The sequence below is a fragment of the Harpia harpyja genome, chromosome 2 (genome assembly GCF_026419915.1).
Source record: "Harpia harpyja isolate bHarHar1 chromosome 2, bHarHar1 primary haplotype, whole genome shotgun sequence".
Classification (NCBI taxonomy): Eukaryota; Metazoa; Chordata; class Aves; order Accipitriformes; family Accipitridae; genus Harpia; species Harpia harpyja.
The window spans coordinates 43,064,112-43,125,059 of record NC_068941.1 but is presented as its reverse complement, the minus strand read 5'-3'; the positions used below and the strand labels follow the sequence as shown (position 1 = coordinate 43,125,059).

General features: G+C 39.2%; 2 protein-coding genes across 9 annotated transcripts; one reads left to right on the top strand and one right to left on the bottom strand.

The window, feature by feature from the left end:
• Positions 1-256: 256 nt before the first annotated feature.
• On the bottom strand, positions 257-18,430 carry TMEM144 (transmembrane protein 144). 7 transcript variants are annotated; one of them, XM_052778122.1, is made up of 13 exons: positions 17,835-18,050; positions 15,494-15,579; positions 14,120-14,316; positions 12,797-12,919; positions 12,300-12,399; positions 11,787-11,867; positions 9,788-9,869; positions 8,602-8,675; positions 7,681-7,799; positions 6,239-6,358; positions 5,656-5,753; positions 3,592-3,645; positions 257-2,468 (listed from the first exon to the last, which is right to left on the bottom strand). In XM_052778122.1, the coding sequence occupies exons 3-13, from the start codon at positions 14,256-14,258 to the stop codon at positions 2,385-2,387; spliced, it is 1,074 nt and encodes a 357-aa protein (XP_052634082.1). In that variant the 5' UTR covers positions 14,259-14,316; positions 15,494-15,579; positions 17,835-18,050; the 3' UTR covers positions 257-2,384. The 7 variants fall into 7 exon arrangements, with proteins under 7 accessions (XP_052634082.1, XP_052634107.1, XP_052634116.1 ...); XM_052778147.1 differs by lacking the exons at positions 15,494-15,579; positions 17,835-18,050 and adding an exon at positions 18,127-18,430; XM_052778156.1 differs by lacking the exon at positions 3,592-3,645 and having other exon boundaries at positions 17,835-18,051.
• A 4,908-nt stretch (positions 18,431-23,338) lies between these two features.
• On the top strand, positions 23,339-43,634 carry GASK1B (golgi associated kinase 1B). 2 transcript variants are annotated; one of them, XM_052778108.1, is made up of 6 exons: positions 23,339-23,561; positions 24,159-25,443; positions 34,287-34,501; positions 38,319-38,545; positions 38,844-38,973; positions 41,022-43,634. In XM_052778108.1, the coding sequence occupies exons 2-6, from the start codon at positions 24,447-24,449 to the stop codon at positions 41,055-41,057; spliced, it is 1,605 nt and encodes a 534-aa protein (XP_052634068.1). In that variant the 5' UTR covers positions 23,339-23,561; positions 24,159-24,446; the 3' UTR covers positions 41,058-43,634. The 2 variants fall into 2 exon arrangements, with proteins under 2 accessions (XP_052634068.1, XP_052634060.1); XM_052778100.1 differs by having other exon boundaries at positions 23,340-23,561; positions 38,844-43,634.
• Positions 43,635-60,948: the final 17,314 nt, after the last annotated feature.

Below are 60,948 nucleotides of genomic sequence, written 5' to 3'. Positions count from 1 at the left end.
TATAAACTAAAGTACACTGCAACCTTGTTCCTTCAGTCTTAAACACATGACAGTCAGTGTTAACACAACTGCAAACAGTGACACAGGAATATGACTGACTGGGAAAGAACTGACATATTAAAGCATATCTGTGAAGAAGAGGACCCATATTTTGGTTCTGGTTTTGCCAATTCTTTGTTTATCAGCAATTTTCTGGCATGGGGTATATTCCAGGAATATAGAAGTTCTTGTGATCTTTAAGAAGAAGGGAAACAGATCCAGGGAAATTATAAATGTCCAGTTTAATTCAAGTTATTTCAAAAATGTGAACAAATTACTCTTCCTTATCTGAGTCAACAGAATAATGGCTAGGTAAGTAACAGTCAATGATCTGTCAAGAAGAAATTGTGTCTGACCTGTCAGACTGACTAGTCAGTTTTCTTTCCAATATCAGGTATTAGGGTGGCACATATCATGTGTCTTGACTTGAACAGCTGCATCAGATATAACATAAAAGCTGGAAGAATGCAGTCTAAATAAAACCACTGTAAAAGACAGAGGGAAACTGTACTCAAAAAGGGTAATCAATTGTTCCCTGTCAGAGTGAAAGAAAGTATTACATTAGATTCCAGAAAGTAAGTAAAGGCCAATATCATGCAGCATTTTCATAATTATTTACAATAATTAGAGAGTATGTTTATTAAATTTGCAGATGACATCTGGTTGGAAAATGCTGCCAACTTGTTGGAGGACATGGTTAACATACAGAGCAAAAATAGAGAAATGCCTTAAGGGGGAAAAAACCTGTCAGACACCAAGTTCTGACACTTGGGTAGGAATAAACAATATGGGATGGGAAAAAGCAGGCTAAGTAACAGTTCTAAGATCAAATCTGATAAATAGTAGACAAAGAAGGGTGGAAGGGAGAAAGGAGAAATTATGATTGCAATCTGAACACGTTCTCAATATCAAGCCGTGATGGCAAAAAGTGTCATACTATGAAGTGTAATCACAAACAGAGCTTGCAAATTGGACGAAAAAAAAAATATTACTGCTGCTCTTCTTGGTTTTTTTAAGACTGTAGTCTGACTGTCATGCCTAGTTTTTCTAGACAATTTTAGTCTACTTAGTGAGAGTTCAGGAAAGACCAAGAAAAATTATGAGCACATTATAGACAAAGGAAGACTGCAGGAGCTGGGGTTGCCCAATATACTGAAGAAAATACTAGTGAGGTTCAGACAACATGCTTTGCATATATAAAGGCTAGCTGTGATGAGTAAGAACAACAATTCTCCATGTTAGTGGTGGTCATGGAACAGTGGACGTAACTTTCCTCATAGGGAATTTCCTCTGGATATTAGGGCTTTTTAGCAGGACAGGTAGTTAGAAGCTGGTTAGTTTGCCTAAAAATGTTGTGAAACCTACTTTTATCTATTTTTTTAAAGGAACAAATTAGACAACAACTGTCAGAAGTGATTTACATATAGAGGACCTTGCTTTGGGTAGAACAATGATTGGGTAGTTTTAGCATGATGCTTCAATGTAACAAATATTACCATGCATAATTTTTAAGATTTGAATATGCTACATAGAAAAGAACAGTAAGTATTCTGAAAATGCCCAAAGTTATTTGGAAACAAACTTTGAACCACATACTTAGCTCCTATTACAACGCAGAAATGTAATGTTTACTTACAACCTAAATAAAAAACCCCAAAGTTCCCCAACTATTTGTATCCTGGTCCCAATTTCTACATAATGTTCTTGCACAGTTTAGCAGCAAACACAAGTAATTTATTTTACAGTACCTTTTTTTTCTATATTTCCTTCAAGATTCTGAAGTAATTGGAAGATAATGTTTTTATGTAAACTGATGACTTTAAAGAATAATGCTTCTAAATAAAAAAATGCTTCACATCTTCATGTGTATCAGTTCCATAAAGAATATTCCAAGATGTATTTTATATTCAAGTAAGACAGAATGTTATAATAAAACAAATCAGCTTGCAAATACATGAAGTATTACAGATTAAGAATTAAAATCCCTTTATCGACCATCACAACAGTGAACTGTAGTTTATGATGACATGAAGTTTAGTACCTGAACCAGAAAAAAAACCATTAGTAACTATAAAATCATTTAGCTTTATTTAATAAAATCCTTTGATATTCTTACTATTCCAAGAATGCAGAAACAAAACATTTCCAGATTTTCTTTCATGCCAAATGGGAACATTTAGCAAAGCGTTGGTTTTTGGGGTATTTTTTTTTCTTCCACTTGCCTGAAGCAAGTTAGGGTAAATGTTGGACATACATTTTGAAAATTATTATGTATTGCGATATACCAATATTGTCTTTCTGATTATATTAAACAGTAGCACCATCTACTGGTTCAGAAGATCCTTTCAAACTTTAGAAAAAGCCGTGGAGAGTGATCCAGCCAAAATGATGCAAAATGCTACTGAGAGTAACACGTAGTTTTTCAGTCCCTGGATAGGCAAAGGGAGAGAAAAAGAAAAATATCATGTTGTCATAATAGATACCACTTCACAAAAAAAAGTAAAATAAAGAACTAGGGTTTCATTTTATGACAAAATTAATAAATCCGCTACATGAAATGGTAAATTTTATACTATTTTATTTCATATAATGTTTGTAACATTTGCTGCTCGTAACAGTTTAACAGAAGTAATCTATGATGTCATACACTTAGTAAAATATTCACAAATTAATTCAGCAATTTTTAGAAGTATTTTTAAAGGCCTTTGTCTATTTTCAGGTTATTTTTAAGCAGTAAGCACTTATGCAGAGACTATTCTAAAATGTATGAAAAGAATGAAAGATTTGGTGAGTCACAAACATCTGGACAATGAACATGAGGGTCTTCTAATGTGGTGCAACATTAATCTGCAGTGGGGGAGAGAGAGAACTTCCAGTTCCCAATTCAAGGATGCTAACATGTTTTACACAGTCATCAAAAATATTGGGAAAGATGATCTCTAATGGCTAATTAGGTACTTATGGATCCTGGACAGATTAGCTAAGGGAACCTGAGGATTACACTGCTAGCATTCAATGCTTCAAATTCCACTAGAAAAATAATTTCTGCCATGTATGTTAACATCCCATAGAGTAAATTAGCCTGTTCTAGGCAATCACTGCCGTATCAGTTTAGGATCTCTACATTATACTGTAATTAGCATGGCCAACTAACCCCCATCTCATTTTTTGGTCCTTTGGTGAACCTGACCCTAGAAGCCTCATCTACTTGGCTATGTAATTATTAGGAAAACTGCTCATTCCCCTGCCCCCACTGAAAAACTGGCTCAAATAAAGACTGTTTTCAGGGTGTGCTTGGCATCCTGCCTCCTGGCCCTGCTACAGTCTTCATTTACTCCCACTGCTGCTCATACAGTTATGGAATTCAAATCTTCATTCCTGTAAAAATTGTTCACAGTTCTTCATCTTTCTTGGAAAATGTGGTATTGCATGGTATGACTTTCAGCTTCATAATGCAATACTCGTGAGGAGAAATCTAAGAGATACAGCTGCATATCAAGTCATACTGTTCCTAGAGCTAGAGAGCCTAGGTAAGAGACCTAGTAAGATTACCTTGATTTCTTTAAATACAAGGACTCCCCACATTGCAGCAACAAGGCCAGGACCCTAAAGAATAAGATTCATTTGTACATTACAGCATTTCTTTAAAGTGTACCGCCTTCTCATCATTGTTCTCAGGGTGGTTGAATTTTGTCTGGATAACAAATTTAGGCCTTTCCATTCTGTATAATTAGAGCACTCATGGCAAAAGCATAAACATCACTGAAAACTTTACAAAGTAAGACACAATAAAATCTTCAAGAAGGGCTAAAGAGGCAAAAGACTTTTTCAGAGAAGGCACAATTTCTTTCTAAATTACACTGTGGAATCTGCACTGGCTGTTATACATTCTCTTAGTAGGCTCCGAATAATATGCCTCACTTTAGTCCAAACTACAATCCACAAAGTTACCACATTTCAGAGGACTATTCAGGTTTATTGGCAGCTACCATGGATATTCCTAACATTTCCTTTATTAGCATGACTAACTAGTTGGACAAAGTTTGATTTTATCACTCAGTATGGTATCGAAAGACTGGAACATAAATGTATTTCCTGTATAGCAGGCACCTGGACAAAGCACAAAGCCAGCCAGATAGACAGGTCAGGAAAACTACTGATTATCTGTGATGTTGTTGTACAGATTTCCTAGCTAACAGCAAAGTGATACACAACGATAATTTCCAGGCACTTCTGGTAACACAGTTTTTCCCCTGTGGGAGCAACGATCTGAATTTTCATGACTGATGAGAAAATATTATCTGAATATGAAGCGAAAACTGGCTCCGTTAATGCTTCCCATTAGAGCTGCTCTCAGAAACACTTGACAGATGTTTGGATCTTCCTCTCTCCATCTTCAGCACTGCTGATAGGACACAGACTAAGGCCAGCAGGAAACAGTGTCTCAGGCTGAATGTATTTGTGGGTGCTGTTTCCTAGTGAAATTGCCAACTATTATTTGAATAATAGCTAAAGTGTTATTTCACTTCCTAGATAATGTATGCTGTGAGAGGAATGCATTTTAACAATGAAACAAATTGTTAAAGGGATGTGATGAATAGCTGTCTGAAATTCTCTCTAGGATGAAGCAAAGCAGCAGTTCTGAACCTGTGGTCCAGATAGCCAGTTTCTCATCAGTGCTGTCCTTAAATTTTTCATTTCGTGATTTTATATCCTTGCCCTTTAGGCATACTGATAACTAAGTTACTAAAGCTGCTTTCCATTAATCCTTCAATTTCTAATTAGAATGATCCCAAGTCTTTTTTTCATTACATACTGTGGAGTTTATTCTGATTTACTGCATCTTGAGGCAAAGCTTAATCCCTATTAAGGTTGTTTCATTAGTTTGCTTCCAAAATACAGCTGTTCAGCAAAACTTTATTTTTGATATTTATGAACTCTCATTTGCTAGAAGTTATCCATTTTTGCCTTACCATCTAGTAGATTGGCAAAGGAGTAAAGGCAAAGTTTATTTTTACCTAGTGATGGAATTTATGCAGCTTCTGGAAATTAACAGTGCTTTAAAGGTACAGTATCATAAAAGGAATAAACCAGACAAAACGGGTGAACCTATTTTTCCCTCATTTGCATAAGAACATTATTTTCAGCAATACATAATCTGTTCTGTTTGTTCAAGAGCTGTAAAAAGAAAAAAATACCTGACTTTAATTAAGCAAAATGACTGCTAGAGGATAAAAATCACAAATGAAAACATCCAGAACAAAATGCACTTGCTGAGATGAAAGCATAAAACATTTCTTCTTTTAATCACTTCAGTTTACTATTTAATATCAATATGGTTCTGATTACAGAGCTTTGGCTTTTATATAACCTAAAGACTCACACTTTCAATTCTTCTGGTTTTTTATGCTTGGCATTGACCAAGATGGTGCTTGTCACAGTCACGCATGTTCCTAAAAAACCAAAGGCTAGCAAAGACAAGCAGAAGAGGCAATGTACGCTCTTGATTAAAATGCTCTAGACACATCATAATTTCAACTTAATTCTACAAATGGGAGGGAAAAAAACCCCTTCACTTTTAGTTACAGTTACAAATTTTATTTTTTATATACTTACTGCAGTAATTATTGGAAAGCTGACCACTGCACTGAGATAGTGATTGGCTATGAACCAGCAGCAATTGGCTATTGCCCAAAGCACACCAGAAACAAATCCTAGAAAAATAAATTCCAATCAAAAACATGCACAGCAAGGTATAGACAGCAATTTGTGGAACATTTATATTTATAGCACAATACAGAAACTGTATGTATGTATTTTAGTATGTCAACTACTTTAACAAGCTGGCTCTGATAATCTAACCCAAAGCTCAAGGGAAAAAATCAGCTACTCCAACTGAAGTAGCAAATTAAAGTTCATAATATTCTGGGCAATGTGCTCTCCACTCTGGCAGAGTCAGTTTTGGAAAATCCACTGAATGCAATGTCATTTTGTTCTAGTTTCAGATAAGAACAAAATTTATCATTGTTTCCTAACCTTAATTAAGTAACCTAATAGCAGTGATCTTTCAAGAGAGACAAAAAGTCGAATGAAGATACTTGAAAAGCAAATTACAATTCCAACACATAGTTTGAACTAATCACTGCAAAATGGTCAGAAGAAGTAACTGAAATTAATTGCTAATTTAAAACAGTCATACCTGGCAATATGGCTTGGGGATAAACATTAGGTTTATTTTTCCTGACTGCACAGTAGATCAAGAAGTAGATGGTACTTGTAAGAAATATTCCGCTGAAGTGTGCAAAAACATAATCTAAATCTGAAAGAGAAATTTAAAAATTGTATTAAACATCAGTTATTAATTTTAACTAAATTTATTTCACTGATAGCATTCACACAGACAAAAACACCTAAGTTGCTACTGCTAACAACTCAAATTCAATTGTGATTGTGACGAACACAGCTGCCAGTCTGACTGTGGATGGATTTGGTCAATCACATATATATTAAACATGAATTAACTGCTGTGTTGACCCTAGCATTTATTACAGGCTTTTATGCATTTCTGTTAGTTGTTATTTTCGGAACTCTATTAGTCAAACTACTGAATTCATTTATTAAAACCTTAAGAAAATCTTCAGGTGAGGCTACAAAACTGGGGTGGGTATTTTACATAATTAAATCCTTTCCTTACCATCTCCATTTGTATTCCTGTATATAGCCTTGTTTCTTTTTTGCACCTTTAAGGGCAAGGCAACTGCACGTACTGTGTAAGCTAAACAAGGCACAGTTTTGTCCTTTTTTATCTTAAAGAATGCACCACAATTTTGATCACTATAATCATTAACAATAATAAACCCTTTATGGACTTCATATGTGCTAAAAGTATTTCCAACATGATAAAGCAGAAGCACGTAGCGAGGTGATCTCTATCTCCTTGGAGTTGTAAATTTTCAACAGGAAAGGCAGCTATAGTAATGATAACATCTGTTTTCTCTAGCTGGGGAAAATATAAGTTGCAGTATTCAAGAGAAATTGTATGTGACATAACAAACAATTTAATGGCAACTTTATGCAATCTCAGCAATATGTTGCTCTTAAAGCTGCTGCTAGTATTACTTGATAGACTATACACTAAATCTTAAGGAAAATGTTTCTGGGGAAATGTTGTTTGAAATTGGCGATCAGGCTTATGTTAAAAGGTTTCCATTTCAAAAAATACAAGATTTTAACTATTTATGTTGTTATATATCTCTTCTGCTCATTGGTTATGATCAACCTCCTCCTCTTCCTTTACTGGGGTACTAATTTGGCAATCGGTACAGCTTGTGCCCTTGTTTACCTCATGTTCCAGGCGTATGAACTTTGTATTTTGAGAGTGCTAGTATTTAATGCCTTCTAAAACATAGCTATGAGTTAAGTATGGTATCCTCTGGGCTGTTTCTTACTGTTCTTTTAATGGTGTAATTCATCTCTGAGAAAAAGCAAGTGCTAGTACTATGATTAGAACAACATATAACATAGTGTAGAACTGGTAAGCTGTCATGGTATATTTTCAGGCATATCAAGAATTTCACTCTATGTCTTTACAAAAGCAGAATACAATACACAGATGAAACAAAGTGATCTATTAGCCTTTACCAAATTGACTTGCTCCTGTGTACATAGTTTCATTTCTTCTTCCATGGTCCTTGATGTAAAGTACTGGTATAAAACTGGAACCGTAGAGTATTCCAGCTACTACAGCCAGGCTACATCCTCTTTAAAACAAGCAAAAATCAGAGAAAATAGCCTAGCATTAATTAGGGAAGTAGACAATACACTTAAGACAACTCCAGTATTGCAGTTAAAGACTGTGTGTCGTATGACAATTGCTAGCAACACTATAAAAATAATACATTTTAGCATATTTTTATTTTCTAGTGTAGAAATTGTTCAATACAGTAACTTAGTTTTCCTATACTTTGTGGCCAAGTAACAGACAATTCTTGCCCCAAGAGCCTGCAGTCTAGATTAATGACAAGGTAAATCAACAAACTAGGATTTCCTAAAAGCAGAGCTAGGAGAAAACAAACAAAAATATAATTAAAATGGTCCCACCCTCAGCTTCACTGTTGCAGTCTATATATTCTTTCTAACTGTTCCCAGGTTCATTGCCTCTTTAGTCCCCTTCTCCGCCTCCAGACAGCTGTGTTCTTGGCTCTCTCCACTCCCCACACTGGCCCCTTGCTAGCTGCTGCTTCCACCTTGGAGCATTTTTGCTGTCTCCTTACCATACTGCCATGCCTTCTTACTTTGCCAAATGTTGTTCTTTTGTAGTAGAAACTAATACTTAATTGGTAAGGTAAAGCACACTCAACAGCACAAAGGAAATAATCTAATTAGTTGTGTAGCTATTCAGATATAGATAGGCACATTATACTAGTGTTTTAAAAACTGATATTTATTAGTGCATGACTGCACTAGAAAAACCACAGGACACAAATTCTGCTCTTACGCTGTGTTCAACTACTTTCTCTGGCTACTTGGCCTGCACCAGTGAAAGAACTGTTAATAACTTACATGAGTCTCTTTTTTGCTGGAGAAAGTCTCTTCACCCATGAGTCGTCAGAGGTATCTTCAGAAACATTAATAGACTGCAAAAAACCCAGAGTTCTCAGGCAAGTTTAGTTTAGTTTGATTTTTTTTTTTATATCTCAAACACTGTATTAAACAGAACAGTTTTGCTCCAAGAAAATAAAATGAAAATAGGAGAAACAAAAGGAATTTACAAAAATATAGAATTTTTTTTTTTTTAAATATAACAAACTAATTATTGGATCTACCTACCTCAAAGTTTACAAGTATGAGTTTGGATATGGACTTTGGGTTTACTACATAATATAGCACTAGCATTTTTTTTAATCTGCATGCAGGTGGACTGACTTTCAGAACCTGTCCTTCCTTAAATTTGATGAATGATTTAATCTATAGATTTTATGATGTGGTTTTGCCTTTTGTTGATAGCGCTGGTGTTACTATCAGAATATCAGGACTACTTGCAACAGGGAAACTAACACCCCTGTCTGCAGCATGAAAAAATTGCAACGTCCCTTTATTCTAACCCTGCTATCAGATTGTCTTCTGTGATTTGGTCTGGTAGACTGGAACCTCCAGCAAGCATTGAGCACAGCTAGAAAACTCTGAGGGGCTCTCTGTTCAGGTAGCAACTGAGCACTGACCCACAAGAGTAAGGTACAGTGGTAGTAGGAGCCTATTGTTCTCCAGCTTTTGTTGCACTTTGGGCTCCCAGAAGGAGTGACAGGCAGTCTGTCACCTTTCCTTGGCCTCCCAACCTGTGCCACAGCTGATGCTGAGAATCAGCAACTCTTGACAGAATTATACACTGCTGCCTTTCATCTAAGCACCCTCCTGGTTTTATAGTTAAGTTTTCATTAAAATTGCTTCCTCTTCTCAGATAGTGAAGTAATACACTCTGGTTTTTATATCATCTCTGTCATAATGAAAAAGGACTTCTAAGCCATTTAAAGCTGACAATAGAGAATGAACACTTGGGAAAACTTTTTTTGTTGCTCATGTTTGACTAGATATACAAGATCCACAAATTAAATAGAATCAATGCATATTTATGTAGTTTTATGTAGTCTAACATAAATCCTAGCAAATCTGGTTAACATTAAGCAAATTTTTTGTTTTTAAATGGATATGTACTTTCACTGCTGTAAAATAACAACTGTAGAGTACTTACCCTTTCTCTCAGTAAAGGCGTGCTTTCTAATGAAGCTGAAGAACTCTGGACTTCAGTTTTTATAAAAAGAAATATGACAGCACTCAGAAGAGAAAAAATACACCAATAAATACCACGTCAGCTCATAAGGACATAACTTTTAGTGTCCAGAGGCAAAAGTTACATTTGGAGGCATATTTATTTTCATTATTGCCTAGAGTCACTTCAATGTATTTTAAAAATGCAATTGCTTTTAACAGTCTTAAACAACTTAAGTGAAACTAAGTAAATAAATTAGTCTTTGTATCACTTTATAGATCTCTCTTCTATGTAATGGGATTGAAATGTCTCCTTCTTACAATGTGTAGTTACAACCACATGTTAACAACAGTCGATTTAGTAAACAGTGCCCTTTTGTACTAAACCACACATACAATGGAACAACTGCATGAAAATTCCATATGGAACAGCTTAAACCTGCACAGAATTGGCTCTGTGCTCAAGGAAAAAAGTTAGTTTTCAGTCTTCTGTCATATGTGAGTGAAGGAATACTGCTCCTACAGGGCCTCATGCATATGTGGAAGAAGAAGGGATATTGCTCATTGATGCTCCAGTGCACTAAGCCAATAAAAAGAAGAAAGGGTAACATTACTACTTGTACCATCAGCTCCAGGATATCAGGTAAATATGTGTAATCAGAACTGGCAGGATCTGTTTTTTATTTTTATGAAAGATATTTTAATGATTTAGGAATTCCTTCTCACAACTGTAAACAGAATGTCTCCACCTGAAGAATGATTCATCTCCTACTGAAGGAATAAGGGTAGACATAAAAGGATGTCAGCTTCCTCCAGAAGGACTAGACAAACATATACAGGTTCCACACAGGAGGCTAAAATGAAATACATGCTTCTGAGCTCTACAGAGCAACATACACAGGGTTTGTGCAGCTTGCCAGAAAAACATGTTTGGTCACAATCTTTCTCCCTGTTGATCACTTCTCCATGATATGTCAGACACAGGCAGGAAGCAGATGGTGAGCTGAATGAATGCTACTATTTTGCCAGTACCTCACAAAATCACGTGCTATGTGTAACAGTAATAGGTAAAAAGCCGTGGACTTGTAGGAAAGAGTGGAAGCAAAATTCATGAATCTAAGGCAGCAGCTCTCTCCTAGCAATCAAGAATGGCTCCATCATCTCCATGTTCTTAAGACCCTTCTTTTCCTAAAGGCATCACATGCATCTGCTGCTTAGCACGCTTATGGCAAGCCTACTGCCCCTGGGATTTAGGGCCACCGTTACGTTCCTAGAAAGACCTTCCTGGCCACCCAGCTAGAAAGCAAGAACACTGCTACATAACAAAGACCCTCTTTCCTCTGTGTTTGGACCAAAATGTGCACTCAAACAAATAATAAACAAAAAATAAGAGTAGAAATCTTTCTGAAGATCCCAAAGGAAGCCACTGTTTGGGAGTTGTAAGTGTGGCTTAAGAGTTACAAGACAGGGAGCTATTAAGGACAAGAAAGAATGCAAAGCCTCTGGCTCTTCATGGACCCTGAAGGATCTGGAAAGGGGTCCTGTGGCATATTCTACAGTTAAGAGGAAGGATTTTTACCCCTGACTGAGTGAAGTCAGATCGGAAATCTCTCAGAGGTGTTCTCACCAAGATACTTCTAGTCAGTTTCTCCTCTCTCACACAATTTGGGGAAAGTGAACCATTTGAATAACCTAGCTAGGGAGACAACCAGTGCATCGCTGCTTTGCCTTGAACATTCCTACCAGCATAAAAATATATTTCTGTTTTTATGAATAACCATTTCACTACTGTACTGGTTATCACGTATGTTTCTATTCTGAAATACAATATTGACCAGCTAGGTATGGATAGCTCATGAATTCTGCAGTAAATCAATTTGCAAAAAATAGTTCAATACATTTGCCCTCTAGTTAAATTGTCCCTGTGGTTATTAAATATATATTTTACATTACAGAAATTTATTATAAAAATAAATTTTTACCTTAATAGTGAAAGTCCAGCTCCAATATAATTTAAGATTGGTTTTGATACCTCTTCTGGGTCAATTCCAAACCAACCAAACCTGGAATATTTAACCAGTTTCACTTAGTGGCACTAACTACGTAAAAATTATAACCCAGTCTTGGAAATCTTTACTCATGTAAATAATTCTGTCTAAGTTTGTATCTGCAATATTGGATCAGTGCTTTGGTTGGCTTGCAAAAAGCTATGTCTGCTTTACAAAAATAATCTTTAAACTAATTTAATTTACATTGACAGATACATTATTTATTCACTCAATTATGTTAATGAGCATCACTGGGCATTCTTCTTCCTATTGAGACGGAGGAAACACAAAAAGATAAAATAATTAACCTGAGTACTTTCCACTAAGAGGGAAAAAGATCTTATATATATGATAAATCCTCTTTATTGGTGATAAGTTTTTTTCACTAGAGTTAATGAAGAATTGGCAACATTAATTGCGTATGACTTAAGAGTTAAATATACTCACCTTGAACTTGCCCAACCTGTCAGCAAATTAAAAGAAGCCCATATCAAAAGACCAAGAGCTAAGCCAATAGTTTTAATAATAGGGACAACTGTAACATTGCCTGAAATACAAAAAACAAAACTAAAATCAGTTAAAAACTAGACTGTGATCTTGTATGCTTTTTGCTTTAGATTCTGTGACTGTTCAGAAGGCAAAGAAATTTAGGCAACTACAAGGTGGTAGGAAATAGTGTTTTTTAAAAATAAATACATTAAACATGGACTTTTCCTCAATACCATTTTAAAAGTTATTTTTGGTGTAAATTCGCTGCTTATAAAATAAGCATAATAAAACAGTATTTGCTATAAGGGCGCAGCTCCATTAATACCAAGACTTTAAAAAGCCAAATAACTACCGAATAACTACTACCTTATATATGGAAAAGTTTTTATCACTGTCTTTTTATGAAGAGTTAAGATTACTTTGTGTTTCAAGAAATAGAATCTCTGTATCCTTACCCGTAGCCCACACGAAACCCCCAACCATAGCCAGAGGCCAAAACCGGGGGCAATTCTGGATTAAATTGACCACCAAAGAAACTATCCATATGGAGGCACAGAGAATCCACTGGAAGAACATGCCTATGGAAAAATCAAATGCACACAATAGAGAATTTGTAGAATACTGCATGTGTGAATCTCTTAATATACTACATTTTAGATAAAATAGTACAGAAAAAGTTGAAAGGTGGCCACCTCCTTCGTGAATTTCCAGGAACCATGTTACAATATATTCAAAAGATGTATTTTAGGGTGGGTTGTTATAATTCTGTCAAACCTTTTCCTTACCGTGCATTCTTTATACGCAGCTACAAGAGACACTTTGCTGGACAAAGTTTACCGAAGCCCTGATTCTCAAACACATGAAAATTTTGACAGACTTCTGACAAAGAGGATATTCAGTTACCGCAAATTTCTCCCACCACCCTACTGGCAGCTAATACAGATGACTGCACAGGACAAAACTCTTCAAAGCTCAGGGCTCAGGCTTTTCCACTAATCCAGGACATTGAGGATAATAAAACCTTTGGACATATTTCTTCTACCTTTGTAGATTCTCTAAGGGTCAACTAGGCAGACCAGTTAACTTTATGCCAGCTGCGCTAAGACTTTTCCCTTTAAAGACCAGCCTTGTCTTGTTAGGACCATATTTGGCACAAAGAAGAGAGAGAGGTTATATCCAGCTTGTAATGCAGATACTATTATTGCAGTAACATAATGGCAGATTTATTCATCTAGGGATCTGGTAACTAACTGACTATGCTTCATATAAATGTGCAAATACAATATCAACCTAGTACAGTAAAGTGATAAAATTCCAAGTAAGAAAGAGACGCTACTGTTTCCTCTCACTGAGCCATCAGATAAAAGTATTAAAATTTCAATTTTTGATTGTTTTTATGTTAGGTCCACAATTGAAAGGCAATACTCCAAAGTCCAACAACATTTACAGTATAAATAACACTGTATGTATTTGAGAATCCCCACAAGGGTAGAAGAAAGGACATTTTACTTTCCATTGTGAAATGCTCATGAAATGCACATCATCACTGTTAAAGTGCACACTACATAAAAACACTCTTCTAAAGATTTGCCACATCCTGAACCCATACACTATTGCTTTATACCCTAACAATAGCAAAGAAAATTAAAACATGCTCTATGGATTAAGGCTGCGATGATATTTATAACTCTAGCTATAGAAACTCTCATATTTGCTGGTAAAATATTATTCCTATTAGCAAAAAACCAAAACCAACAAAAGAATATAAATAAGTTTACCATCACCAGTATCAAACTTCTTAACAGGCACAAAGTTTGTCCCAAATAGAAGGACAGCTACTGTGGAGGAGGTAAAGCCAATAGCTAGATCTGTTCCATTGCTGTTGTTAAAGGCACTGTAAGCTTTCCCAATGTTCATCTTTGTTCTGAAGGTGCCTCTTTTTATGGAGCTGTTTTGCTGTGGGTCCTGACAGATTCTGAAATCAGAAAGTGGAATTAAACATGTGGAGTATTACATAATATCAACCTAGTTCAGAAATCTGAAACTTGAAGGACCCTACTTATCAATCTCAAAAGCTGGAAAGAACTGCAAAGTATACTGTAGAATCCCATGAAAAGCTGTCATAAAATACTAGTGAAGTAACTTAAGAACAGATGCACCAAAAAAGCACTATTGTGTGTTTCATAATCAGCTTCAGAGAAAAGCGTGTCTGAAAACATACAACGTGAATGCAGAGATGCACACAAAGGTTATGAGGACGTGACTCCATGAGGCCTATGGGAAGCCCTGATGCTTTAGGGAGATGCTCTATCAGAATATTCCTTATTCCTGTAACCAAAGCTGGGGAGTCACAATGGGGTGTCTAAAAAAGCATGGGCTAGACAAAATCTTAATTGGCAGAAGAAGCTACAGCAATTTGCAGCCCTGCTGCCTAGAAGTCAGGAACAGGTGCAGAGATCCTATAGATGCCACAGTTGGATCAATACAGGATCATAAGGTAACCACAGGGATTGCTCTAGCTGATACGAAACATGAATAAAGGTTCATTTTTTCTGTGGGAAACAAAGGCAGAAGCTGCCTCTAAAGTTTCTTTGTTCATTTCACATAACTACAATAAGAAAGGCAAAGATTTTTTTAATCCCACAATACCCCCCCCCCCTTTTTTTTTTTCAAGTGGGAGATTCATCTTAAGGTTACACTCAACAGAAGTGCCACATATATACTTTTGATACGGATTATGACTTTGACAGAAAAGGTGGCTCTGAGGACAACTATAATAACGTGATCTTTGCATACATAATCTTAACACCACACTTAAAAGACTACATATAAGAAAAGTGTTTGGAAATTTTAACTTCAAACAGCAACAGGATACTCAATAGGCTGTGAGTATAAAGGGGCATATTTATAGAGATACATGTGCAATCCTGTTGTCAAAGTAATGCTATTTATACTGAATCAAATGACATCCTGATGCAGTTAGACATTCTCCAGTGTAGGTGGAGTAGCTACTGCCTGGAGGAAAAAAGCTGAAATAGGATGGTGGAAGTTTTGCCAAGTCTTTTAAGGGGTCCTGTGACTACACTCTCTGTACAAAAGGAAGAGCTGAGCTGCTGCACATTCTTTCATCTTATTTTACCCTCCAATCTTACCTCCTCTGGAGTCCTTAGGACACTGACAACTGCATCTGCTGAGGTTGTGCTTTTATCTACAGCTTCAGCAGGGCCATCAGTGTCGGCTGAAATTAATTATTTGCATTAGCAGGTGAAAAGTTCAATCCCACAACTAATATAACCATTTAGTTTCTGTATTTTTTCCCCTGGAAAGATGTCAGTGTATTTTTAACTTGAGTACTTCAGAAAAACACAGATGACACTTAGAAGACACATCATGAAGGTACAACGGCACAGGTATTTCCATTTATCTTACTATCTTTTTCTCCTTCACTCTTCATCTTTCTTGCCTACTTAGAGGATAAGCTTCTCCAAGAAGTTTTCACCATATTTAAGACTCTTCTGTAAAGTATGTTTTACCTGGGACCTATAGACACTGAGCAGTGCAAATAATAATAATGCTGGGATTTCTTCAAAGAGTGACTTCACAGGCTAAGAAACACTGTGACACCACAAGAATGGATTAAGATAGATAAAGGGTAACATCAGCTACCTTCATTCCATCAACCTTGATTCACTGAGTGAATAAGTTTAATTCATTTAGTGGGCAAGTACAATGCAAGAGCTGGGTTTTGCACAGGAAGAACTTCCTGCTGTTAAAAACATAGAAATAAAGCTGATTACATTGCACCTCTATGCATGCAGGGCTCAGTACTTTAGCCTTTAAATAAGTAAGTCATTACGCAATTAAAATATTACGAACCTTTCAAATCTAAACTGGTTTATCAGCCTTTTTGATTTTGTTAATGTACAGAGAAATGTTACTTTAAAAATATTTCAGTTTTCTATCTTCTAAGTGAAAATCTGTGTGCTGCGGGGCAATATACTTTTCTGCTTGCTTTTTATCTTCCAAAAATCTCTATATTGTGCACATTGAAGGCTGTTGCATAATTGGAGAACCAGAATCATGACACCAAAAATGGAAAGGAAACACAATTTCCAATTAACCAAGGAAGAGTATGCTTCATTCAGACTGCTTAAAACTCTGTAACTTTCCAAAGTCTGGGGCACTTAGCTCCAAGTTTGGCTTAATTTCAGACCTGACTTTCAATTCCATTTTAAAACCTTCAAGAGAAAGCTCAACCACACAAGGCCTGGAGCAACCTCCTGTAACTTCAATGACAGCACTGCTTTAAGCAGGGAGTTGAACTAGATGACCTCCAGAGGTCCCTTCCAAGCTAAATTATTCTACAATTATATGATCCAACGTCAAGAGCAAATAATGAACTGGCACACAGCATTAAGTTGACTATACTGTTTTGCAAATGCTTGCATATACTTTGCACGTCACAAAGCTTCAGAGAGTTCACTAAAAGCCTCTTCTCTACAATCCTATGTTCTTGCCAGATTTATAGCTACCAAACGCCAATCCAGAAGCACTTGCTGAAGCTGCTAAGATATTAGAACACAGTGGTTGTATCTGAAACTCAAGCAGAGACAACTGGAATTGTTGCTATTATTGAAGGGTTATTTTCACTAAGTAGCCCTTACTGAAGGGCACTTCAGGGTTCCCAAGCTGTAGAGGAAATATAATGGAATTTTGTTGGCACACATTGCCCTTATCCTACTAACTTCGCTGGTTTACCTCACTGGAAGGTTGTGCTCTGTATTTTCACTGTTTCCTCTGAAATATGCCACCGTTTTCTTCCTTCACACAGAGACACAACAAATTATAATGCTCACTTAATACAACAGCAACACATTGCTACAGGGTCTGCAGACAGGCAATGAAATCAAGAAGCCTGCCCTTGGGAGCTTTCACCTCGAGGTAGATCCAAGCTCTTGTCAATATCCAAAAGAAACCGTTTGAGCTCATTGAATGGGTATTTTTACAGGCTGCACGTCACATTGACTGTGTATTTGCATGTTTCTCCTATCATCTATTTGCCATTAAGGATGGATACTTTCGTCCTTATTTTAGGAGTCTCGGAGCGACGTCCTCTGCTGACACCGCGACCCCCGACCAGCTGCTCAAGAAACGTTTCTTTGCTTCCCTAAGACGAACGCGTTTGAGAGACGTTCGTCCGGCACTATTTTCAGCAAGCGGTATCACGCAACAAGGAGGAAAACCGCGCGGCTGAGCTCTCGACACAGGCGGATTCCACCGAGGCCAACCCGCCCGGCCTTCCGCAGGGCAGGCCCACGCTGCAGGCGGGACTCGGCCCGCAGACGGGGCAGGCCCAGCTCTCGGCCGAGGCCGCCGCGGGAGGAAGCGTCAGCGGCTGGGCAGGCCAACCGCTCGGCAACGCACCCCGGGAGGAAACTTAACCACCCACCACCACCATGCCGGACACCCTCCTTCCTTTCCCCAGCGCCCTACCCCCGGCTGACAGCCGCCGCCCGTTCTACGGCGCTCCGCTGCCGCGGCCGGCGGGGCGGAAGGGCGGCCGGCGATGGGCCCGCACCGGCTGATCCCTCGCCTGGGCCCTCCGTGCGGCCTCGGGCCTCGCCGCGCCAACCGCTGCCCGCGCCCCTCCGCCTCCGCCACAGCCCCCGCCGCCCTGCCGCCGCGCTCGAGGCTCGGGCACAGGCCTCCCCCCGCCGCTCCGGCCGGGCGCTGCACCGCGCCGCGCCGCCCCTCGCCTCGGCCCGCCTCCTCCCCGGCCGCTTACCCCGGCCGGGAGAGGGGTGGAGGCCCGCAGGCGGAGGGCGAGGCGGGCCGGGGCGCCGGCTGCCGGTCTGGCGGGGGAGAAACGCTCAGCGAAATCTCAAATGTAGGCACTCCCGGCGCGATAAAAGCGCCTTTGCCTCTGCCCGGTCTTACGCGGCAGCTGATGAGACAGTTCGTGCTTTGGCGGAAGGGCGCCGGTGTACTTCACGGCCCGCTGCTGTTACCACGCTACCCGTGGAAGAAAAGGCTCCCCGGTTTTGGCGGCGTGTGCCCGGGAACCCCTCAGACGCGGTGTGAAGGCGGGACTGCTGCCGGAGGGGAGCGGGTGACCTCCTTGCACCTCCTCGCCGGCTCCCGAGGCCTCCCGGCCTGCCGGGGAAGGCAGGAACGTTCCGAGGCCGTGCAGCCGCGGCTGGCCGGGAAGCTCCCTGCCAGGTCAGGGCAGCCGGGCTGGGCAGCCGGCACACGGTGGTTTTGTTTTTTTTTTCCCTAAGCACAAAACTGACCACCTTTTTCTCTGGGAAGCCCCCGCGTTGTTTGACAACCAAAACCGAGTTGGAAAAAAAGTCTTTTGCGTGATGTGGAGAAGAGATTTCTGCAGATTTCCCTGTAAGGATTTGACCCAGACCAGTTAAAGCGCAGACTGTTAGTCAGAGTGTTTAGTCACGAAGCAAACATTTCTCTCTGTCCTCTTGGAGTACAGTTTCCAGATGGCAGCCCAAATCGATCCCCTTACGAACACAGCACAGGCCTTCTAAAGTAATGCTTCATGTTTTGCAAATCAAATCTGCATTATCCATAATAAGGACATACTTTTTTTCTTTGGAGAATAATTTCTCAGTCCCGTGGACTTGGTAAAGCTAGAAGTGCACCATTTATCGATCATTTTAACATAAATGTCAGTCCATGTGACATTTAGAGAGATGAACTGCAGAACGTCTCTATGGAAACAGTTTAGCTGTAGTGCATCCAGGAGGAACATCATCCCATACGATAATCAGAAATGTAGCCTGGAAAAAAAGAAGTGCTTTTTATTCTAAAGGCAGTGCAAGTCTACGTGTTACATTATTTTATTCAGAAAAAAAGAAAATGTTAAGAAAAATATTAATCTTTTACATTGAACTGCCTGCACATGGAAAGCAAGAACACTCACAATAAGGAGCCTAGCCTGAAACAACATCCTTTCAAGTGTCCAGGGATAAAGAGGGGTGTTGAGTTTTGGCTTCAGAAGAATCCTGATATTAAACAAAATGTTTTCCAAAAATCCTGCCCCTGGTTTCATTTAGAAGAATGGATCTCAGAGGAGTCACCAGCAATCATTTCTAATTACTGTCTCTATCCCACTTGAACTGATACTCACCTATTCCTCAGTGTTTCATCTATTCCTCACTATTTCTTCAAACCATGCTGGTTTTGGAACATTGTTTTTCTCATTAACACAACGGTTGAAATGACACTGATGGTACGAATGAAACACCTCAAATATGGACAGATTCTGATTCATGCATTTGTGCTGTTTGGTTTTATTGAAATTAATAGGTTGTTGGAGATGAAAAGTATATGGGAAAGGAAGTCCATGAAGGCACAGTGTTTACTGAAATGGAAAATGGCAACATTCATATTTCAAATTCCAGAGGCTTCTATGAATATAACAAGTGTTCACTTAAAAAGCGTCTTTTGTTGCAAAATGCTCTACAAACCAGCACAGACAATATTTTGTTCTTTGCTGAATCGCAGCAACTTCTGCAGCCATAACTACAGTGGGAAGAACCAAACTAAGACATCTTGGAAAACTAAAAACATAAACGTCTTTAAATCCCATATCTCAAAACTGAAATGACCGAGTGGAGCAAGAAGGAAGGCTTAGATGAAGAAATAGGAGATGTATTGCTTTAAAATACAAAACTGATACTTGTAAAAATTGACACCCAGTCTGGCATTTTGGAGAGAAACATACTAGCTGCTAGGTAGCTTTGGTATTAATAATAATAATAATATTGTATCACTGTGTTGGTACAAATGTTTTTCTCTGTGTTTTTCTCTAGTTCTCCGGGTGTAGTATTCACTATCCCAAAAGGCTGTACCTGGTCCAGATTAAAGAAGGAAGAAGATCACCTACAAAAGAAGCTGTAAAAAAGGAGTATGAATAATAATTCAGACGAGAAGGAAGAAGCTGTACTTGGTAGGATTAAGAAGGATGCAAAGGTGAAAGGCTATAGAAGATTGCATAGGGGAGGATGATTTATGCATAAACCCTGCGAACAGGAGGTTTTGAGAACTTTCTGGTGAAATTTTGTTATTTCCTAAAAAATGGGTTACTATCATCTTCCCATCTTCAGAGATTTGAAAATAAAGCAGAGCATTTAAGTAGCTGGATGGTGCTCTTTGAGGTTGCCAGCACATGAGTCAAGACACAGGAGCCTGTGACTGGTGGTCATTGGCTCAGTCCACTGGTCTCCTACAGGTTGGCCAGAGACTGCCTACTAGGGGGGCTGGCGGCAGTGCTGCCCACCAGCTGCTTCAGAGGCTGTAGCTTGTCCAGCACCATCAGCAGCACCCTGGGTGACAGTCCTTCCCACAAATACAAGTTGATCTGGTTTCTTCTACAAATGCAGGTACAAGTGAAGATGAATTTCAGAAGTTAAACAAACAAAAAAAGAAGAAAACAACTGCAAATGTGCAATTCAGCTACTCATTCACATTTTCAAATTATACCTAGGAATGTCAAGGACTAGAAAATACTTCTTAAATTCCCCTCTTCTGTTCATTGCTATTCTCTAATATTAGTTTTGATATTCCTGTGTTCCTAAACTTAGGCAGGGTTAACACCGGCCATGAAATATGGGTATATAAAGAAATGACACGAGAAGTTGAGTTTAATGGATGCAGATGGCGATACCACAGATATAGTTTAGAGCAAGGAATAAATACAGAATCTAACTGACATTACAGGCTAAATATAGGTAGGCAAAGTGCAATAACCTAGGCCAGAATTTGGTCAGACAACTAGTGTTGTTCAGTCTATTCTTTCAAAAAATTGGTCTTGAATATTTTATGACCACAGAGAAAGCACCCTTTCAGCTCAGTAATGCCCTTTAGTGCCCCGCTGCAGCTTTGGTTTGGTAATGATTCCAGAAAGAATACTACTACCCACCTGAACAACATTTTCTTTGTCTTTCCAAACAAGTCCATAGCCATTCCAGCCTTAATTATTTTGTGAAATCTAGTAGGGAGCTGGAGCTGTACACTACAAGAGCTGAAAAAAAGAATTTCTCTTGATATATTACCTTTTAAAGATCCAAAATTAGAGGCAAGTATCTGCTAAATTAACAAGATACTGAATCCTTTTTAGTTGAATTCCTACCACCATCCATTCCAAAGAATGTAACAGTGCAACATTTAAAGAATGAGTTCTCCCTCCTGAACATGAAAAATAAAGGAAATATTATTACTATCATCACATTTAGAAAGCCTCAAAAACCCCTCAGCAGTCAACATTATACATCAGTGGGTACAACACATTTTGACTTCAAAGTTACAAATGAAATGAGGAGTGAAGAACAATTCTCCATATCCTTTTATAATTTCCTGCAGATAATCTTTAAAGAGTTGCAGTAGGAAGATTATATAACAGATTTCAAAATTGTGATAGCAAAGGAAAGCTGTTAGTAACTGGAATGGACTGTTTTGGCACTGCTTGATTGTAATGGACAGGTCATGGTGCTGTCTACATGCAAGAACTAGGCATTTGAAAACAACTGTTGCAGTGTGATACATTTCCAACTCAAGCAACTCTGTGCCATTAGCAATATAAAGTAAAATCCCCCAAAATAATTCAAAGACACTTGGAAGAAATATAGTGGAGTAAAAGCTTCATGCTGAATTATTTGCTGTCAAAATCAGTGGTAAGTCAAAACAGAATCCAGGAGGTGTAATATTTTTTTTTTTTTGCATTATTTATCTTTAAAGGGGTGAGCCTATCTTAGGCATTTCAAAAAATTTCTTCATGTGTATGTGTAAATATGCGCTATGGGTGAAATTCTGCTTTCAGGCTGCAATACCCACTCACCCTTATTTACCCTGGTTTTAGCCATATAACTTTGCTGATATTTTGCACTCACTTTGCACTGGTATTAAATAGGATATAGGAGGCCATTCTCACTGTGAGCCATGTACAGTGTCTGTTGGTTAAATGGGCTGCAAAGCTGGTACCTCTCACTAATGACCCTTCATCTTTCAGAGGGACCCTCAAACATCTAAGGCTGATCTAATAACGTCCATCTCTGGCAAGTTCTTTAAAAGCATAAAAAATGTTAAGCAGCAGTAGCCACATCTGTACTGACTTTATTGATACACTTGTCTGGAACTTTTTTAATTAATCTTTGTTTGGGATATGTCCCTTCAGTCAAATTCGAACTAAAAAGAAAAAGAGAGAACTTAAATGGCTAGAGAAATTTCTTACAATCCCTATTTCTCCAAAAACTTAGATTTGGAAAAAGCAGGTTGATATGAAGGCTCTTTTCCTGGTAATACGCACAGATGCTGAAAACTTAACTTAATAGTACATGTTTAAACAAAAAGTAAAGTGACAGCCAGTGAAAAAATCCACTCACAAAGTTTATAAATTCCGATGGGACCCATCTGAAACATAAACTAATTCCTTAACTGTCTGTTCCCCTTAGTATTAATAATGGAGAAGAGAATATCTCCATTAGCTTGAATTACAGCAAACATATACATTTTATTATTTTGTACTTAGACTAGGCAAGGAGTCAGAAGTCAGAGCTTTGCCAGTGTCTCACTGCTTAACTCTGCAGAAGCCCTTAACTTCTCTCTGCTTCAACTTTTCCATCTGTATAGCGACTATGTTATGCCTTGTTTTGGAAAGCATAAATAGGAAACACTCCTGAGCTGTTTAATAGCATTTTAAAAGCCACTATCTGTTTTTCATTTCTCATCACAAGAACATATGATTCCCAAAAGTTCTAAAATTCAGGGGGCAGGGTATTTTAAAAAAACCCAAACCCCCAAAAAACCAAACATGAAAAATGGGAATTTCTTCAGTAAATTTGCATGCAGTGCACTAGAGGGCCCTCAGGAGTTAGAAATGGATGGAATGCACTTTTGGAAGGCACATACTTCACAGGACTTTTCATTACAGAATTTAAAATAGAAGTTGCTGGGGTTTTTTTTGTTTTGTTTTGGCTTTTTTTTTGTAACATGAGGTTCATGTAAGTTTATAGCAGTTCATATGCAAACCACCTCTCAGTACAGTTAACTTCCAAACAGTATTTAGCTTGCAATGAAATACCTAAATGTGAACCATACTTAAAACTGAAATATGTGCTAGAATACTTTGAGGTCGTCAGCTTTTACTAAGTTACTTTTATTAACCTAAGGAGTTTACCAGAACAAAGGATGTGTCAAGCTGAATAGGTAAGAGATTTTATATTTTTATAGCACTATATATACACAACATGCACTTATTCTATCTTTGTTTCTTTGCAAGGATATATAAGCCACTGTCATTTTATTTGAAAAACTATAGCTAGATCCTATCTATGGCTTCACAAGAGTGAAGAGAATTAATCATCTTTCATCTTTAATGGGTGTTTATGAATTATGTGAACTGTATTCATATTCAACTAGGGAAATTTGGCACTGGTAATATATTTTTATTAGTTAAATATGCACATATTTGCTAATACAGTTACTGGTGGTTAATATTGTATCATTTACAGCATTTTCATAACATGAGGATTAGTGAAGACTTTGTCTCATAAGAAAAAGATGATAATGATCTGGGTTTGACAAGCTTTTCTTCTAATGCTGGAATACAGCTAGCTGAGATTGCAAATTGAGCCTGTATTTCATGATTTTGGTGTTTAATTTGTACTGTAATAAGAAAGTGAAAGATGTATCCTGACAAATTTCTAGATGCATACTGTATCATCTAGAACTTCTATCTCAAAAATATAGAACCACAGATGCCATACGTGAGTAACAAAATGAAATACTATTTTCTTTTTGCAGTTTGCAAAGGAGGTACTTCAGATGTTTTAGACTACAAGTCAGTAAACTTTGCTTATGCAGCTGGCTCCATTCATTCTCTGAAGCCAATCATTTCCCCTGTGGTGGCTGATAAGAATTTAACGGCTTGAGAAGGTGGAGTGTCAGCATCCTTAGTGCTAAACACATTCCCAGGCATATCAGTAGCCTCTGTCCATCACCCATGCTGGAAGCTATTTGGAAAAGGAGAAATAGAAATCAGGGAGGGGAAATCATGCATCATCATCCTGGCTGGAATGTACAGAAGACTTTATGCTGTTTTCATCATGTGGATTCACTAGAGAAATGACCACCTTTGATCAGCCAAGTAAAATAAAAAACTTGTTTATTTGCTGCCTGTGCACCCCACGGGTGCTGAGGCTCTGGACTTGCAGGCGCCCAAGGACAAGGAGGAATCTGCTAGTGGGCACCGCATGTGTGATCTACCTGGGATTCCTCATCAGTCAAGTGGGTCATGTTTTACCCCAGCACAAAGGAGGACATCAAAAGATCAGTTCCAGAAGTCTCCAAGATGCAGCCCAAACTCCTCTTCTGGGCATCCCACTGGATGGCACCCTGTCACCACCCAATTTCCAGGAACCCCAGCTTGGTAGCAATGGGACCTTGCTGCCACCCAATGTAGTTTATATCACCCTGCGGTCCAAGCGCAGCAAGCCTGCCAATATCAGAGGAACAGTGAAGCCAAAGCGCAGGAAGAAACATGCAACCCCTTTGTCCTACGGGCAGCGCTTTCCAAAAGCCACTTTTATGAGCCGGGAAGAGGCCTTTGCCCAACAGCCAGGGAGGGCAACGCATGCCACAGGCACAATGGGAGCAGCAATAGCTCTGGAGGCAAGAAAGCATCAGCTGGATGAAGACAGGCATAAAGGAATGGCAGTCAGGGAGAGAGGTCACTGGAGACCTGGGGGGATTTCTGGAGCTATAAAGGCACAGCCCCAGCCTGAGGAAAGCAATATCAGGATTTACAGTGAGAGCTCTCCCTCTTGGCTGAGCAAAGACGACATCCTAAACATGCGCATGCTGGCAGATTCTCAGATAGAGAGCATCCAAGAAGTACCTTCTCACAAAGCAGCCCTGGTAGTATTTGCGAGAGGTCCCAGCACCACAGGAGCTGCTTGTAATCAGGGACGCTGTGGCATCGTCAAAAGACCCCTCGATATGAGCGAGGTGTTTGCCTTTCATTTGGATAGGATCTTGGGGCTAAACAGGAGCTTACCTTCTGTAAGCAGGAGATCGGAGTTCTTCCAAGGTAACACATTCCTATGGTTTTCAGCTTGCAGGTGGGGTGCTGAGGTTTCCTTCACCCTTCCTCATTAACCATGGGGCAGCAGCTACCACCTTTAACTCCTGTGAGCCTGAGAACTAACCCCATCATTACAGGGAAATAAAGCTGGTATCTGTGTGTAACTTCTGCAGCGCAATTATCCTGTCTGATGGACACAGTGCCCCAAAGTTTAGATCAAATACCACTGAGCTGCTGAGGGCAGTAACAGTTTCCCTTCCACAAGAGTCTGGAATGAGAAAAAGAGAGGGAGTTATCTGTAGATCGCATGACGTTGTACAGACTGCCTGAAGTGAAACTGGTGAAAAATTCTAGAATGCCCTGTGATTCAATGGATATTTCTGATTTTGTTTTTTTTAAGTTTTCTTATCTTTTAGAATTGACTTTAATAAAATATTGTTGAATGTGAGCACAAGAATTCATCTCTCAAACAGGCAGTAGGAAAGGGCTTTTGTATTTAGTCAGATAACCTACTCAGAGAGGTAGGGGACCTTCTTGCAAAAGCTTGATGGTAGTTTCATGGTACTAATACCTCTGGGAACTGAAAATTTTTTCAAAAGTGCATTCATCTCCCCCGGTAATTAAAAAAAAACTAAACAAACTACATTTCAGTGAATCCTGCTGTACCTTTTGAGGTTCGCTGCACACATGTATATATCATGCAAAGAAATATACACAGTAAATATCTCAATACACCTGTTGCATGATTGGTATAAATTTTTCAATTAGAAGTTTGATTTTTAACCTTTTGTGAAATTAAAGGTCGATTTCAGACACATTGTGAGTTAGAAGTCTACTTCTAACATTTCTATCTTGTTAAATATGTCTTCAGCTTAACTGCTGGTTTTGTACAGTTACAAATCACAATCCAAAAACACTACATTGCATTTTAATGAATCGTTGGTAAAGTGGCTAGCTATGTTTTTGCTGTTCATTTCTTGCTGCTGCAATTAGCTTATACCAAACACTTTTATATCAGTCTGTGTTTCTTAAAAAAAAAAAAAAAAGTAATGCAGGAATGACTTTCTAAATTTTGACAGCAGGAAGACAACCCAGTGATCTGCAATTTCTTCCTGCTTTGTAAACCTTCCCTCTGGCAGCCTGTACAACAATGTGAATGAATCTCTAGGAACAACAGTTTGGAGGCTTCTGAATATTATTCATACTTGCAGAGCATGGAAGATACATTATGCCTCATTTATTTTTTGGAACAAGATTTATTGCTATAGAGCTGTCATAAGGCATTAAGGTAGTTTGGCTGGAGGAACTCTGCACAGTGTGGCTGTGGGAGATGACAGACTGCAAGCCTCTGAAAACTGCTATTAGCCTAGTTGTGCATTGTGTTGCTCAGTGTCTGTCACCTTACAGTATGTTTTGGACTGTCTGGGACAGGGAGTGTCATTCTGCCCTCTTTAATTTTCTTTTCCTCATAACTGGCTATGTTCCTATAGCAAGAAGAGTGTTGCTAGGTGATGAGAAGAGAAATAACATTATTTTGGTCTCACTTCATTTTTTCCAGCTAAAGTGTGAACAGAGCATTTGGAACAGTTACTGTACCTTGTCTCTCTCCATTTCTTTAGCCTGGAAATATGCTGGAGCTCAGATGCCTAATATCTACTTGAGCTCATTACTATTTATATGCTTGTGTTTGGTATAATCTGGAAAACATCGGTGTTGAGAAAATGAGCAAAAATATATTCTTAAAAATAATAGGAACAGTCAGCTCATTTCTATAACCCATATGCATTTAAGTTAAGAGTAGGTGGGCACTGTAAAGTTTTTTTCAGGGTGGCTTGTGTGAATCATGGTTATTCATATGGGAAAGCAAGCAATGCAGGATTAGAGACTGTGCATGTGTGTATGAATGTACACAGTTTCTGGGCTGACATATCTCTCTCCACGACACATCCCTTTAGCTTGCCTCAGCTGTGATGTGATCTAACAAGACATGTTTGATGTAGCATTAAAATCTTAAAAAATGGGCTTTTCAAAACTGTCATTCATTTTGTCAAAAGCGGTTTCAAAGAACCGCTTAGTAAATCCCTGTACAGGTTCTGTTTCCCCTATTCCCACAAATCCCCCACTGTTTGTTTTTAGTTTTTTTTTTTTTAAAGTCTAGCAAAATACTGTATGCAAGTCCTCCGTCTGCTGCCCTTGCCTTCCCTAGTTAATTGTAAACCCTTTTAAAGTGTTAATGCGTTTTTTTTTATGGTTTAGCTTATTTTTCCATCATGGATGGAAAAATCAGGTATGATAACTCTCTCTCATATTTTACACAAAGAATTGGCTGAACGTAAAAAGCCTGGGGAGTACAGGTGGGCAAAGCCCTTCTGAGCTCCGTATTACAGTCTAAAAGAGCATGATTCTGGGCATACGCAAGCAGTCATTCATTATTCTCATTGCTACCTACAAGGTGTGAAAAATGTCAAGAGCTCCAAAACACCTATAAACAAAGAAGGATAAGCCTGTAAAACAACAAGAAATAATCATAAAACTGTGTCTATCATGGAGAAAATGGAGGCTGACCCTTGCATGTCTGAGTTTTGGGATGGTCACATTAATACCACAGGACTGAGAATCTTCATTATTTGTTCACCGTAACCTAAAGCACAGAAGAAACAGAAGTGACCTTGCTTGGTGTCACAGCCCTACCTTAATTAATTTGCACAGAAGCTAAGTAAAATGACTGCACGTATTGCCTCTAGCTTGGCAACAGCATTCACAAGGTAGGATGATGCCAGTGTGTGTTAGGGCTTGAGGTACAACCTGAGCAACATGGGCTGGAGCAGGCTTGCTTCTGTGTTGCAGCTGACAGCTGTAAGGATAGGACTCTGGCTCCTTGGATCATAGCAACAAGGCTGAGCTCTTTATTCAGCTTTTGGTACAAAATGTACAGCTATTGCTATGCAGTTTTGTTGCGCCACTTGCTGAGGGCCTGAACTACTACATGCTGACAACCACCCCTCTTCCCCCCTAGTTTTCTGGTATCATAAGTTTGGCTAAATATGTTTTATCCTGTACTGAGAAGAATAAGCACAGGTGTACTCAATTTGGTTGGGCTTTTTTTAGCTAAAGATTAAACCCACTATTTGCCCAGAACCACTTTTATTCCTAAAACATGCAAGAAACTCTTCCTTTGAGTAACACCTTTCATGGTTGGTTTAGTGCAAATAGATGAATGACATGATAGATAGCTCTGCTGGTTGTACTTGTCATTTTCCTTTACTGGCCTCTGCATGATGATAAACGGAGCCATAGGTTTTTCCATGTTATAACCTGCACTATCAGCCTGCCCTTGCCATCCCACCAAAAGTTATGCAAAAGCAGGCAAAGATATTTTGAATCTCTAATGTCAGGGCACAGAATAAGAAAAATCAAACACTGCCTTATGCATTCAGAATGCTCTAAAATGTTTCAATTTATCTGTCCTGTTTTCTGCCTAAAAACCCAAACAACTTACACCATGGTGTTGTACCTCTCAGAGGGGTACCAGAGGGTATATTTCCAATATTCTCTTGGGTAGAGAAGTTCATGTACAAGCAATAATGCAGTCCATAGTCTAGAAAGCAACTAATGCACGTTTCATGCATTCCTTAATTCTGACATCCATATGAGTGCAGGAAAGAAACCTTGCAAATAAGGTGCAGAGGGAAGAAAGAAAAATGCGTAACTTCTCCCTGCTTTGTCCCTTGTAATTTCCCTCAGAACTTAAACTCTAAAATTCAAGTAATGCTCTGTATGTCAGTCCCTCTCATCTGTCCACATTGAATTACCCTCTTCTGCTAATATATGGGCAACTGAACTGTTTCTTTCAAATGTGGCACTGGTAAGCTGTACTGCTTTGCAGTGAACAATGAGGAGTTTGAGAAAGGGCTTTAAGAGGTACTTAATGCCTTCTTTGCCTCAGTCTTTAATAGTGAGACCAGTTATCCTCAGGGTACGCTGCCCCCTGAGCTGGAAGGCAAGGACAAAGAGCAGAATATACCCCCCTTAATCCAGGAGGAAATAGTTAGTGACCTACTACACCATCTGGACACTCACAAATTTATGGGACCAGATGGCATCCATCCGAGAGTACTGAGGGAGCTGGTGGAGGTGCTTGCCAAGCCACTCTCCATCATCTATCAGTGATCCTGGTCAACAGGAGAGGTCCCAGAGGACTGGAGGCTTGCCAATGTGACGCCTATTTACAAGAAGGGTCAGAGGGAGGATCCGGGGAACTACAGGCCTGTCAGCCTGACCTCGGTACCAGGGAAGATTATGGAACAGTTCGTCTTGAGAGCACTCACATGGCAAGTCCAGGACAAACAGGGGATCAGGCCCAGTCAGCATGGGTTTACAAAAGGCAGATCCTGCTTGACCAACCTGATCTCCTTCTATGACCAGGTGACCCGCCTAATGGATGAGGGAAAGGCTGTGGATGTTGCCTACCTGGACTTCAGCAAGGCCTTTGACACTGTCTCTCATGGCATACTCCTTGAGAAGCTGGTGTCTCATGGCTTGGATAAGTGTGCTCTTCGCTGGGTAAAAAACTGGCTGGCTGGACGAGCCCAGAGGGTTGTGGTGAATGGAGTGAAATCCAGTTGGCGGTGGGTCACAAGTGGTGTTCCCCAGGGCTCAGTACTGGGGCCAGTTCTGTTTAATATCTTTATTAATGATCTGGATGAGGGGATGAAGTGCACCCTCAGTAAGGTTGCAGATGACACCAAGTTGGGAGGCAGGGTCGATCTGCTTGAGGGTAGGGAGGATCTACAGAGAGATCTGGACAGGCTGGATCGATGGGCCGAGGCCAATTGTATGAAGTTCAACAAGGCCAAGTGCCGGGTCCTGCACTTGGGTCACAGCAACCCCATGCAGCGCTACAGGCTTGGGGAAGAGTGGCTGGAAAGCTGCCCGGCAGAGAAAGACCTGGGGGTGCTGGTCGACAGCCGGCTGACTATGAGCCAGCAGTGTGCCCAGGTGGCCAAGGCGGCCAACAGCATCCTGGCCTGTATCAGAAATAGCGTGGCCAGCAGGAGCAGGGAGGTGATTGTTCCCCTGTACTGGGCACTGGTGAGGCCGCACCTCGAGTACTGTGTTCAGTTTTGGGCCCCTCACTACAGGAAAGACATTGAGGTGCTGGAGCATGTCCAGAGAAGGGCAACCAAGTTGGTGAGGGGCCTGGAGCACAAGTCTTATGAGGAGCGGCTGAGGGAACTGGGAACTGTTGTTTAGCCTGGAGAAAGGGAGGCTGAGGGGAGACCTTATCGCTCTCTACAACTACCTGAAGGGGGGTTGTAGTGAGGTGGGTGCTGGTCTCTTCTGTCAGGTGGCTGGAGATAGGACAAGTGGAAATGGCCTCAAGTTGCGGCAAGGGAGGTTTAAGTTGGATATTAGGAAAAATTTCTTTACTGAGAGGGTTGTCAGACATTGGAATAGGCTGCCCAGGGAAGTGGTTGAGTCACCATCCCTGGAGGTATTCAAAAAGCACGTAGACAAGGCACTCCAGAACATGGTTTAGTGGGCATGGATGATGTTTGGACTCGATGATCCTGAAGGTCTTTTCCTACCTAAATGATTCTATGATTCTAACTACCTCATGAAAGATTTGCTCTTTTTAGTGATGCTCTCATGTGCATGTTTGAAAATATTTTCTTTTGAGGGAGTTAGAAAAAATGCTGTAGATACAAATTAGAGCACAAGATGGAAGAGTAACATTTGCAAGAGCATCTTTGTGGTTAAGAAGCATACAGACTATTTTCAAAGTGATGTGGGGTGTGGATATCTAAGATGATGCCTATGTGGAGGAAGCCATGCAGTGATACATTACCTAACTGCACATACAGCAGTTTGAGTACCTTGAGGTAGTCTAGCCTCAGCAGCCTGAGGTTTTATCTGTGTTAGCTTATTCAACTTAGGATATCCTGAGCCAGTAGCTCCTAAGGGCCCAAGAATTTTTATAAATATTTTCATGTTTAAAAACTTATATGAATTACTAGGAAGCTGGTTCCAACACAAGTTTTGAAAAAATCTTTCCCATACAATTTTGCAGATCATTTTTAGGTAAGTAGATATATAGATCTAAAATGGCCAATTAAAATAAAATTAAGTCAATCAGCTTTGGGCAAGATTCAGTGCAATGCAGCTGCAGTAACAGAAAAGCAGTAGACCTTTGTGCTAATATATAAGCTGATTAGGAAAGAGGCACATGCAGAACACACTGGACTTATTCTGAAGTGTGCTCAACCTCCTCACTTTTGGCTGTATCAAACTGGAAGCTTCGATTTTTAGCCAGGCCTTACTTTTCACCGTTCATTTAACTTCGGCCCCATCCTCCTGAGGTTTGAATCAGAAGAGCTCCACTGATTTCAGTGGGGTCATGCCAATTCATGCAGCTATGAATCAGACCCCTTATCTGCTTTAATTCAGCATCTTCATGTTTTTCCTGCAAGTGTCAAAAATTTGAGTCACTGCTCTTTACTGAAGCTGCTCTTTCATATTCCTGTAATTCAATTTGTATTACAGTGTTGAAAGACTTTATTTTGGCTCATCTTTTCTGCTCCCATTTCCTCTGAAATGCAAACATTTCCTGTATTTAGCTTTGGTCTTTTAAAAATGTTTTTGTATCTTAATGGAAACTGGCAAGATATTATTCATATTTTTCAAGTGTTTATATTACTATTGTTTATCATGTCCCTTTTGGGCAGACAGGAGATGTTTGTTTTGTTAGAAGACCATTTATGTATTTGTTTTGTGGAAGAATACATGAATAGTTACATAAGCTGTTATTGGAGATATAAAAATAATAGATCAGACTTTGTCCTGAAGAAAGCTGTGACAATTCTCAATGCTTATATAGACTTTCTCCAACTGGCTTGGAAAAGAGGCTTAGCCAATAGTTGACCTGACTTGGTTAAAGTCATCTACAATGTAGGTGATGGAGCCAGAGCAAGAGAGATGGGGAAATGGCTAGGATTTCCCAAATTAGTTTCCTAAATACTTATTCAGGCACCTCAGTAGAAGAAGCCTGGTTTTCAGGAGCACTCGGCACTTTTTTTCATCCGAGGAAAGAGTGTGGAGCATGGTGATGATAAAGGTAGTACTGATCCTAGTGAGAGAGAGAGATTGATGTTCCTAACGGAAAGACACTTTCTGTGTTCCTAAGGAAACATTGGACAACTGGGAGGGAAGTTAAAGAGGTGGTGGAGCTGCACATTGGGTTGGCTTGAGAAGGACTACCTTGTATGTGCAAGCCATGGGAGAGAGAAGATTGAGTACATTCTGGTTTTGGAGAGGAGTTTTTCTCTTGGGCTTGATTGCATGTGGGGCCTATCATGCTCTGTTGGCAAATACAAGATCAGTTACTGCTAAGTATGGGCAAAGAATTTCTTACCTGTTGTTTTAGATCACTGAGCATCCTTTGAACAAGTTGCTCTTTGATTCAGCTGTATGGAGACCTGTTTTAAACAGTTCTTGCTGCTTACAGGTGGAGCATTCACATTAGCAGCTTTTACCTTGCTGTTGACACTGATACCAGTTTTCTATGTGCTATTCTCTGTCTGGTTTGCCTCTGGAGAAGGTGCCATGGATCTCATTGCCTTCATTCAAGGTTCTGAAAGCTTCTTTTCAGATGCATCTCTGGCTCCATGGGCATGTGGAAAACAAAGAGACAGTTTAGGCTGCATTTAACTATGTCATAAATTGTGCAATAGTGTGGGCTTTAGGTTCATTGACCTGCAAGTTGAATATAAATAAATTTAAATCTTTATACATGTTCCAATACTTGCTATTTAGTAAACAGCAGCTTTGCAGTTAAATGGTTCCTCCTCTCTGTACTGAAACATCATATTTTGGTCTTCTGTCTACACCCAAAAATATAAAGGATTTCTTTGTTCTAATGTGTGTACAAGCCACAGTCAGTCCTGGGTCCTTGACCATTTAAGGCAGTGGCAGCATTGCCTCAACAATGAAAAAGAGAGTTCTACTTTCCTAAGAAGATAGATAGGCCTGTTAGTTGATACTGGGTGAAATATATTTGTCAGTTCTTATACTGGGAAAACTCATTTTACATTCTTTGCTGAGGTTTCTTCCCACTAAGAAGTCTGAACACTTGAATTCACCAAAGCTAAGGCCCTTGACTTCATTTCAGGGAAGAGCAGAATATTCTTTACAGAGAAGAATTATAGAGTGTAGCCAAAAGAGCTGCTATACAAAACAGATCTCATGTTATACCTGGGTAAAGAAAAAATACTTGTCAAGGTGTTTATTCATGCTAAGCTCACACTCTGTAGTATCCTCATATATCATTTCAGAGCTGTGAAATCATACATTATAGGCCTAAAATACTAAAGATAACAAAATAAATCCACTTTGAGTATAGGATTTGTAATGTTTCTATGCCCATTATGCAGAAAAAATACTTTGACATAAGTTTTCAGCTCTTGTAAATCATCATCAGTTCACTGGAATCAGAGGGAAATTACATCCTTGATTCACAAAGGCATTGTAGGCTCTTAATCTACCTATAAACTTTTTAATAGTCTGATTTAGTATATGTTTTTGTACATTAATCTCTTGCTTCAAACAGAGAAAGCTTTCTGTACACTGAAGATGCTTATGATGTCTGTGCTTCTTCCATTCCTATGGTGGGTGGTTTTATATGTGGAATAAGGCCACATTAAATGAAGGCTGTCAAGTTATTAGCTCCTGGCCATTTTTCCTGCCACATCTGTAAAATGGTATAATTATTGATGCTTAGGCAATGTCTAAAGAATGATCAAGTAAGTCTGACAGTATTGCACTATACTAATGATCTGTTTTTCCTTTTTCAGATGGTCAAGCCTGTCCTGTTATTCTCTGGGATTCCTCACTGAGTCCAACAGATGATAATACCCATTCATCAGTGAGATTAACCTGGGGGCAATATCAGCAGCTATTGAAGCAGAAATGCTGGCAGAATGGTAAAGTTCCCAAAGCTGAGTGGGGCTGTACTGAAATCCATCATCATGAGTGGTCCAAGATGGCACTCTTTGATTTTCTTCTGCAGGTAAAACATTTACTGAATGCAAGTATCTGCCTCAAAAGTTACATGAGCACACATGTGACTCCTCGAAAAATCACTTTAGTTTATTTCCTTTTTTTAAATGGGAAAGAGATGTATTTGCATAGTTCAGTTTGAACTTGTTTCTGGTTGTTTCTTACGATTAAAATATCCAAAATGCAACTTATAATCAGGGAATGAGATCAGGAACTTAACTGACTCATTTTCTGAAAGAGAAAGCAAAGGCTTTTTGTCTTGAGACATCTTGTTTTACCTCACCTTGAGGCCAGCATACTGTTTCTCCTTGACTCCTTTCTCCAAACATAGTTCTTGACTATGTTCACAACTGTAAAACACCGTTTTTTACTGTGTGGTCCTTCCTGCACCTCCCCAGCCCCCAGGGTTGATTTAAGTGGTTTCGCTCAGCTGAAATCTGGATCAAGATAACAGTTGTAGTGGCTAATTTCTCCTTCTTTTTAAAAATCTAGCCAGCAACTTAGTAAGGAAAGAACAGAGCAGGAGCTGATGAATGATATGGCTGCTGTTCTTCAATTAGGTATTGCACATAATCATCAGCTCTCCAAATAACACCAAACTAGGGCTCTGCCCAGTGGTGTCATAATGTGTGGCTACAGTTACAGCAATTATGTAGTAGAATATTAATACACATAGTATATTAATAAGGGTGAACTGAACCACCTGTCTGGAAGCTAATTTTATGGCTTCCTGAGATATGGCACTACTTCCAATTGTCCTTGTCTGCCAGACAGGTCCAGGTGACTGAGCCTCCTGTAGCACTTACTGGTTTATTTAAAGCTGCAGCAAGCACTAGCTTTATGCGCTGTGTTTGGTTGTTCATATAATTCAGTTTTTTATGGAGTTACATTTCTTGAAATATAAAAATCATGACTTGGCTTATGCATAGCCTATCCCTGTCCTTCGCAGTCCTGTTCCAGGATAAATGGATGTTTCCAATTTTTTTTGAGTTACATTTTTGCAGACTTGTTATGTTAAACAGAGCATTCAATTCTTCTCTTAAAATAGTCACTTGTCTAAGGACTCCATCTTTAGTCCCAGTATGTGCAAGTCATTCTTAGAAACTGGTATAAGGTCATACGTGGATTATTCTGATCCTAAACATAGTAATGGCCCTATAGGAATAGTACAGATTGTGTCAGAGTTAATGTTTTCATACCATTGTCTTCTTGTTGAACAGTTTAAAAATTCTTATGAGTTCTGTGTTGATTTCTAATTTTAAGGTCTTATAAGACAAGTTTTTAATCTTCATAATAGAACTCCTATTATCCAGAAGGAGCAGTCAGTTAAAATAAGATAAAACAGGATTGAACTGTACCAACAGGATTGAATTTTACATGACAAAGAAATTACTCTTATAATAGTGGCTGGTATCAGAGTGATTTAAACCTCCAGTTGCCTACCAGACAAGAATGTGCATACCAGAAAGTGAGTGAAAGTGGGTCTTATGGTTCTTAAAGATTAAAATTTTATCTGGCTGCGCTCAGACTTAACTTTAAAGTTTATCAGCAGTAGAACATGAAGACTATAAAACAAAAAATGCCAAGAAGGGGTTCTAAGTTTAAAAAAAATGAATCTGTGCTTCATGAGTCATTCAGAAATAAAGAATAATGGTGAAAAGTATTCTCTATTAAACATACTTCCCTCAGAAGAATGGGTTTGGTGCCCATAATAGATGTTCCTAATCTCTGGTTTCAAATGCTATAAAACATAGGAGCAGGCTGAAAAATGCTTGTAGCTGACCTTCACTTGCCTTCTGCAAGAACTCAAGTAAAACAAGGACATTAAATGTAAAATGTCATCTTTAATTTTGGGGGTTTGGACCTCTCATGTACATAAATATATGACAAAACCCAGTACTAAACTATTAAGTTTGCAGCATCAATTCCAGAATGTCCCATCATTCTGTCTTAACACTGGAATATTGCAAGATATTATGAAGAGGTTGTCTGTAAGAACATGAACTCATCTATTTAATGCATGTAATAAAGTGTGGTGCAGGATGAATTAGGGCTATACATCAAAGGAGTCTGTCTAGAAGGACTCTGCTTCACTTTCTGGCAAAGCCTTTGGATGAGTTGAATGGGAGATCCCATGAGCTAGAAGACTGCAAGCAAGAGGGGCTGTAGGGCCTGCAGATGCTCAATGCTGCTCATGAGAAGAGAAAGAGGAAGAGAAATCTGTTCCTTTCCTCAGAATTTTCACGGCTGAAAACAAACACTGCCACCAAGACTGGTGGCAGCAGTACTACATAAGAAAAAACAAAACGACTCTGAGACTTTCATTTGATGAACAAAATTAGGAGGCCTTTTCAACATGCAACATAGTTCTACATTGGGAAAAGAGTCCTAACAGTTCATTTCACTGGGGTGTCACAAAAATAAAATTGTAATTTTAGAAGGCTTATGTGAACATTAATGCTTTTATGCTTAGAGCAGTTTGAAGAGTTAACAGTGTACAACAAACAAGGACAGAAAAAATTATTTACCTTTGATAAACTACTCATTAAGCCTTAGATGCACCAGACCAGACTTCCACTTTGTAAGCACCTGTCAGCAGGAGCAGGGCTGCTCCCTGGGGAGACGAGCTGGAGCCAAGGGCAGCCCCATGGCAGGCAGAACAGGCAGGGCCAGCAGCAGGAGAGGCAGCCCAGCAGGAAGGATGGTGAAAGCCACGGGTCCCATCGATAGCCCAGCAGGCATCCGGCACAGACAAGGCAGCAAGCCAGCTCAAAGGCCAATGAGAAGGAACCCCAAGCAGCAATCCAGAGGCATCAGGTAGCAGGACAAGCAACAGATACATTCCCCACACCCTCAAAAGGGCTCAAAAGAGGGCTAAGGTGCCAGGCCTGAGCTTAAATGGGGCTCCTGGGCCCACAGGCAGAGGGGGTGTGTGTGGAGGTCCCAGGTGAGGCTGCTTAGGGCAATTAAGGCCTATTTCTGCACTCAGGACCCTGGCAATGTTGTCCATTTACTCTCATCTAGTCAACAGGGGTAGAAGCACATTCAAGGAGTGATTTATCCTTCCTGTATTAGACGGTTATCCTAAAATGGCATCCTTTGCTCTGGGGATGCCTCGTTCTTGTCATTGTTTATGAAAGGGAACATAAATGACTAAGTCAGAAGTGATGCTTAACATTTACACCACGAAAGTTAGACCACATGTATTCCTTCTAGCTAAGTGCTGTGTGATGAATAAGAGAGGGTTCGCATAGGAAAAAATAGCCTAGACCATCATGTCATTAAAGTATACACCACAGTGCAACTCAGGGAGGCTGCTCTGTGATTATAAACGCACTCTTGTATTTTGTAGCTTTTGATGGTTTGCTGTGCCCCTTACTAATCTTCTCAATTATTTTGCGTAATATTAGTCTAATAGGTCCCACAAAATGGAGACCCTCTGTGTGTGTCAGGCTGTGCTATTTCTATTGTTCTCCAGCAGAGAAAATGTAAAAAACCTACAGCCTTCTGAAAAATATGGAATTATATTCACCATCTTGTTATTCCAGTTACACAGTTGTATTGTTCTATTATTTTCAAAGAATTTCTACTGACATAACGAATCATGGCTATAAAATGGATAAAATACACAGTCTGAGAAATTGCTTCTATCAGTACGTGAAGTATGGGGACCAGGTCTTCAATGCCATTCACTGCTGACTTTAATTATACTTGTCCTGAGCTTGCTTTCCTGTCAGCTGTGTTAGTGAATGATGTCTTAGAGTGACGATGTGCCCCAAATACTTTGATATTGCTTTCACTTGGCACTCTCCTGTACTTCGTTTTAGATCTATAATCGACTAGACAGAAACTGCTGTGGATTCAAACCTCTCAAGGAGGATTCCTGCATGCAGCAAGGACTGAAGCCGAAATGCAGTGATCAGGATGCTGTTGACCTGACACACATAGTTCAGAGAAGGCGTGACCGAAGGCACTTGGCCTTTATAGACAATAAGGGTTTCTTTGACAGAAACGAGGACAATCTTGACTTCAAAATACTACAAGGAATCAATGAGTAAGTTTTAAGTTATTAATTTTGTAAAAAGATAGATAGTTTCTTCCCAGTTTGAGCATGAGACACCGAGTTACTGGAATAGATATCATCGGCCTAAGACATTTACAGGATGTGTCTAAAAATGTTTGAGTAATCCCACTGCTGTAAAAGATGCAATTAACATGCATATGGTTAGGCATGCATGGACTTCCTTTGCTGAGTTGCAGTCTATATTCATAGAATTGATTGCTAAGCCACAACATAAATATTGCAATTCAGAGTTATGGCAAAATTGATGAGTTTCTTTGTGCTTTTCCAGATTCCCTGAATCTGCAGTTTCAGTGCTGAGGAGCCAGCGTTTACGTGAGAAGTTGCTTCAGTCTTTGTTCCTTGACAAAATATACTGGGAGAGCCAAGGAGGCAGAAAAGGAATTGAAAAGCTTATTGATGTAATAGAAAGGAGGTCCAAAATTCTTCTTACTTACATAAATGCACATGGAGCCAAAGTATTGCCCATGAATGAATGAAGCAGTCTTGTTTCTATCTGAGAGATAGTCTTCAAAAAATATGTATGAGGCAAAAACTGACAGTAAAATTGATTTAATTCATAATAAAATACTTCAGGCTTATTTAATTTTTATTTTTTCCCAACTTTCAAGTTTATTTTTAAATAAGAAATCTTACATGGTTTAAAAGCAACATTTAAATGTCAGCTGCAGCTCAACACAGTGCAGTCTATTCTATGTCACCAGTGAAATGAAATGAAAAACAACCAAATGGTACAATAAATAATGTAGTAATGTGTAGGTACCATGAACACTCCTTCTGTTAAACTGTTTGAAAATTAGCAACAGGATTTTCAGTACATTAGGCTGGATTACTCTTACTTCCCTCACTGAAGTCAGTAAAAACTTTATTGCAAATTTAAATGGGAACAGAGATTTGTAAGCACTTAATACATTGATGAAAACTGTCATCGCATCTACCTGTTGAAACATATCTACCATGGGAATTTGTTTTGTTGCTTATGAATACTAAAAGGCCGCCATTTCTAAGGGCTTCTTTTGGTTCATTTTATTTTGATCTTTTGAAATCTGAGGACTAAATTCAGCTCTTTTAAATGCAGAGGTGTTTGTACTGGACATGAGGGAAATTTAAAAACAGAGTGAGGAGAACATGGGTTTAACATAATAATTAATTTGACAAATCCAGTTTCCACCTCTCCAGTATGGAGTACAATTCGTCATGAGTCACTTGTTACAATGTACTATTTTCAGTACAGCTTGTTTTGATGTGTGGGTGGATGATCTGATACTTTCTGTCTATTGGTTAACTCGGTGTTACTCACAGAATTGTCCTTTATTACCACTTTTTAAAAAAGAAATTCAGCTTTAGCTTTGTATGAATATGCTGCTAAATAAGTGAACATGTTTTGGTTTTGCAATATGCTTGACAATATTTTTTTAGAATATTATCAAAAAGCAGACCTACTAAGGACGTGAGTGTTGTCAAACTCGGCACAGAAGATGTTTGTGCTGCGTGCTTAGCTCTAGCCAGCAATTCAGGCTCTGGTTTTCCATTAAGATTGACCACTGTGGGGTGATGATTCTAGCTGATGGCTCGCCCCAAGTATTCCCACAGGTAAGGTTGTTAGAGAAGGTTGAATATGCACTTTGGATTCTTAACCTTCATCTGCTCCAGAAATAAAATATCAACTGATATAGTCTATCATGACATATACCTTCTACCTATCTGTTTAGAAAGACTCTTACTATCTTTCCAGAGAAATATCTATTATCTTCTTGCCATGAGATAATGGCAGAAGTTGAATACTTTCATAGCTACTCATGTCTTTATGTATAGTAAAAAAATATAGAGTGTATAAGATTTTAAAATATTTTTGAAAGTGCTTGTGTAATGGTATGAGAAGCTAAAATGTTTCATGTTGATGTTAATGTGGATGGGTGAATTTAATGTTTTAAATAACTACAATTCCACTGCAGCTAAAACAGATTTTCTTTCTTAGTATCAGAACAGCTATTAACAATAATTGCATTACTGGAAGAAATAGATCTAGTTATAGGCAGAGTTAAAGATACATAGTAAAATTTTAAGAGCTTGGCCATCTAAATAATCTTTTATTTTATTCTGTCAGCAAAGGGCAGACAAATTTGTAAAAACTTCCTAGAACTTAACTATTGCCTTGAGAGGACACATTTTAGGGTGCCTTGGACTTTTTAATAGCACCAAAGTGGAATTTTACAGGATTTTCATATTATCCCTTTCTTAAAATGTTGTAAATTATTAGCTGGGTAATTTCTATCACAGAAACAAAAATATTACTGTAGCTTGCACTGTGAACAGAGCCTAGAGAAAGAAATAATCCTCTGGATCCATTTCACATGGAATTCCTGTTGCAGTAAATTCCACTCCTTGATGACCATTATGATCAATTTGTCTCATTTTCTAGCCTATCTCACAGTTTTCTTCCTGCTAGATACCTGTTCAAATGGATTATCACACACTGCTGTGAGTGAGAGAAAGGCATGACTCTCAGCTGCACTGAACTTAGAAGAGGGCCAAGTGGAGATACAAGAGTGTACCTGATCATGAACAAAAGTCCCATAAGAACTCTGTCTTCTAGCTTCTCCTCTTCTGTCTTTAGACTGCACATCCTGATGCCAAGTCATTTCCCCACATTGCCCAGTTGTATTTTTTTCCAGAATTGACTCATTTCCCAAGAAGAGAAAGAAATCAGAAGTCAGGATTTTTTTATCTTTCCAGGTTAGGTCATTTATTTTTATGGTGATAACTTGGTGCATTCTTCTCCATTTCTTCTGGACATGGACTAGTGTTTCCTTGAGCATGATGCATGCTTTTTTATTTGCCTGGCAGTTCAGTGCCAGCTCTTAAAGGAGCAATGTATTTGCCAACTAGTAAGTAATTGCCCTGAAGCTGACCTGGAGCACTGTGTCTCAGTAGTCCTGAGTTTAGGAGGTCCAAGTAGTCATGATGCTGTGCAGTACTTAAAAATTTGACCAAGCATGAAAAGCATAACTGTAAAGAGCAGATTTTCTGGAGACAAATCCTGCAGATGAATGCCCTTAGGAAATGAATGCTGTTTTTTACTAGACATTTTTGATGGCAGAGGCATACAGATGAAGTTGTCATTAGAGCTAATCTGCATGGTGAAACAATAGTTAGATTTACATAGAAAGTGCAAGGGGAAGAATAGGTGTATCTCCCCGTGCTGTCCAGTATGGACCAGACAGGCACATGAAGGCACTGTCTTCTCACAACTGCTGCAGGGACCAGTGAGTCCAGAGCGAATGGCCAAGGCAGACTGAGCTGTGCCATTGCTGCACACATTACACTTTCGAAGGGCAAAGAAACAATTCTTTCTCTGAAAGTCTGAATTTGGGTCTAGGGCAAGGTGTTCTGCAGCCTGCTCTCACCTTGCAATGGTGCCTTAGCATTGCACTGCGCGTAGCTGGAGGCCTTGCTTTCTATGCTGTGTTAACATGCCATATTTCTTATGTGTACAAACACTCTCATAGGCTTCAGGGAAGTCAGGAGAGGCTTTATGAGCTTGAGCAGTGGGACTGGACTGTAAATTGCTTCTAATTCTCTAATGTTGATAACAAACTCTGGAAGATGCCTTTTCTCCATAATGTTTATCCTGTTGCTGTGGAGCTTGGTACTTGAATCCAGTATTGTTAATCATACAAAGTATGATTGCGGTAGTGCTTATGAGTACATACTAGCCCAGTTCTAGAGTTTTTTTACAAAAATGAGGAATTCTGTATTTTTGAGTGCATTTGCATAAATGCTCCAGTAAAAAATACAAAAGAAGCACTTTGCAGAACTTGTTTATTCACTGCTAGTACATTCAATATATCTGCTCTCCCTTCAGTAACAGGAGTAAAGTTTATTCGGAAATCAGTCCACTTCCTTTTAAGACAGCATGACGTTGGACTGACTGACATTCCTGCACTGGAGCCTAAGTAATATTAACCAATAGGAAAAAACCCAAAGAAGACTTACTCTACCTATGGTGGTGATGGACAGAAAGCCAAGAAACTGTGTTTTAGTCATCTTTGCTGGGCTGTCTTCCATTTATGGGCATATGGGATCAGACAAAGATTCATGTTGCACATTACTCAGAAGGGCGTAACCAACGGCAACAGTCCAAAACCTGTGGGTGGGAAAAGACGATTATGTCATTCTTGAATCTGCCTGAAAGGCAGAACCACATGAAATGGAATTACTAAGAAAGTCAAGAGAGTTTGGTGATTTCATAACATTGGAAGACAGAGTTAAAAATAAATAGCACAGGCACAGATGCCTTAAAAATCCTCGGGAGCCTGCCAGCAAGTTAATAATCTTAAATGTTTCAGAAGCTGAGGACATGAAAACTTTTGTGGAGCACTGTGAGAGCAGTTTCCTTCTTTTTTTGTGGGTGTATTCTATAATGCACTATATTAAAGAAAGATAAATTCCATGGTTTCAAATGAGCAAATACAGATTTAGGGTACATTAAGGGACAAGCTTCCAGTAGCAATTCTGGGAACACTTTCATGCATGTGTGAGTATGCGAACACAAACATACATGTATATGTATATATACTTTGGCTTGTTTCTATAAAATGGTCACTTTGGCTAATAAAGAGTTGTTTATACAATTTGCTGTTTACATGTAGAATTGTATTTGTGAGTATAAGTCCAATTTCGGGTATACACAAGTTGAAGTTTAAACAAAACTTTATTATGGATGAAACTTTTGTTCTCAAAGGATTAACTCTTCCCTTGCTAACACATTTATATAATCTTAAAAGTTTTCTACTTACAATTGTAGAGAAAAACAGCAATATGTTTGTATCTATCTGAGCTAAACTGCCAGTGATATCAACTCAGATGTTTTTATTGAGTTTTATATTAGATATTGAATTTCCATTTTCTTTTGGAATTTGTGCATTTTAAAAGTCAATTTATTTGTCCTTTTATTAGTAACAGTAAAAGTGTTATCACAAGTAATGAATTGTTTGAATATCTGCTGCTATTGTCATATAATGTCCAGGAATATATAAAATAAAATAATATCTTAATCAGATTTTCAGGTCTGATCTCTGAGTTGCAATAACAAAACCGAACAGGCTGCCCAGAGAATTGGTTAAGTCACCATCCCTGCAGGTATTTAAAAGACATGTAGATGTGGTGCTTAGGGACATGGTTTAGTGGTGGACTTGGCAGTGCTGGGTTAATGGTTGGATTTGATGATCTTAAAGGTTTTTTCCAACCTAAACGATTCTGTGATTCTATGATTAGATAGTGTTTAGAAAGAAGTATGGCCTTGAAACTGCTTCTTCAGAGAAACAATGCAAACCAGACTATGAAGCTCTTCCTGTGGAAATATTTTCTAGCTGTTTACTCACGAGACTTGTAACTCTTTCTTACTAAGCTGATTCACTGTAGCTATGGAGCTTCTGGTTACTGCAGCGTTAGTATTCACTGCCTTCTTTAGCCATTCTGACAATGCCTACTTACACAAACATTGAGCAGAAAAGGCCATGCCCATTTATGATGACAGAACAGAAGCAGTGACTGATGACTGGTAAACTTTATAATAGACCATGAGCAAGTACAGGAATAGGAGAAAGACACTGAACTCTACATAGAATAGAGACTCACACAGAGTTAAAGTAGCCTGAGAACTTTTGGTCTCTGAAGCTTACATTTTTTCCATGATCCAAGAGAGACTAATAGGAAACACAAAGATGTTTGAACATTTTTAAACATTCTCTTTCCCACACAAAGTAATTTGATTTGTTTTATTAAAAACATTATTTATTTTTGCACATTGCTGCATACTTCAGGCTAAATTCTCTCAGATGATACATTTGTGTAAATTCATTGCAATTCCACTGAATTATCCCGTTTCCAGATAAAAAACTTTAAGTCAGTTAGTTAGGTTAATCCATATTTTCAGAGGTTGGAGAACTGAACTCTGAGGTCAAAAGGAGACCTTAGGAGAGTGACAAACAAGTAAGAAGAGAGTTGCCTGAGATATAGCACGGGTTTAGAACTTGGCACGCAAGTTCTCTAAACAAATATCTGTGGGGTCCAAGCAGGATCTACAAGTTTTTTTTGAAGTCTATCAACCTGTTCCACCTGTATTTCTGCGGGAAGCCTTCACCTAGCCAAATACAAACATTTGAAATAAGAAATAAAATAAGCAGTGCAGAAGTATCTTCTTTTATGTCTCATGAATTATAGGAACTGTATTTCAAAATTACATTATTAAAAAAATAATTTTCCATGGTACAGGAAGAATGCTTTATTTGTGGATTGAAATCTGATTAGAAGATGGCTAGCAAAGGGTAGAGCTTCTCAGAATGGAAGAAAGTCAAGCAATGGGGCCCTCCAATGATCAGTGCTGGGACTGATTTTATTCATCATCTTCATCACTGACATAGAGAAGGCGGTGAACAGTGAAATTTCCAAGGATGCAAATGATACTAAGCTCTTTTGCACATTCATACGACAGACTAATAGTGAAGAACTCTAGAAGAACCTCATGAAACTGAGTAGGTCAAACCTGGCAGATGAGCTTTGGTGTGGATTAATGTAAAGGCTTTACCTTGTCACTACTTAAAACACTGGAGAGGTTTTAAATCTTGGACTGTGTGTGCAGCCTGGTCTCCACATCTCAAGAAGTATGAGCTGAAGTTAGAGTCAGTAGAGAGAAGAGCAACTGAAGTGATCAATGTGCTGAAACCACTGTCTTGGAAGGAGAGATTTCTTCAGTTTGAAGATGAGAAAGCTGGTAATTTAGGTTTACAAAATCAGGAAGATGATGGATGAGGTTAAAGCAGAAAGTGTTAATCAGCAAATCCTGCAATACCAGAGGTGTGGAGCACCCAGTGAAACTGGTATCTCTTTTAAGAAGATAAAAGAAAGTTCTTCACACAGCAGGTATTGAGTTTCTGGACCTTGCTGCCATGAGGGACTGTCGAAACTGATAGTATCAGGAGATTGAAAGGGCGTTAGACAAATTCAAGAACAGCAAGTTTATATATGTACTTTATAAAGAATTGGGCAAGCTTTCATCCCCTACATTCCTAATACAACAGTTCTGGATGCTGGGGAATATAGGGGAAAGGGGCCACAGATATTGCACCAAGCTCATGTGCTCACCTCACATTGCTACAATCTAAAATGTACTACTGGGCTAGGTGGCCCACTGGTGGGACCCAGAAGGGAATTCCACATATTCTTTTATTTGAAGGCTATTCAACCAGCTGCAATGTTGTAAGCTGTTCAGGCCTTTTCCCTGTTTATAAGAATATATAAAATTATCTTTATTTGCAAGGATGGAGATGCTTGGGTGTTGTGAGACTGCTTTGTCTTCAATGAAAGAAAAGAAAGAAAGCAGATGGCAACCTTCTAATGCCTAAGGATGGTTTTCCAAAAGCAGTTCCATTGCTTTTGTTCTTTTGGAAAAGATTAAATGCACACAAAACACAGAAATTTTTTTTCCCAACTGTGATGCATTGTTCTATCTGTATTTGGCACTGGGTATACCAATGCCATTACTTAATTGAATCAGATCTTGAAATAAGTTGCTTTCTCTAGAAATTAGTTCAGTTCCAGTAGTTATTTCATTTTTAGCCTTCTGCAGTACATTTACTTCTTATTTAATCATTTGGTTTCAGCATTGACTGTTCAGGAACATTATCTGTATTTCCTTCAATGGAAAAGCTGGCATGGCATTCCATGGAGGTCTGTTAAGCTGCACAAGCACGCCTTATCAGAGGTATTCTTCAGCTAGCTATGCAAAACACTTTGAGATTTGGATGGAATTTATTAACTGTTAAGGAAAATAGCACCAGTGTGAAAGCCAGCCTTATGAAGTGTGAGAACTATGTCTGACAGATGGTAAAAGCTGGCAGTCCAGCGAGTTGCTTTGCTCTGGGAATTCTGAAACAACTGCAGGTCATACATCTTAATTTTCAGATATACGTGGATATATCACACACCTAAGACAGGGTCTTTTCTGGTCACCTATTTTTTTTCCTACCTCAGGTCTCCTGAAAAAGAAATATGCAGTCAAAAAGTTAAAGTGAGAACTGACGGAAGCATACTCTGAGGGCAGCTGTGGCATAGCTGCAGTAAACTGGTGATACTCAAACAGAAGCTAGAGCTGCCTTATAAAAGCATCATGGTGAAGGAAGATAAAAGGATTTGCCCTGTTAAATATGGCAAGACCTAGCTTTAAAAATCCTCACTGTGTGAAGAAAGCATCTGAGGCTCTTTATCTTAGATAGGATGCTCAGACCCACATGGCTGTAACAGGTATCTCGCCAAACTCCCATTCACTCATTCTGCTACCTCTTTTCATGATCATATGGACAATTCTACCATCACAGCTGTCACTGGCCTGTAACATGAATGTTACTGAACTTGGACAGCTCTCTAAGTTTGAATACCCAGGATACTCCTAAATCTTGCTGATTCTTTCCATGTAATAGGCTTAACCTTTCCTCCCTCTGCGGCTGAATCACTTAGATGAAAAACTCCCAACACTACACCTGCAGTTTTTATTTTGCACCTGATCCCCACAAGATGTAAGTCTCTTTTGCAGCCGATAAATACCCATTTGTTTTTCTCTAGGTGATCTCCAACAATGTAAAGCATCAGTACCAACCATCTCACAGATTTCAAATACAAAAGTAATATCTTTTTTTTCTTATCAGATCTTTTTCTTCCATATAATATTCCTGTTACAGCAGATACCACTGTTACTATCCAGAATTGCAGTTGTAGCCTGGATACCTAAATGCCTGGAGAGAATCTGCTAATTTATTTCATGTGTATCGTTATTAGAGTGTATCTAGCTCAATTTTTGAGAGGAGGGCATAGGTGAGAGATTGTGATGAGAAATCTCGGAAGCCTTTGGTTTTTTTTTTTTGAATAGTGTGGTGTGAAAGAATATGAGACCTGTTATCACATAGGCAATCCACAAATTCCTGCTGGCTCCATCTTGACTGATCACTTTTGTGGAGGGCCTCAGCTAGCTCATTCCTCCTGCTGTGGGTCCCTTTTCTGCTGTGAGTTCCTTTTGTAGTCATTCAGTTCCTGTTGCACTTTTAACCAGGAGATTTCCATTACAGCATTGTTAGTTGAGAAGGCTTTGTAGCATAAAGGGAAGGGGACATAAAAAATGCCTATTACATTCACTAAAAATGCAGTGTGTTGTTTTCTTAATAATCAGACTTGAAAAAGTTGTATTATGAGATGTTACAGTTCTGTTCAAGTTCTGTTCTGCCTTTTTCTGGCCTTCTGCAGAGAAGATGCTCAGCAAACATGGCAGTTCCCCCAGACTCAGTGCACTGCCAGCTACCTGAGCAGTTGCTTTCTAAAGTTGCTTTCCAACTGAGGTATGAGGCTCTTTCTGTCCAGCTGCAGGAGTCACTGCGCTTGGCATCACAGCTGGGGCCTGGGCTGCTTCACAGGTTTTATACCCCATTGGGTAGTGCTTATAGTACTTGCTGCTAGAAAGACTGCAAAATACCATCAAAACCTATACTTCTAGTCACACTTGAATGCTTGCTTGGCTGTATCAGCACGGACTAAGCCAATAAGGCAACTCATGCGACAGAAGCGTTGATGTATTCTGAGAGCCACAAAAGGTCAAAGAACAAAAGAGATTAAATCCCCATTAAAATCACAGCTTTCCACTTCATTCTGCTTTGCGTGCTCGTATGTCTAAACTTGAACTTGAAATGCTAGTTTGCAAGTAGCTATAATGTGCAAACACAGCTTTTGTCAACTTGTTAGTGTTTGTGTTCTGAGGCAGGAGATCCAAAAGGCAAAGAACAACACATTAAAGCTTATGCAGTGTCAACACCATACTGGGAAAGAATTCTTACCCTCTATCACAGTCTTATCTGAGTGATAATCTGCATGGCCATGGAGAGCTGACGAGTATTTTTTGTTACACTGTTGCCTTAGTGCTAAGATTTCTTTGATTTTTCTGCTGTCAGCTTTACCACCCAGTGTAGATATCCTCGAGCTTTCACAGTTGCTGCCTTTCCTGCTAAGAAAACAGAACTCACACGTGTTTCAGTACTTCTTGGCACCCTGCCTCTCACATATAGTTTAGGGTCAAATTTTCAGCCTATTCACTTGATTTTAAGCATAGGTAATAGTGTAATTAGCAAGGAAAAATAATTTTTCCTCTTTGGTGGTGGAGGAATCCTGCCAAAAACTGTGTAAATATACCTTGTAAGGAGGGACTGCAAATCATCAGAGAAAAGCATACTTCAGAAGTGTAGATCTGAAAATGTGATCTGATATTCATTCAGTTTCGCAAAAACAACTTGTGGAGCTCAATAGCATGGCTATTCTACTTTTTAAGGACTGGATAAATGTTTAAGAAAACGAAGAGAATTTCCTTGAACAGAAGTTTTTATAAGGTGCCACCCTCCCTGCCACTATATGATGACAAAGGCCTGGAAAAGTCCTGCACTTTGGATGACTTTCACTGTGGGATCTGGATCAAGGGAGGCCATACTTTCTCACGTAGCCAGCTCGAATATCCTCTCCCCCAGACTCCATCCCTGGGGGCCACTCTAACAACCTCAAGTCTTGGAGCCACAACAGGATTGTTTTGCAACACAGTGTATGGTTAGTTTTGCTAGATTTTGTCCCACTCTTGCATATGTTTCAAGTCCATAACAAAGTCCTTATTGGCATTAATGGAAGCAAAGGTTGTGTCCTGTAAGGCTCAAACCTGAACCTCCAGTTCCAGGGAAGCTTCTGCAATTAACGTATCATGTTCCCAAGCTTCTCATTTCTCACTTGGCATACAGATATTACCAAGATCCGTTCAAGCATTCTGGACTGAAATGAAGCATGTATTATGCGACTTTGATATTTTTCAGTGGAGAAAAAACTTCTCTGGTTTACAGAAATGTCCATAAACCTAAGCCTTTGGTCTTCATACTGAGCTGTGCTCAAAGCCCAGTGGAACTAGTATGTCTTTTTCCTAGGGATAATGAACATAGTAGAGACCAGAGCTTGATTCCTCTGCATTTGAGAGATCTGTTCTGACCTGAAAAGTTTTCTAGTGAATTTTCTGAGTGCTTGTTGAAATGGGTTCCACAGAAGAAATTCAGAAATATCCATTTCAGAAAACTGTTGTAATGGTTCCTTCACAACTGTAAGGGTTCCTTCCCCCATAGAGAGGTGGGTTACCTACATTCAAATACTATTTAACTGTGGAGGTTTTCAGTCCAGGTACTTTTCAGTTCACAAGTGTGCTCTAACCATTAGGATCCTTTGGAAAAGGACTACTTTGGCCAAGTCCACAGCTGTTAATTCCCAATGGAAATAGATTATTTCCTCCAGCCTGCATGTAGACATCCAGCTTTCAGCATTTCCTTCTGGCTAAGTTAGGAGATTGCCCAGTGATTGTGCTGTGTTATGTGGCACATCTCTCACATCATGAATCACAGGCAAAGAAGGCGCTAGCAATAGAATTTGGAAAGAAGATAGCTAATGGAGGATTAGGTAATGTGAGGTTGTATCTAGGTTCTCTCTCAGTTTACCCAGCTCCTCCCTAAATACTAACAATGTTTACATACACCTCTGGGCATGATTTCACAAAAATGGAAACTTTGAATTATCCACATTAGTTCTTTATGTGTTCCTAATGGGGTTCTGATTCTCATTTATACTGGTGGGTTTTTAATAGAGAATTCTTCACAGTAACTTTAGCATGGGGCTCTTCAGCATGTTTAATGACCCCAAAATATATTCTATACTTGCCAAAATGAGTAATAACTTTTCAGAAGCACAGTAGATAACAGTGAATTGCTAGATTGGACATGGTGTGACACATCTTTCCATTAACTCCAGATACAAAATGTACCCCTCAGAGACATCCTGTGAATGCTCTCCAAGGGTCTTGCAAGAACACAGGCAAATGAACACCTTATACTCTTATCCGCACATGAAGTTTTCACCTGTGGTTCATGTTACATTAACAATACTTTTCATTTAACAAACAATCCAAGTATTATTCCACACATTTTGCAAATACAATTCAGAGTTGGTTTTCATTTAAACCAGTTTAACAGCCTCCTGCATAGAAGGATATGATAAATTAGAAATTCCTAATGTGGTTCTAGAGGAAGGACGTTAGGGCTTTCTGGCAAACTATTCACCTTTGAAGCAATATAAATATGTAATATCATGAATTTTTTTCTGAGGAAAGGTCTCTACTTGTTCAGGCTTCATAATCAATGTGAAAGCTGCTAAACTGTACATGCTACATTTTACATAATGCTGCAGTTTCGAGGTGCAAAGTAATACGGATCAAGTATAGCAGAATATTTGTCAGAAAAAAAAAGATCATAAAAGCATTTCAGCTCAGAATACACTTCCAGCTAAAACAGGATGTCTAAACTGGTTGGATGCTACCATTTTATCTAAAGGTCATTCCTCATTTAAAATCTGGTAGAACATTCCCTGAAGACCTAATGGCAGCAGTCCCAGGGAATATGGTAACCATTGGCTCAGGCTTGTGATAATGATGATACATGCTCACTCGAGAGTCAGTGCTTCCCAACATGATGTGTTAGATCTCTGGTTTCCAGAGTAAGATCATTAAGAAATTTGCTCCAAATAGACAACCAAAGCCAAAACCCAAAGAAGTTTAAAATAATGCAGCAAACTGAATCTAAATACAGTAATGAAAAAAGATGAATGAATGAAACAGATTTAGAAACTAGGCAATTTTCTTGGAGAAAGCTCAGTTTTCCGTGGGTGAGTTTTCTTACAACACACAGATGTTGGGAAACTGAACGTTTAACATTTTTCAGAGTGGTCAAAATGGATCGGAAAAGTAAAAGCTATCTTCCTGTTTGTTATGAAATCTACACTGACAATATGTGTGTGTGAGCATCACAATGACTCCTGAGAGCAAAACTTCTTTTAATCATAAAACGGGAGTTATTTCTGCCTGGCACAACAGAGGAAAAATGTAGCAAAGGGCAGAAGTGAGCATTGACTCTGACGCTGCCTCCTCATAATACTTTTTTCTGGGCTCATTCATATAGTTCACTTGATTTCTCTTTCACTGAAGACATAGTCTTAGATACTACATCAAATTAATTAATTAGTTACAAAATTATGCTATCAAACAGTTCTTAAAATGGACATTCATTACTTACCATTTTAGATATATTTTAGTAAAAGTATGGCACATGAAAATAGTTGGATTCCCTTTGACTTCTCACTTTGTGAGGGTAATATATTTTTTTAAACTCTAATTAGAAAATTTGACACAAACCTAATGCTATCACTGAAAAATAGTTCCTAAAATTCTATGAGTTACGGCTGACTTAGGATCTGATAACATCTTTGAAAGCCAATCAATTGGGTGATGACAATAGCCCCATGTATGACAATACAGCTTCAAATCAGCTTTAAAACTATCATCGCAGGATGTCCAGGTGAATACCTGCAATTCCTGAAGCTGCAATCCAATTAGACAGCTTTAATTTACTTGTAAAAATATGAAAAGATTTCAATTCATTCTCTGAGACATGTGAAGCAGTTATTAATTTTCAGCAAAGAGCATTAATCTTTAATTAGGCCATTCTGATTTGGAGCCAAGTTCTGGAACGGGTGACATTTGCCAGCTCGTTGTCTCAGGCAGGGGCTGTTGGGTTGTGAAGCAAAGCCCCTGTCGTGGTTTAACCCCAGCCAGCAACTAAACACCATGCAGCCGCTCACTCACTCTCCCCCCACCCAGTGGGATGGGGGAGATAATCGGGAAAAGAAGCAAAACCCGTGGGTTGAGATAAGAACAGTTTAATAGAACAGAAAAGAAGAAACTAATAATGATAATGATAACACTAATAAAATGACAACAGTAATAATGAAAGGATTGGAATGTACAAATGATGCGCAGTGCAATTGCTCACCACCCGCCGACCGACACCCCGCCAGTCCCCCAAGCGGCGATTCCCCGCCCTCACTTCCCCGTTCCTATACTAGATGGGACGTCACATGGTATAGAATACACCGTTGGCCACTTTGGGTCAGGTGCCCTGGCTGTGTCCTGTGCCAACTTCTTGTGCCCCTCCAGCTTTCTCGCTGGCTGGGCATGAGAAGCTGAAAAATCCTTGACATTAGTCTAAACACTACTGAGCAACAACTGAAGACATCAGTGTTATCAACATTCTTCGCATACTGAACTCAAAACATAGCACTGTACCAGCTACTAGGAAGACAGTTAACTCTATCCCAGCTGAAACCAGGACAGCCCCCAAGGGACCAGAGGGCTGTTAATGAAGCCCTGTGTGCTTCCACTGGCTCTTGTTAACACACATTTCCCTTTCATCTCCTACTTTTCTATGGGTTTCTTCTCCTGTATTTCTATGGGCAGCTGCTTTCTTGTAGTGATTATTTTTTATTGTAGCTCTGGGAGCAGACAAAAGTGTGTTTCAGGAGTTAGCAATACCAGTGTTAAGACCCAGCGTCAGAGTTGTAGACATTTTGTCCGTCAGGTGGTTTATCTACAGCTACACAGAAGTATGTCCTTTTAAATGGCCCCTTTCCCTGGAGCTTTGATATAGTTCAGAACTTCAAATGTATAGAATTTCTCACACATCCAAGGCAATTCAGTTACATAAAAGAACATTTATGAAATACTATGGACTGAAAAAACAGCACTCTAAAAGTTACATGCAATCAGATGGTTTTTTATTTGAGTTTTGGAAACATTCCTTAACTTGGAAGCATTCAAATTAGGATTCAGTTTGCCTGTAAGAGTTTGTCTGAGGTCTAGCTTCAGTTTTTACAAAATTATTGTTCCATGGCATTTTCTTTCTGCCCAAAAGTAGGATGCAAATAGTTAAAAAGATAATTGCATGTTCATAAAAAACATTGGCAGAAAGACCTGGTTATATTGTGGGACTGTGGGAATGGGTGTTCAGTTCATGTATAAGTGCTCAGGTGTCTCTTCCACGTCAGGTGCCCTGCACATTTGTATGCAAATAGCTAGAGCACAGATTTGTAAGTGCAGTTAAGTGTCTAATTGAATATCATTTGGATAGCAGTACCTTTACTTATTTGCATATGTACTTTGATTCACAGCTGGTAAAATGGTGACTCTTGCCTGGTGTACTGATCTGTGATAATAACTACATTAAAAATTGTAATGGAGGTGCCATTGACTTATGATTGATTAAGGTCTGTGCCTGAAAACTTGCCTATTTTTTTGAAGTGTATCAAATAATTTCTCAAAAGCTATCACCTATTTCTTTAAATTGCTTTGCTCAAAAATCAAGATGCTTAGTACAATAAAGGGAGCCATACATCAGATATATAGACTTCTTTCTACATTCTGATTGAATGTTTCCTTAGCCTCTTCTTCTCAATTCTTTAATCCTGATTTGATCACAATTTCAACAAACAGAGAGAGAGCTGGTGGGGGTTTGAAATACATATAATTTTGAGGATAAAATTAGTGATGCCCTTAAAAATCAGGTGTTTGACAGACATATTTCAAATTCAATTGCTTAAAAGAGAGAGGTAAAATCCAAAATGGAGCAATACTTTGAAGATAGGCTTTAAAAAAGAAAAGAAAACAAAACAAAACAAAGCCCCCTAGAAAACCAAAAATCCAAAAGGGCAGATAGATAACTATAGTAGTAGGACCAGTTATGTTTATTTTTCTGTAATTCAGCCATGCAGAACTCACTGTTTGAGCTTTCCAAGCTTGTTTTATAAACACTTTCAAGCTGACCTCAGTGAAAACAAAAAACAGGACGAAAGCATTAAATGAAAATTAAATAAATCCTTAAATGTCTTTTGACTACTCAAGACAGGGTGATTGTTTCTAAAGGTAATCCTTGGTGTAGAATAAAACTCTCATACAAGATGAGCATCTCTGTTTAGGACACATGGCAGCCTTGCCTGTGTTATAGCATTTGCAAAAGCAACGTGATGATGCTGCGAGCCTAGCCTTGCATCCCAGAAAGCCATGCAGGTAGTTGTTTTTAGTAGTTCTCCAGCATGAAACTGGAGAATATTAGGAAATCATGTGTCTGGTTTGGATACTATCATGCAACTGTTGCACATAGAAAACTTCCAGAGTACTCCCCTGGAATCAGAAAGGGTGACGGCCATGCAATGCATGGTAAGTACCAGCATTTTTGAGGCCTCCTTTGCTTTCCCAAGTAATTGTCAACAAAGTTTTTGTTATGAACTTTGAGAGCATAAATTAATTAGGTTTCATAACAAAATGAGCTTTTTTATTTTTCCTCCAGATCAGGTCATGGAAAGCTAAATTGCTTCTATTTTCAGGATAATACAGGCAATTTTTATAGACAGGGACAAAACTTCACCAGAATCTCTTAAAGAAAAAAAGACTGCTTTGTGCAAGCCCAGCTGCTTGGGACTGTGCCAGCACATATCCTATAGGAATTAATCTTGGGTTTTGGGGGTGGTGGTGTCTAAATTACTGTAAGACACAGTTTTCCATTTCTCAGGCTTCCTTAGTACATAAGGCTGTCTTAATGGAGCATGGTGAGTCAAGTCAGCCACTGGAAAATGAGTACCATAAAGCATCTCCTTGAAAACTTTTGCTCACTTTGGTAGAATTGATCAGTAAAGCTTCTCCTGAGCCTCTTGCTCTTCTGGCAAGTGAAGGAGACACTGAATGCAAGGCTTTGTAAATCGGCTGAACTATTTAATGTAAATGAAAGAGACACTGTGGGACAGTGAGCATTCAGTTGTGAGCCAAACAATGCCAGAGCCAAAATCTTCATGCAGAAGGATGTTCACACCATCTGTGTAACCATCCAGCCGCACAGGAACTGGGAAACAATTGTCTTTTTTAGGATGAGGATGATGTATGGAATTGTTTATCTAGGCTGGGCTGCTTGTCGTAGAGTTAGCTCAAAAATGGAACCAAGCAGAAAAGATAAGAGCAAGATTAAGAGTATCTCAACACAACTCAGCTGAATGCAGCGCGTTGAAAGGCAGGTCCCCAGTAATAGCCATAGAGAAAGAGTTGCTTTCCTAACAGTGGGGAAAGCAATGAGGAGGAACACTGGACGATTAGATTGTCCCCAGCCATTTATCTTAGGGGCCTGCAGGAGTGGAGGCAAGCTGGCAGCTGAAGCTGGCCCCAGGGGCAAGAGTTCTGTCCCTCCGTCCCTGGCCAGGAGGGACAGAGCGGGTCCAGTAAAACCAAGTTCAGCCAACAGCGTGGTGACCACCAGGCAAGGCCACGTAGTCACAAGGCAGGTGCAAGGCCAGGCACAGCATATATACAATACAGCATATGTACAGTGTAGCTCAGGCAAGGTCAAATTTTCTCTAGTGGAAGATAGTTTAGGGAGGAAGAATGTGAAATATGTAAGCTTCTCTTGGGAGACGACAGTGAAATGGAGGGCTGCTAAGGTTCATTGTGGAGGAGTGGAGGGGAGGCTCAAGGGTGTGTGCATCAGGGCAAGAGGGGGTACAGCAGCTTGTGTTTGGCAGTCATGGCTGCCTATGGACTTGGAGCTACAATTCCTTTAAGGCAAATTAGAGGTGCAATTTTTTTAAGGCCAAAGAGTTTAGAAGACAAAGCTTTGTCTTCCCTCCTAACCTTTCAGTGGAGCTTTATTGTATCCATCTCTACTTGCTCTCCAGCTGCCCTGTATAAAGTGTTTTTCCTCCCGTGCCCTGGCACTTCAGGGCTGGGATGTGGAACTGAGGTAAAGCTAAACTGGGGGAAGCCAGGAAAAGCCAGAAAAATACTGGAAGAAATTGTAATTAAAAGGCTTCTAAGGTAAAGTCATGCTCTTGCTATAGAAGGATTTCCAGTCATGACAGTAAGTAAATAGTAAAGAGCATAATGATTTAAATATACTAGATGTTTGAAGGAATTAAAGAGCAGGCTAAGGAAAATCATAATATATGTTTAATAATCATAATATGTATTTAATATAATCCTTATAGACGTGGGTCATTCTTGATTAGAAGTTTGCACCAGATATATATTAATTCAGTATCCTTTTATGTTCTTTGCAAATGCAGAAATGTATGAATTTTTCACTTTTGCATGGCACTTTTCACACCAAGATAGTGTTCTTCTGGGAAAAATTCAAGACAAACTATAAAAAGAATTTGAAAGTTCACCATTGCTTCAAACAGTTCCTCATTGTCTGTATTTTTTAAACTGGCTCGAAATACCAAGCCTCCAGTTTGTTTTGACTGGCCTCTGCCTGATACCATCTCATGGGTTTCTTGCCAGCAGCTAAAGTTTAATGAAGATTTTAATCTTTTTCCTCAAATCCTCGCAGACAGCTCCTTTGTCGCTGTGGACAACATCAATAGCTGGCTTGTTACTCAGGCCTGCGACTTTGCCATGAAATGCAGCTTTGCAGTTCTTCTGTGCAGCTTCTATAGGATACAGCTTTCTCTCTTCCACCCACAGCTAAGAGTTTTGTACAAGCTCTCATATCATGCCTGGAGTCCTGAAACACCCTTGCCTCTGGGGTGTGCTTGCTAATTGCAATGTTGCCATATATGCAGCCATTCATAATACTACTAGCAAAGGTTGTGACCATAGCAGCTCTCTTTCCGGATCTTACTGGTAGCCTTCAATTCCCTAACACACCAAATGCAAACATTCTCTCCCCTTTCAAGAACTTTTACAGCATATTCCTATGACAAATTCTATCATGTGCTGGTGCCAAAATCAACAGGCTCTGGCTGGCCTGTGGTGCCAGGCTCACTGCCAGACTAGAAATGGTGTCACTAGCATTTTGCTATTGTTTTCACTGAGGGTTGCCTCTTATACACGTCCATAGATAGCCTTAATTTTGTACTGTAAAAAAAGGCAAAATGTATGTGACACGTAGCAGGAAGTACAGAAAGAACAAGGCCCAGTGTTGCAAAAAAAGAAAAGGTTGGATCAGTGGATTCAGTATTCTACCGGTTGGAAGGGGTTAAACACCCAGCAGTAAATCTTCACAGGCTAAACTAGAATGACAGTGATTTTTTCCCGTAAGGCTAATTTAGAAATGATTTTCCCGTGCCAGTTGAAATGGAAGTTAACTTTTGGGGTAGTATGTAATCTCTTTAGTATGGCTACAGAGATATGAAGAAGTGTACTTGTGTTTTGTTTTTTAACTCTAACCGTACAAATGGCATGAGTTAAAATGGAAAAGACCCACAAAGTAGGTGGAATACAGTCCATAATATGCATTAAAACCTGGATGGAATGCCAACAGAGGAATGAATCTATTTTTGTGATTAATGAATACTAATTATAACTTGCTAGAATATTCCCACAGTTTATGATAAATGTACAGCTAAATCTCTAAGATATGGTTATCAATCTTTTGCTCTGTACTCAGTGTGAGACAACTACTGACAGAATTTACTCCTTATGTTTTATAAAGTAGCCCCCAGACACCAGAATTCTGAGACGAGAAATGTTTCGAGGATTTTTTTTTGCAAGCTTAATTGCTTAATTTTGCAAACAAACTGTAAATGTTAAGATCTCTGTGGTAGTACAGTGGTATGTTGGAACTAAAGTTCATTGTATCCCAAGAGGAATTTTGCAAATAAGACAATAGCAGCATTGTTTCAAGCAAAGGGAAAAGGTGATTGAGATTTATAAAGTTAACTTGTTCTTGTGATGCCTTGGTATTTTGCTGCATGTGTAGGAGGATTTGCAAATTCAGTCAACAGCAGCCGATATAGCAGAGCCTTGACCCATTCATTCAGCAAAGCTGAATGAACCATTGAGAACATTCCTTTGAATAATAGCTTTCTAATACATCATGAAATTCAGTAAACATATTATTTGCTGAATGCATTTGACAGACTATCTGGTTCTAGAGGGAGTAAAATCTGAAACACAGCTACAATGCAACCAGTAATTTTAAAGAAGTGTGCCAGAAAGGTTATCCTACACATATTAATCAACAAGCTCTCAGCCTGATGTCAGATGGTGGCTGAGTGCTTTGGCAAGCACCAATGGAGCACTTTTTTCTGGGGGGAAAAAACCTATAATCTTTACATACTGCAGGTAGTGCTTCATACACTCCGTCTCACCGGGTCAAATTCTCCCCAGTTTCTTTGTGTCCTTGTGCATGTCAGTGCTTGAATTCACCCATATGCACTAATCTTTTTCTTGATGTGTTTTAAGCTCTGTAGCGTCTAATGGCAATGAGTTTCACGAGTTATCAGTTCACAGCAATTTTTATGTTTGCAGCCTTTCAAAGAACATTGTTTCCTCAGTCTCTTGTGAGCTCCAAGTAAGAATTTGTCCCTGACAGGCACCACTCATTGAATTTTCCTTTGCAATGTGTCTTTCTCCCCTTAGAATAAGCAGTTCTGATCTTCTTGCTGCCCTTTCTTAGTGTCCTGGTCTTGGACATGGTAAGGTCAGAGCAGCTATGCTGTTCCTGTCAAACGAGCATGAAGGCTGGGCGCTTGGTGGTGGAAATGTGTCAGCTCTAAGCGCACAGAGGGACTGCAAGGAGCATTTGCTATTTCAATAACACTGGACTCAGGTGTCTAAAAACCATGACTACGTCCATGGAAATGAGTTCAGATGAAAAATAGTGAATTCAAAAATATGACAAATAAACATTAGCTGCTTCTTGAGGCCCCCTGTTTTCTGTGCCCCAACAACTGTGTATGTTTCATTTTTTCAAGCCTTCCTTTTTATTTTTCCTAGCCAAAAGATCTAGAAATATGCTTTAAAAAGAGGGAAAAAAAAGTCTCCATTCCCTGAGATTCTGTTGTTCATCAGCAAGTTGGGAAATACTGCCGAAAAGGGCAAAACTAATACTAAAACTGTAAGCTCTGGCAACATCGTAGCTGCATGTGACTGGTAAATTTGCATTTTCTTCTGAAATGTAATGTATTGAGATGTCAGGGTTCTCATGGCACTTGTTGTGGGGCCAGAGAAGGAGTGCTGACCCAGGGATTTTAATAGCAGTATTGAGATGGTCAGTGCAGCTGTTGTAGAGCACAGCGAGGAGAAAAATTTCCATCAAATTTCTGCTGTGTGGGGTGCGAATGGGAACATTTAAACCTTGTGTTTAGCTCCCAGATGCACAAACCACATGTCTGAGCTGACACACAGGGAAGTATTGTTCATCAGTTAAAAATTGGCATCAATTACTTCCTCCCTTTGGGCCAAACTGGGAACCATATTGTGACTCCTCAGCTTCTGTGGCAACAAAATTACATACTGCCTCACACTAAAGAATTAATTATTAGTCTAAAGGGAAAAACTATGCAATACAACAGATATCTGGAGTATGAAATGCAACAGGATGAGACAAGTGACAGGAGGCATACATACACATATGACTTCAAACTGTGTCAGATTAAGGGAATCAATGCATGTACCACTGCATGTGTCACTGCCATACACATTTGCCTCTTCTTTTTTTCCCTGATCTTTAATAAATGTTGGAAAAAATACAGAACAAAATGAAAAGCTCCAACCAGAGGAGAGAACTGTTGATGTTTACAAGACCTCAGCTGGGCTGTGGTCAGAGCAGTCGCTTTGCCTTTGCTGATGTTATTTCCCAGGCTGACTCCCCCATGTAAACTACAGCTGCGAGCAGGTGGCAGTGCATGTTCATGGGGAATGGCCTCTCTTTGTACCTTCTGTATGTGTTCATGTTCTGCTGAAAACATAATTTACAATGGCAGGCAGATATAAACAAGAATTTCACAAGATGAAAGCAAAATACTTAGTCCAAAACTCCTAGTGTTTTGGTTTCCTTTCATGGTTATACTTGATATTTAAATATACTTTACAATGAAATACATCTTTAGAAAAGGTCAGATTGGGTGAATACATAAGCTGATTTCTTCTTCTTCAGATGAAAATGGATTTTTTTTTTTTTAATTGGAAAAAGATCAAGCCTCTCCCCTGTTGCTACATTTTTTTTTCCACGGAGAATTGACTTGATTGTTCTCCAAACATTGTTTCCTGTTCTTCACAGAAGGGAAATGTTTGTTCCTTGTTCCTAATAATCAGACATACTGTAATGACTTGCTCACAGGGAAGAAAAAAATACAGGAAAGTTAAGACTGATGATTAATGTTTTCTTTATGCTGAAATTTTAAAAGAAGTAGAGCAGTGGCTGGTCTAGCGAAACATGTATAATATATTGGAAAGCCTGGATAAGCTGAAGGATGTATATCAAACATATAGTAAGAGTACACAGAGGCATTTATTTGCCAGAGAAAATGAAGAAAGAAGTTTTTTCTTTGTCGCTGCTCGTCCAAGCAGGCACAAATCTTTTGGCGCCTGTAAGAAGGGTACAGCTGCTAAATTGGAAGGCTGTCACACCAATGCTATTCACTTAATTACTTAATTTTGGTTT

What these genes read in the sequence shown, in the direction of transcription:
- TMEM144 (XM_052778147.1), bottom strand. Translation starts at nt 14,258, where the DNA reads ATGAACATTGGGAAAGCTTACAGTGCCTTTAACAACAGCAATGGAACA. An exon ending in CGCCTTTACTGAGAGAAAGG is followed by an intron (nt 8,676 to 9,787) that starts GTAAGTACTCTA and finishes GGTTTTTTGCAG; the next exon opens with TCTATTAATGTTTCTGAAGA. An exon ending in TTGTATTTAAAGAAATCAAG is followed by an intron (nt 2,469 to 3,591) that starts GTAATCTTACTA and finishes TTGCCTATCCAG; the next exon opens with GGACTGAAAAACTACGTGTT.
- GASK1B (XM_052778100.1), top strand. Translation starts at nt 24,447, where the DNA reads ATGCTGTTTTCATCATGTGGATTCACTAGAGAAATGACCACCTTTGAT. An exon ending in GAGATCGGAGTTCTTCCAAG is followed by an intron (nt 25,444 to 34,286) that starts GTAACACATTCC and finishes TTCCTTTTTCAG; the next exon opens with ATGGTCAAGCCTGTCCTGTT. An exon ending in TCTTTGATTTTCTTCTGCAG is followed by an intron (nt 34,502 to 38,318) that starts GTAAAACATTTA and finishes ACTTCGTTTTAG; the next exon opens with ATCTATAATCGACTAGACAG.